The sequence below is a fragment of the Pyrus communis genome, chromosome 14 (assembly GCF_041283825.1).
Source record: "Pyrus communis isolate YQ-2024b chromosome 14, ASM4128382v1, whole genome shotgun sequence".
NCBI lineage: Eukaryota > Viridiplantae > Streptophyta > Magnoliopsida > Rosales > Rosaceae > Pyrus > Pyrus communis.
In genome coordinates this window covers 3,150,573-3,208,750 of record NC_142578.1, presented here as the reverse complement: position 1 = coordinate 3,208,750, position 58,178 = coordinate 3,150,573, and the positions used below count along the sequence as shown (strand labels likewise).

The 58,178-nt window shown below is 37.4% G+C and overlaps 9 protein-coding genes and 1 pseudogene across 13 annotated transcripts; 5 read left to right on the top strand and 5 right to left on the bottom strand.

Moving 5' to 3' along the window:
- Positions 1-1,608: 1,608 nt before the first annotated feature.
- On the top strand, positions 1,609-5,577 carry LOC137711904 (WRKY transcription factor 72A-like; annotated as a pseudogene). The gene is made up of 4 exons (XR_015955457.1): positions 1,609-2,306; positions 3,578-4,143; positions 4,274-4,387; positions 4,507-5,577. The product of XR_015955457.1 is annotated as a WRKY transcription factor 72A-like (transcript).
- A 6,547-nt stretch (positions 5,578-12,124) lies between these two features.
- LOC137712555 (ubiquitin-conjugating enzyme E2 2) lies at positions 12,125-14,891 on the top strand. The gene is made up of 6 exons (XM_068451635.2): positions 12,125-12,660; positions 13,242-13,383; positions 13,527-13,552; positions 13,942-14,031; positions 14,138-14,226; positions 14,478-14,891. The coding sequence occupies exons 2-6, from the start codon at positions 13,259-13,261 to the stop codon at positions 14,604-14,606; spliced, it is 459 nt and encodes a 152-aa protein (XP_068307736.1). The 5' UTR covers positions 12,125-12,660; positions 13,242-13,258; the 3' UTR covers positions 14,607-14,891.
- A 1,126-nt stretch (positions 14,892-16,017) lies between these two features.
- LOC137713512 (F-box protein SKIP23-like) lies at positions 16,018-17,312 on the top strand. Its single transcript, XM_068452815.2, has one exon. The coding sequence runs from the start codon at positions 16,257-16,259 to the stop codon at positions 17,280-17,282; it is 1,026 nt and encodes a 341-aa protein (XP_068308916.1). The 5' UTR covers positions 16,018-16,256; the 3' UTR covers positions 17,283-17,312.
- Positions 17,294-19,902, bottom strand: LOC137713511 (uncharacterized). Its single transcript, XM_068452814.2, has 6 exons — positions 19,749-19,902; positions 19,561-19,663; positions 18,650-18,998; positions 18,038-18,512; positions 17,903-17,952; positions 17,294-17,735 (listed from the first exon to the last, which is right to left on the bottom strand). Exons 1-6 carry the CDS (start codon positions 19,783-19,785, stop codon positions 17,694-17,696), a joined length of 1,056 nt encoding a protein of 351 aa, XP_068308915.2. The 5' UTR covers positions 19,786-19,902; the 3' UTR covers positions 17,294-17,693.
- A 2,366-nt stretch (positions 19,903-22,268) lies between these two features.
- Positions 22,269-26,658, top strand: LOC137712760 (protein IQ-DOMAIN 31). 3 transcript variants are annotated; one of them, XM_088683805.1, is made up of 9 exons: positions 22,269-22,595; positions 22,694-22,816; positions 22,965-23,004; positions 23,589-23,700; positions 23,899-24,183; positions 24,289-24,489; positions 24,735-24,815; positions 24,931-26,014; positions 26,260-26,658. In XM_088683805.1, the coding sequence occupies exons 4-9, from the start codon at positions 23,617-23,619 to the stop codon at positions 26,289-26,291; spliced, it is 1,767 nt and encodes a 588-aa protein (XP_088539931.1). In that variant the 5' UTR covers positions 22,269-22,595; positions 22,694-22,816; positions 22,965-23,004; positions 23,589-23,616; the 3' UTR covers positions 26,292-26,658. The 3 variants fall into 3 exon arrangements, with proteins under 3 accessions (XP_088539931.1, XP_088539932.1, XP_068308015.1); XM_088683806.1 differs by lacking the exon at positions 22,694-22,816 and having other exon boundaries at positions 22,454-22,595; XM_068451914.2 differs by having other exon boundaries at positions 22,454-22,816.
- Positions 26,659-28,155: 1,497 nt separating this feature from the next.
- On the top strand, positions 28,156-37,125 carry LOC137712837 (ABC transporter A family member 7). 2 transcript variants are annotated; one of them, XM_068452009.2, is made up of 23 exons: positions 28,156-28,432; positions 28,961-29,342; positions 29,505-29,578; positions 29,726-29,870; positions 30,033-30,152; positions 30,271-30,395; positions 30,476-30,634; positions 30,890-31,052; positions 31,130-31,255; positions 31,365-31,448; positions 31,596-31,957; positions 32,212-32,412; positions 32,544-32,653; positions 32,747-32,831; positions 32,938-33,066; positions 33,171-33,276; positions 33,432-33,520; positions 33,612-33,767; positions 35,466-35,559; positions 35,641-35,690; positions 35,785-35,908; positions 36,092-36,190; positions 36,364-37,125. In XM_068452009.2, the coding sequence occupies exons 1-23, from the start codon at positions 28,355-28,357 to the stop codon at positions 36,981-36,983; spliced, it is 3,681 nt and encodes a 1,226-aa protein (XP_068308110.2). In that variant the 5' UTR covers positions 28,156-28,354; the 3' UTR covers positions 36,984-37,125. The 2 variants fall into 2 exon arrangements, with proteins under 2 accessions (XP_068308110.2, XP_088540308.1); XM_088684182.1 differs by lacking the exons at positions 31,130-31,255; positions 31,365-31,448; positions 35,466-35,559; ... (2 more) ...; positions 36,092-36,190; positions 36,364-37,125 and having other exon boundaries at positions 33,612-34,222.
- A 255-nt stretch (positions 37,126-37,380) lies between these two features.
- On the bottom strand, positions 37,381-37,983 carry LOC137712378 (uncharacterized). The gene has a single exon (XM_068451468.2). The coding sequence runs from the start codon at positions 37,981-37,983 to the stop codon at positions 37,381-37,383; it is 603 nt and encodes a 200-aa protein (XP_068307569.2).
- An 821-nt stretch (positions 37,984-38,804) lies between these two features.
- LOC137712379 (pentatricopeptide repeat-containing protein At1g08070, chloroplastic-like) lies at positions 38,805-40,514 on the bottom strand. Its single transcript, XM_068451469.2, has one exon. The coding sequence runs from the start codon at positions 40,512-40,514 to the stop codon at positions 38,805-38,807; it is 1,710 nt and encodes a 569-aa protein (XP_068307570.2).
- A 648-nt stretch (positions 40,515-41,162) lies between these two features.
- On the bottom strand, positions 41,163-43,563 carry LOC137712672 (vacuolar protein sorting-associated protein 29). Its single transcript, XM_068451799.2, has 4 exons — positions 43,438-43,563; positions 43,093-43,267; positions 42,319-42,456; positions 41,163-41,580 (listed from the first exon to the last, which is right to left on the bottom strand). The coding sequence occupies exons 2-4, from the start codon at positions 43,222-43,224 to the stop codon at positions 41,275-41,277; spliced, it is 576 nt and encodes a 191-aa protein (XP_068307900.1). The 5' UTR covers positions 43,225-43,267; positions 43,438-43,563; the 3' UTR covers positions 41,163-41,274.
- Positions 43,564-49,959: 6,396 nt separating this feature from the next.
- LOC137711857 (transcription factor PRE3) lies at positions 49,960-51,447 on the bottom strand. The gene is made up of 2 exons (XM_068451014.2): positions 51,023-51,447; positions 49,960-50,337 (listed from the first exon to the last, which is right to left on the bottom strand). The coding sequence occupies exons 1-2, from the start codon at positions 51,149-51,151 to the stop codon at positions 50,188-50,190; spliced, it is 279 nt and encodes a 92-aa protein (XP_068307115.1). The 5' UTR covers positions 51,152-51,447; the 3' UTR covers positions 49,960-50,187.
- Positions 51,448-58,178: the final 6,731 nt, after the last annotated feature.

Below are 58,178 nucleotides of genomic sequence, written 5' to 3'. Positions count from 1 at the left end.
GTTAAAAGTAAATAGTACCGGGAGTGTTTCGTTAAAACTCTCTATTTTATATGTACATGTATACTACATGTGATAAAAGTATAGGGGCTGCTCATGGCCGAGTCTTGCGCTCACAAGTGGACTGCTTGTATTTTAATATTCAATATTTAATTGAAATAATGCTTGCATTCAACTTTGATAATGAGAAAGTTCAATCTTCTAATCTGCATTTGAAGCTCATCTCTATAAAAAATTATTCAATCGTTTAATCATCTAAATGTATGAAATAAATCAACGGTTTATCATAAGAATGATACTTAATATCTATATCATTGATTTATTTGAGACATTAGGATGGAACGATATCCGGTTCAAATGATTTTGTAGTGAAGATCTTCAAATAAAAATTAAGAAATTGAACGGTTTCGATTATAAAATTTATACGGTGAAAATACGTTATTTGAACGGTTTCGATATCCTTCCCTTACGGGAATGCAAGTATTATCCTATTTAATTTGGGCAAAATGGGGTTGATGAGCCATCATGCTTCATATTGCTTTGCCAAGTAATTTAATGGGTTTCAATGGATATGCTATGATATGTAGAAAATGTAGTATATTCTTCGATCGTTCGATTCATTTAATGCCCCGTAAGGGTGGCGGCGAACACTAGCTTTTATATATAAAAAAATTCCCATAATTTGTCAAAGTTTTGAAACATCAAATTTCCCATTTTATTTACTAATTTGTAGAATTGTTATTCAAATAAAATACTAGCATAATTTGTCCAACGACAATGTACCGAAGGTAATCCTAGTTTTATTTAATCCTTTGAAAATTGTACACAAACATTGACTTATCCAAGGTATAATATCAATCTCTGATCATCTCTAGTCATCCTTCATCATATGATGGCATGTAAATTTACCGTTAAATGATCACAAGCCAAGAGACATATAGGAGTATAAGGTAGGAGTATCAAAATAAGAAACTGTTATAAGCAATCTCGAGAATCAAATTATACTGTCATGTATTTATGTTTATGAAAATTCAACATATATAACGCGTATACAGTTTCATATAACTTTTGGTATACTTTGGAGAGCTGCATCCAATTCCAATTCCAACATGAATTAATCATGGTATTTACGTTAAGGTCAAATGCATGGACAAATGAATCCAAGAAGAAAAATTCTTGAACTGACCATAATACTTGTACTTAACACCCATAGTTGATTATGGTATTTACGTTAAGGTCAAATGCATGGACAAATGAATCCAAGAAGAAAAATTCTTGAACTGACCATAATACTTGTAATTAACACCCATAGTTTACCTAAATCTTAACTTTTCTCAGTAGATACAAAACCCTAATACCCCACCCCTGAAAATAAATCTACAGACAAGGTTTGACCATGACCCGATCCCCATGTGACTTTTGTAACATACGAAACTTCAAAGCCTTCAAACTATTCAAAGTTTTGTCCATAGGCAATGCTAGGAAGATTAAAAGAAAAATTAATGAAAATGACTTGAAAACTTTAAGTTTTAATGATAAGGACAAAATAAAGGGTAAAATGAATAGTACTAGGATTGACTTTTTAGTGTAAAGATATGGTTTTTCATTACTTCAGTATTGATTAACGTATTTATTTCTTAGTGGTGACACGTTATTTAGTTTGCAAATTTAGTCTACAACCTTAATCTCCTTAGCATTACCCTTTGTCTCTCCTAGCATGTTATCTCAAACATTGACGTTGAATTCTCCTTCTTTGTTTTCTTCCTTTTTAACAAGATTATAATGAAATTGTTTATAATATTACTTAGCACAACAATTTAGTAATATTCATCTCGACTTTTAAGTAAAGAGGTTTTTGGTTCCACTCTCGTATGTGATGAGAAAACGGGTATCAAATTATAACTGACTCGACATATAGCATAGTCCAAATTTTAATGTAAGCGTAAATATATCGTTGTAGTGTGTATTTCTTTTGCTGCAATTGGAGAACGGGTGCAGTTCACATTTTGTGTGCCGTGGTCATTTAAATTATGAGCTTATTTTATAATAGTTATATAAGCTATCTCATCTTATATATGAGTTTAACAATTTCAAACTTTTAAAGGGTTGAGTCAAACTGCACGCTGTCTATATAAGCAGAGTAGAGATTGAGGAGGCCCTAGAAAAAGGAGAGAAAACTGAAGAAAACAATGGAGACTGCTTCGGGAAAGTCTAATAGCCGTGGAGGATCAGAGATGGAAGAGAAAAGAGTAGTACTTGAATCTATTAGTAGCGCTGATGATCAAGAAGCTGGTTACAAAGAAGACATTGTAAGTGAAAATAATAATAATAATAATAATAATATTGCATCTAAAGTTTGTTTCTGTTTTCTTTCCAAATCTATCAGAAATTCAAGAAATCTTGTATATATATGTTATACATGTGTGTGAGTGTGTGTGTGTGTGTGTGTGGAGATTGAGCTTGTGATTTGGGAGAATTTATGCAATTTTTGAAGATTACAATCTATTTTTATCTTATTTGTACACACAGAAAAAAATTTTGGTATGAGTTTTGATCTATAACAAGGGTTCTAAATGGCCAATATTTGTTATGGATTTTAACTTTATATATGTTAAGTACCTTTGAACTTGAAGGAAATATTATCCCTTTTTCTTGAAATCAATTTTTTTTTTTTTTTTTTTTTTTTTTGGCCAAAGAAATCAATAGGCTTTCTAATATTAGCATGATTTCTTGTATTATATTTTTTATATAGTTCTTTTGAATTTCACGTAAATAAAACGTGGATAAATATCTTTCATCAATCCATTGGATTTAAATCCATCTCTCACTGATCTGAATCTTCTCCCCAAGTTATTGGATTTACATGCATGCGCAACTTGATTAACTATATTTGAAAGGTAATTAAATCGTGAGCAGATACATATTTTTCATTATTAGAAGTCCATGAATTTAAGGTACATTTACCATCAATCAACATCCACAATTTGCTTTCATTATTTAACAAAGATAGTGAAGTATTGAAATGGGGTGGTGCCTAAACCAGAGCTAATTTGGCCATCTAGCTAGCGGTTTGAAGACAGGGATGTATGACTTATGGCTGCCTAGAGTTGTATGCTTTTGTTTTAAGTATAAGACCTTTGATTCAGATTAGGAATGATCATTTAATAAGGACCAAGCAACGGTGTTAATAGGGTTAGCCTAGTGGTGGCTAAATTCATGTAACAAAAAAAAAAAAAATGCAATGGTGTCCGGTTGATCATTATTAACTCTTATAATTTAACATGTAACACTGCAGGTTTGATTATTCTTCAATCTTTCAATGAATTTTTATAACTATATATGTATGATACTAATTGAACAGATGTCAACCACAAGTAATATAAAGGGGTCCTGGGCGGAACCTGATCATTCAGTGGCATCTACTTCATCAAGTCTAAAGGAACAGGTACTTATGTTCACTTTGTTTATTATCACACACGTGCACGCGCGCGCGCGCACACACATACATACTTATATATGAAGAAAACCAAGGGCTAGAGAGAACTAATTTTTCTGAGTTTATTTCTCAAATATTTCATAGGATTATCAGCTTGAATCTGCTAGAGCGGAAATTGGTAAAGTTAGAGAAGAAAACCAAAGGCTGAAGAAGTACCTGGATCGGATAACGGAGGACTACCAGACACTTCAAATGCAGTTCTATGACATTCAACAAAAAGCAAACAAGTCCAAGGACATTGCCATTCCAAGTACTATTAAGAAATATAACCAAGACGAGGAATCCGAGCTTGTGTCACTCAGCCTCGGATCATTTTCTGGAAAACCAAAATGGAACCAAAAGAATGATAAAAACCCTAGCACTAGTCAAGGGAAAGTAGAAAACGAGTCAGATGGAGAAAGCTTGTCTTTGGGGCTAGACTGCAAATATGAAGCAGATAAGTCAAGTGCTACAACTGATCAAGTTCCCTTGGCAAATCCAAGCCCTGGAAGCAGCCTTGAAGAAGTGCCCAATGAAGAAGCTCGTAAGACTTGGCCACCAAAAAAGGTTCTCAAGACAATGAGATCAAGTGCTATAGAAGATGAAGTTGCGCAACAGGCCCAGCCAAGAAAGCTAGGGTTTCAGTGAGAGCTAGATGTGACACCCCAACGGTTAGTTTACGCACATATTAGTGATATTAAGTAGTTTAAATGCATGCAATTAAAAATGGAATTTACTAAAGATTGGTTAATTGTAACCATGAGATTTTATTTACTAAAGTATAATTTTACTTGGACACAGATGAATGATGGATGCCAATGGAGGAAATATGGGCAAAAGATTGCAAAAGGAAATCCATGGCCTCGTGCTTACTACCGTTGCACCATTGCACCTTCGTGTCCAGTAAGAAAACAGGTAAATGCATGCACCTCACTATGTCGGTGAGTGACACATCACCTGTCACATAATACGATACACTATATGGTATCTAAAACTATTTTGTACGCTAATTTTTTGATTTGCAATTAATTTAGGTACAAAGGTTTGCAGAGGACATGTCCATCTTAATCACCACCTATGAAGGAACACACAATCACCCACTTCCAATGTCAGCCACAGCTATGGCTTCCACTACCTCTGCAGCTGCTTCCATGCTATTATCCGGTTCATCATCTTCAATCTCTGGCAGCCTGAACCCATCAACAATCGCTGCGCACGATCTTCATGGTTACAATTTCTACCTTTCTGACAACTCAAAATCCAGATTCTACAAACCCAACTCTTCACTCTCATCTTCTCTCCCAACAATCACCTTAGACCTCACTTCAAACCCTTCATCAACATCCAATTCCTTGTCCCATTTCAACAAATTCTCTTCTTCATCAAGTTCTTCCCGTCAACTTTACCCTTCCACCAGCCTCAACTTTGGATCAAATTCTGAGTCGAACACGAACATATCTTGGAGGACCCACTTACCTGAGTTACCTCCAGACAATATCAGTAACAAGAATCAAATTGCACCACTAAGTAGTCTTGGAATCAGGCAGCAGCCCCTGCAAAACAGCATGTACCAAAACTGCATGCAGAAGAATATTAACCCTAACCCTAATCCCCCTCAAGGAGTTCCGCATCAGTTTCAACCAGACTCTATTGCAGCTGCAACCGAGGAAATCACAGCTGACCCTAGCTTCCAATCCGCCTTAGCCACCGCCCTTACATCAATCATTGGCAACAACAGTACTGCTACTCTTTCTCCATTCCTTCAGTCACAGATAGGGAATAAACAGTAGCATTGGATGTGTTAGTGTGTAAATTGTGATATGATATGGTAGTGTAGTTCTAGCTCATATTGCTAGAATAATTAGTTAAATGTTGATTTGGTTGTATCTTTCTTATTTGAGTCTCATAGGTCTTAAGTAAGTAAGGTGCCAAGTGTCTACATCTCATAGGGTGTAAGATGGAGGGTTGAGATTGTCTATGATGTATTTTGAATACTGCCAAAAGTGTATAACCGTTAGAAGTGTGAGTAGTTTATTCTTACTCTCTCTCTCTAGTGGATATTATGGTGAATGTGTGTGAATGAAATAGCAGAGTCATATTCTCTATTGCCTCTCTCTTCTCTCTCACATCATCTTCCATCTTTGTACTGGAATTACTCTAAATTCCTTGTGAATCTGTGAAGTCATAGCTCACAGTGTACTAATTTCTTCCTCACTCTAACATGGCCTCAGAGCCAGGTTCGGTTTGAAAACTCTGGGTGTTAATTATGTGAGTGTTCATTCTCGCAACATCTCATTGTAAGGAAATCAGTGAGAGCGAGAGGTGTGATCTTAGTCTAACATGGCTAGGTTTGGTGGAGGGGAGCTTCGTGCTCCTATATTTATAACTTCAATTGCTGGAAAATTTGAATGAAAACAATTTTTCGATCTCATGAGTTATGGAGTATTGTTGAGACGAGTTTTTCTTTTCCATAGAAGGCGAAGGAAGAGATAACAGAGGCGGAGATGAAGCTACATCGTGAAAATCTGGTCAAGGATGCAAAGGCTTTTAGAATCATTTAAGGAGTCGTATTGGATCAAATTTTTCCATGCATTGCAACTTTGAAAACTGCAAAAGCATCATAAGATGTTCGGAAGCAAAAGTTCGTAGGAGACAAACAAGTACAATCTATGAAATTACAGGGTCTTCTTCGTGACTTTGTGTATACTCGTATGGGTGAAAATGAATCTCTAGCTGTATATCTGGCTAGGTTGTTTGATTTGATAAATTAGATTGTAACATCTCATATCAACCAAAGGAGAATGAGTGATGTGTCTTATATGTACATGCCTACCTCCTATAGCACGAGTCCTTTTGGGAACTCACTAGCTTCGGATTCCATCGAACTCCGAAGTTAAGTGAGTTTGGGCGAAAGCAATCCTAGGATGAGTGACTCACTGGGAAGTTCTCGTGTAAGTTCCCAGAAACAAAACCGTGAGGGCGTGGCCAGGGCCCAAGGCGGACAATATCGTGCTACAATGGAGTCGAGACTGAATTTGACACAGATGAAAAGTTATGGTGAAGATCTTAGTAATCAGATAATTATACAAAAGTTGTTGATCAGTTTACCCAAAATATATGATAGTATAACTTCCGTTATAGAAAATACTAAAGATATTGATGTGATTGATGCACAAGATATGGTTGCCATATTAAAAGGGTATGAACCGAGGTTAACTAGACATGGAGAAAGTAGTACTGAGCGTGCATTTGCTAGTCTAGATATTTCACCTAAGAATAGTAAAATTGGTAATCAAAAATACCAACGCTAGTGAAACAAAATTTCAGAAGAATTTCAAGTTCAAAGGGAAGCAATGGAATAACAAGTCCTCCAGGTGTAAGGAATGAAACTAGCAATATTGGTGGTGCTTGCAGATATTGTGATAGGCTACACTATGGAGAGTGTTGGCTGAAAGCGAATGTAAAATGTCACAAGTATGACAAACTTGGTCATATTGCCAGGGTTTGCAATCTCAATAAGAATGTTCAACAAGGGAACTTTGCAAACAAAGTGGAAGAACCTAGAAATCTTTTCCTAGTTAAGCAAACAACTGAAGTGAAAAATGTGAGTGACATCTGGTATATAGACAGTGGATGTAGTAATCATATAACCTCTAGAGAGGATCTACTTGTGGACATTGACAGAAGTATTAAAGCAAAAGTGCAAGTTGGCACATGGGTTCTCATTGATGTGAAAGGCAAAAGAACTCTTGTTAATGACACTGAGAAGGGGAAAAAGTACATAAAAGAAGTCATGCTAGTACTTGGACTTGCAGAGAATTTACTCAGTGTTGGACAAATGACTAAACATGGGTATTTTCTTGTGTTTGGTGACTATAAGGTGGATATCTTTGACAACAAGACATTGACAAACTTGGTGGTCAGTGTGAAGCAAAAGTGGAACATGTGCTTTCCACTAGTATTCAAATCTAATGATCAATTGGTATTGAAGGCTAACGTGCAGCGATGTTCTACAATGTGGCATAGAAGATTTGGACACCTAAATTATAGGAGTTTGAAGCAGTTGCAGGAACATGATATGGTTCTTGGATTACCTATAATGCATGACAGTGAAGGTGTGTTGTCAATGATGTGCATTGAGAAAGAATCACAGGGAGTCTTTTTCAAAAGAATCAACTTGGAGAGCAAATATGCCACTGGAGCTAATACACTCAAATATGTGTGGCCCTATGCAAACACCAACAATGAGTGGAAATAGATACTTCATTACATTCATTGATGACTACTCAAGGATGTGCTGGATCTATTTCTTGAAACACAAGTCAGAAGTCTTCCATGTGTTCAAGAAGTTTAAGGCTATGGTAGAGCTTCAAATTGGTTATTCTGTGAAGAAATTAAGAACATATAGGGGCGAAGAATTCACTTTGAGTAAATTTGAAAAGTTCTATAAATCTTTGGGATTGGAGAGGCAGCTCACTATTGCATACTCTCCACAACAGAATTGAGTTGTAGAAAGGAAGAACATAACTATAGTGGAGATGACAAAATGCATATATGTTGCATGAGAAGTCTTCCATAAAATCTATGGGGTGAAGCAATGAACACATCTATGTATTTGCTAAACAAATGCCCCACAAAAGCATTGAAGAATATTACACCCTTTGAGAAGTTTAGTGGAAGAAAACCTAGAATTAAACACCTGAGAATGTTTGGCTCAGTGTGTTATTCTCTTGTTCCAGGAAATCTGAGACATAAATTGGAAGAAACTAGTGTCATTGGTATCTTCATTGGATATGGCACTTGTGAGAAAGGGTATAGAATGCTTAATCTTGAAACATAGAATGTGATACTCTCAATGGATGTGATTTTTTTATGAGAATGGTAAATGGGAATGGGAGAAACATAAAGTCAAGGAATTGTGCATTCCATTTTCTGCAAATGAATCTTTGGAAATGAATGAAGTTGATGAAGATGTTATATCTGGAGGTTCGCAATTTCAAATTGAAGGCTCTCTAACTACTGTCTATGGTGAATCAAGCAGTGCTATTTCTACATCTTAGTATGATCATAGTCCACTGAGATATAGAAACTTGAGTGAGATTTATGAGAGATGTCATGTGTGTATCATTGAACCAGAGTGTTATAATGAAGCTACACAAAATGAAGCATAGAAGAAAGCAATGAAATATGAATTTGGCATGATTGAGAAGAATCAAACTTGGGAATTGGTAAGAAAACCATTTGATAAGCCTGTGATTGGTGTGAAATGGGTGTATAAAAGGAAGTTGAACTTAGATGGCTCAGTTCAAAATAACAAAGCTAGACTTGTTGCAAAAGGCTATGCACAAAAGCTTGGGATAGATTATAATGAAACCTTTGCACCTGTTGCTAGGTTAGACACAATAAGAACTCTGATTGGATTAGCTGCAAAGAACAAGTAGAAGCTATTTCAATTGGATGTGAAATCAGCTTTCTTAAATGGTGTGCTAGAAGAGGAGGTGTATGTAGATCAACTAGACGGGTTCATTGTGAAATGAGAGGAGGATAAGGTTTACAAACTGCACAAGGCCTTATATGGTTTAAAACAGACACATAGGCTTGGTATGGAGAGATAAATTCATACTTTACACTGTGTGGTTTCAAAAAGAGCACTAGTGAGGCAACATTGTATACCAAGTGTAGAGGAGACTCAGAGATGATTATAGTATCAATTTATGTTGATGATATAATATACACTGGAAGCTATGAAGAGTTAATGGATGAATTCAAAACTGATATGATGCATAAATATGAAATGACTGATATGAGACTTCTACATCATTTCTTTGGTATGGGAGTAATGCAAACTGAAGAATGCATTTTCATACATCAAAGAAAGTATGCCTCATCTCTGTTAAAGAAATTTAAACTCCAGGATTGTAAACCCGTTAGCACTCAACTTGTACCAAGTGATAAACTGAGGAAAGAAAATGAAAGTGGAGTTGCGGATGAAGCCCAGTGTAGAAAAATTGTGGGGAGTTTATTGTATCTCACAGCAATTAGACCTGACATAATGCATGTTGTATGTTTGTTAGCAAGGTTTATGCATTGTCTTACTAACAAGCATTATGGGACAGGAAAGAGAATTCTAAGATATGTTCAGGGGACTCTTGATTTTGGCTTGGAGTACAAGAAAGGCAAATGAGCAATTTTGATAGGATTCGGTGACAGTGATTGGAGTGGTTCAGAAGAAGACATGAAAAGCACATCTGGGTATGCTTTTACCTTTGGCGGTGGAGTTTTCTCTTGGGCTTTAGTCAAACAACAATGTGTTGCCTTATCCACAGCTAAAGCAGAGTATATTAGTACATTTGAGGAAACAACACAGGCTACTTGGCTAAGATTTGTTCTGGAAGACTTTGGTGAAGTGTAATATGTTGCAACACCAATGAATTGTGACAATACTTCAGCCATTGCTATCACCAAGAATCCTATCTTTCATCAGAAAACCAAGCATATAAACAGAAGGTACCACTTCATAAAAGAGGCATTGCAACAAGGAGTGATCGATTTGGTTCACTGTCCTACAAAGGAGCAAGTTGTTGATATCTTTACAAAGGCATTAGCAAAGGAGCTATTCACCTATCTCAGAGAACTTGGTGTGAAGTCCGTTCACAATTTAAAGGGAGCTGTTGGTGTGTAAATTGTGATCTGATATGGCAGTGGTAGTTCTAGCTCATATTGCTAGAATAATTAGTTAGATGTTGATTTGGTTGTATCTCTCTTATTTGAGTCTCATAGGTCTTAAGTAAGTAAGTTGCCAAGTGTCTATATCTCATAGGGTGTAAGATGGAGGGTTGAGATTGTCTTTGATGTCTTTTAAATACTGCCAAAAGTGTATAACCGTTAGAAGTGTGAGTATTTTATTCGTACTCTCTCTCTAGCAGATATTATGGTGAATGTGTGTGAATGAAATAGCAGAGTCATATTGTCTGTTGCCTCTCTCTTCTCTCTTACATCATCATCTTCCATCTTTGTACTGGAATTACTCTAAATTCCTTGTGAATCCGTGAAGTCATAGCTCACAGTGTACTGATTTCTTCCTCACTTTAACAGGATGTGCATCAAGCTATTTGAACAAAACAACTCCAGAGAATTCGCAGCTCGGGAGCCTAATGTTTCTGCCACCTTCATTCCCATTTTCAAGTGCCCCCAAGAATGCATCGATCTACATCACCTGACGATACTAAAGGCCATAAGAGTTTATAGTTTTTGAATTGAATAATAATATTTATTAATTTGTTAATAATTAATTAATTCAAACAAGGTAATTAAACTGAGTTTGAATTTTTGTGTATTAGTTTGTTTTTTTTAAGATACAAAGTGGTGATGGTATGGCTGTAAATTGTCTTTACTCCTAAACGTGGATATACGTGAAAAGGATTGACAACGAGATTAGCTGACATAAGCTTTGATATTTTTAATTAAGTGTTGCGTGACCAAATACATCTCTATCACTTTGGTGTACCTTTTTTTTTTTTTGGACAAGAATTGATAGTGATTTTTCATGAGACGATAACAGTTACAAAAATGGTTATATGGATATATTCTTCAGTGACGTTAGATGAACGCTCTACGACGCTTAATGTGAAAGTGGCGAAATGAAAACGAGGTGAAAAGGTGAAATTAAAACCCAACCAAGCCCCACCGTAAGTTCTTTGCTTGATATGATCTGCATCCTTTTTCAGCTAGCTCGTGACTTGTAAGGGAGACAATGAAGGAGCAAGAGGAAATGACAACATTTTCAGATTGGCTAAAGGTGAAATTAAAACCCAACCAAGCCCCACCGTAAGTTCTTTGCCTGATATGATATGCATCATTTTTCAGCTAGCTCGTGACTTGTAAGGGAGACAATGAAGGAGCAAGAGGAAATGACAACATTTTTAGCTACACATGGTTGGTGTGTCATGAATACAGTGTGATTATAATTTGTAAAGAGCAAACCATACATTGTATTCCTGGTTCATGAATGCAATGTCGTTCTATGAATCTCATGCACGTCGGTGAGACTGTTGTCTATGTACAAGTATGATATTTGATAATGAATTGTCAATTAATACTTGTCTTTCCTTAATACGAATGTTGTGTAAGAATAAGCATTAGTATCAGTATGGAGAATCGGTTATTGGTTTCAAGTTTGGATAGAAAGACTTGATAAGAATGGATTATTAATCCATGTTGTTCTAGGATTAAAAGAACAAGAAACTGAATTTACTATGGAAACGATTTTAGTTTCATAGGATTGTGTTTTATATATACTGGCCTACGTTCTCACAGATATAACGCTCAATTTTGAACTAAGACCCATTATTAGTATGCGCCTTTTTTTCTTCTTCTTTTTTCTGGGGAGAGGATTGTTCTTTGTTGCTGGTATTGATCATGGCATCATCATGAACTGAAGCATCTATATGTATGTTCTCCATATATAATGGTTGCGAAATATGATTTGTGTTTTGATGGTTGTGACTCATATCACATGATGTCGGATTCTATGTTAATTCTAATAAGTTATTCATATAATCATGTGTCAATGCTACCGTTAATGTTATACTGTTAAAATTTATCTTATTTTACAATGAACTTCATATGCATTAACGATTGACAATTGTCCATACACTAGTATCATTATCAAAATTCAAACTCAGAACTTTACGTGCAAGAACAAATGCTCCTCTGACTCGAATGCAAGGTTTGATAATTACAGTCAAATCATATGACAACCCAAAGATGGATTATGATATGAGAATGGTAGCTCTTGAGCCTCTCAAAGAAATAGAAACACCACAAAAATTAAAAAGAAAAAGGGTAGAGACAATATTCCTCCCTTCACATTTTTAGGAGAAAAGCTGACAAAGAAACGGAAGGGCAGCTAGCATGTAGGGACGGTGCTGAGTAGACCGACCCCAACCGCACCACAAAATTCCCAAATTCTTACACTTGATATTGATATAATAAAGCTAAATTACAAAACAAAACTCCACCCTCTCTCTCCCTCACAGTGGCTCTGTGTTCCTCTCCCCACCAAACCTAATGGCTTCGGCTTCGATCTGATCAAACCCACCTCGGAAACCCCTTCTTTGATTACCATCTTCAGCGACCCAATTCGGAGCCTGCTCGGATCGGGACCTCTCGGAGATTCGGAGCTCCAGGTGAGATAATCTTCCTCTAATTTTCCCCAAATTGTGTTCAATCTCTGTTGTTTTAATTTATTTTCCATTTTACTGTTAAAATCGATTGATATTTTAGGCGGTAGCGCATGTATAAACAGAAAAATTCAATTTTTGTGTTGGATTGGGGTCAAATTGTCTAGCTTTATTGGCTTTTTGGTACCCTGAGTATTTGTAATCTGAATATGAATTTACGGCGTTTTTGTTGGTGTTGAATTAGTGAAGAAAGGATGCTTCTTTACGTTGTCATGCATATTTATAAACATCTGAAAAGCTGCTTAATTGAAGTGAAATTTCCAGTTTTTGAGCTTGATTTCAGGTCTTGAGATTTTAATATGTCTGTGCTTAGCTCAGCTGAGCTATCTACGGCGTAATTAAAAGTATTTGTATTGGTAATTATGTGTTTCCGTTGCGCAAATTGAGTTGCCCCAATATCTGTTGTGTGCAATGTGGTGTAGAAAAGTGGTTTTTGATGTTGCATTGGAAAACAAGATGAAATTGGTTTCATTCAATGCATAGTTAATCTAAAATACGGTTTATTAAAATGGGTTGATGATATAGAGGTGGTAGCAAATTAGCGATGTCGACTCCTGCAAGGAAGAGGCTGATGAGAGACTTCAAGAGGCTGCAACAGGACCCGCCTGCAGGGATTAGTGGGGCTCCCCATGATAACAATATAATGCTGTGGAATGCTGTTATATTTGGGTAAGTTGGAAAATTGCAATGAGTATAAGAAATCTACTGTTGTTTTCTCTTCTATTACGCAACATTAATATTTCATTTTTTTCGGTATGTTTAAGTACGGTTGGATAAGCAATTTCTCGTTTCTTGTCTGGTTTGGATTGCAGTCCGGATGATACTCCTTGGGATGGAGGTCAGTTAATCCTTGCACTGAACTTTTGATTATGTTCTTATGGGATATTTTATTCACCATTTTATATTCAGGGTTGGAGACAAACAGCCTGTACAGAACTTATGTTATGCTCTAGTTAAATAGCGTAGAATCACTATTTCTGTTTCTTTTGATTTTAATGAGTTTATACTTTCATCATGATGAATTATTTAGATCGCAGTCGGATGTATTATTTATTTCACCAAGTTCTTAAAATTTTTTACTTTCCAATTATAACTAATAAATTTCCTCCTTTGTTTGTGTAGTTGTGCTGTTTTTCTCATTGACGTGACAATTGTATGCATATTTCTGTTAAATAAGCTTAATTATGTTGATATATACATTAAATAACTTTGCTTGGAGCTATACAGGCACGTTTAAGTTGACTCTTCAGTTTACCGAGGATTATCCGAACAAACCACCAACAGTCCGATTTGTTTCTAGAATGTTTCATCCAAATAGTAAGTTGGAGCACACATATATTTGATATGAGCATTTGCTTTGTGTTAATTGTTAAACATTTCTCCTGTGGTTTCTAAATTCAAATTTTCTTTCAAATTTGGTCAGTTTACGCGGATGGAAGTATTTGTTTGGATATTTTACAGAATCAATGGAGTCCTATATATGACGTGGCAGCTATCCTCACGTCTATCCAGGTATGTTTGATTGTGTGCATAGCATTGTTGTTTCCTTGGTTATATTTATGAATTCAAAAAGCACGTAGCCAGGTATACGTGTGGCAAGAAGCATCTATATAGCTTATAACTAAAATGAGATCGTCTTTGGGATGTTAAAATTTTGTTTCTGCACCTTAGTGTCTCAAGGAAGGATATAGTAGTACCCTACAAATATAAACAGCGGTGTATACGTTGGGAAGATCCTAACTGTTTGCATATGCTTATTGCAGTCGCTACTATGTGATCCGAACCCAAACTCTCCTGCAAATTCAGAAGCTGCTCGCATGTTTAGCGAGAACAAGCGTGAGTACAACCGAAGAGTGAGGGAAATCGTGGAACAGAGTTGGACAGCAGACTAACCCCATCATGGGAGAGCTTGTAGGACAGTCCGAATTTGTTCGAAGGTATCTTATGAGTAGCATTGTTACTCTGAGCATCATTGTGCAAACTTATCAACATTTATCCTGTATTTTCAATGTTTTCTTCCCTAATCACGACGCTTAGGACTTGCTTTGTCTTTTAAGAATATGTCTTGCTAGTTGCCACTGGTAAAGCTCATGTAATGTAGTGTTGTGTATCATTTGCATTGGTTTGTTATGAACTTGGGTCGGAATTTGAAATGAAAAAATAGCGGTTTACTGCAATACCAGCAATTATTTTTCTTGGTTGGGTCGGATTGGAAACAAGCATTCCAATTCCAATTCAAAGAGTTTCGGAATCATCTGTCATACACGAAAATGAAGCGTTAGCTTTGCCTGGCATAGTCGTTTATCTTTTAGCTCAAGCAAAGTTTGTCATTTATTTTTATCCGAAACGTTTGTGAATTTTTTTTTTTTTTTTTTTTTCCCCTCTGCATCATAGTCTGTGATTTGTGTTAGGGATTGGTTTGCAGAAGAGAATATCATGATTCAGAAGAAATTAAGAAGCGACTAAAAGAAAATTAATTTATAAACAGAAGAAAGAAAGAAAAGAAAATTAATTAGCTAGGTTAATTAAGTTTTAACTATGTTTAGAAAATTTAATTTCTCATATAATCAGTAAAAATTTGGTCTCAGTTGACGGATGTCCAAGTTTTCTTTGTTTTATTTTTATTTTTTGAATTAAGTGCATTTTTACACCCTCCACCTTTGGAAAGAGATCCTCTGCAGATTTCTTTCACCAAATTCACCCAATCAATCGATTCGGGTTTTTGAAATTTGATCAAACGGCTAAAAACAGGGGGTTCTTTTAAAAGTGATAATAACTTTAGCTGTTGGATCAAATGTCAAAGATCCGAATTAGATGATTGGATGAATTTGGTGGAAGGGATCCGGAGAGGATCCCTTTCCTCCACCTTTAAGTTTACGTGATTTTAACAGAGGACACAAATTTTCAAATTTTTTACGTTGTACTTTGAAAGTATAAATATTATACAAAAAACAGTTCAATAGCTAGAGTGTACGAAAAAGTTAAAGAGTTTTAAAAAGACCGGTTGCGGTCCACCGGTCCATTGTGCCCGCGTAATCTGATGTGGGACAGTGCAATCAATAGATGTAGGGTTTTTATACAAAAAAAATCTCGATACAATTAGAAGTGAAATTATTTAATATAAGTTGTGATTTGTTTTTAAAAAAAAACGAAACTATTTATTCAAATCTAAAAAACCTCTCCTATGCACCTGCTCTAGTCAATTATTGATTGTAAAAATCTTTTTATGTCGTTCTATAATTACAAAGAATGTTTTGGACTATATTGTAAAAATCTACGATTCACTATAAAAGTATATTTTGGACTTTCCAAACTTCAGCCCTAAGTTGTACTGTTTATATATGATGAACTTCCCAAACAAGTAATCAAAACTTAATAAAGCGGTCACTTACCCTCCTGGTCCAAGCTATTTGGGAACTCCACTGTGTGTGTGTATATATCTTCAGACTCGTTCCATCATTATTCAGAACTTCCATTACCTAGCTTGTACGTAGCTTTGTCATCTCCAGAAATCGAACCCTAATATTCGTTCACTACCCAACATGTTGGTCGACCTTGCCCACAATCCTCTCCCTCTCGACTTCCCATGGCTCATGCTTCCCGACCACCACCGTCACCACCACCACGACGTTCATGACGGCGCTGAAGCTTACGAAAACCAAAACCTGAAGTGTTTCTTCAGCCTTTACACCCACCAAACCCACTGTCTCGAACTGCCCGAGGCTTTCGAAAAGACTGTATGTGGCTCGTCATCGGGGTGGCTAATCTTGCGTGATGAAACCACGTCGTTGGTCACCCTCCTCAACCCTCTCAACCGCGCCCAAATCGCTCTCCCACAGCTCTCCTCCTCTCCGTTTTACGATCAAGACCCTTCACGTGTTCTTCACAAAGCTGTGCTATCCTCAGACCCTTCTCGCGATCCGTTTGATTACAAAGTGTTGGCGATTTTCGGAGAGAAGCGAAGGCTCATATGCTACAAAGCGAGGGACAAGACATGGACAGTGCTACAAGATGCGGGGAATAACTATGAAGACATTATTTTGTTTAACGGGGAGGAGTTGCTTGCCACTACTGAGATTGGAAAGCTCGTTTCGTGCAATCTTGATGACGATGGCTGTTTTTCGCCGAGCGTTGATGAAATCGCTCCCCCTTTTACCTTCAAAGGAGGCAAAGTCTATCTTGTCGGCATTGGCGGAGAGCTCGTGATGCTGATAAGATTTGTGCAGGACAACCCTCGTTACGGCCATGAGACTTACGACTTTGAGGCTTACAGGTATGATCAGTTTGATAGCGAATGGGAACCCATCAATGTCTTAGGGGAGTGGACAATTTTCGTGGGGCATAACCACACTACCGCCATTAAAGCTCAAGATTTCAAGGGGCTAATAAAACCCAACTGTATCTATTTCACTGACGATAGTGTGGACATGGAAGATAGCTTGATGGTTGGCCACGATTCGGGAGTATTTAGCATGGAAGACAGAAAAATTGAGCCGCTCGGATGTGAATTGAGTGGATTCATGTATGTTTGGCCGCGTCCGGTCTGGTTTATGCCTAGCATGGCTTGAAACATGAATTATTTATTTTGAATCATGACATTCTGATTTGCAATTCAATCCAGAACATAAATCACAGGTTACTATACTGCAGAAAAGAAAAGAAAAAATCGCAAACGCTCGGATAAAAAGAAATCACAAGCTATACCTAAGCTAAAAAATATAAGAATATGCCAGAAAATAGTACAGACTTGACCAACAAATACTTTGGTTCAGCACAAGACATCACCAGCAAACTGTATCACAATAACCAAACAAAGCCCGGTTTTAATCCAACCGCAGACAAATACTACTGTTTAGCTTATAGACCAAAAAACTTTGAGCCTCCGATCCGAAATCTTTACACAGGAAACCCTCACAATGAACAAAATGAAGACAAACCCAACAAGAACATGAGAACAGGCATCAACATTTTCTGTATGTTTACACTTCAGTCACATTGATAGCTTCCGTCGAGGGAGCATCCTACAGCAGACAGATAAAGATACTGTCAGTGTTAATCAAATAAGATTTCTCTAAACCTCAAGAAGCCGATTCATTTCAGAAGAGTTTAGAGCAAATCAAATCGTAGTGTAACAAACAAGGCTAACTGATTATGCGAAATCATAGTGAACAAACAAAATTAAATTCACCTGGTTTTCTTTGTTCTCCTGAAGTCCTTCTGCGGCAGGGTTAATTGAGTCTGCGGCAACGTTGAACCATCAAATAATGCACACCAAAGTAACAAGGAAAGATGATTACACCTAGGACACACTCGACGCACTAACCTTGTTCACAAGCAGTTTGATTCCCCTGCTTCTTCTTCCTGTCCTTTACTTTGTTAGAATCTTGCACATTTGGCTTCTGGGGTTTCTTCACAGTAGACACGCGAGCTCCATTGTCAGATACAGGTCCTGAATTCGAAGTATTCTTCACCGAAGATGACCTGGTCCTGGCTGCCGGAGTGCTTTTCGAGGCAATCTCCTTCTTGGCTGTGGCCTTCTCTGGAGAAACTTGAGCAGCTTTAATGTTCAATGACTTGGGTTTCAGTTTCCCACTTGCCATTGTAGAAGAGCAGCTCTTGGCATCATCATCAGAAGATCGGGTCCCCTCTTCCGGCACCTGAGAACAGGTTTCGGAGACCTGAGCCTGCTCATTTACTGCAACGCTTTTGCTCTCCAGTAATTCCTTCAGAGGGTCTTCAAGGTCACTAAGCTCGTAGCGATCAACATAAGATTTGAGCTCATAACGCAGTTGAAGAGACTGAAAATTTTTGAAAACGACGACAAAGTCAGTTCATCTCCCATTGACATGTAATTTATAGTGGATAAGAAGTCAAATGTTCAACCACAAAAGCAGGTGAAATGGGAAATTGAAACAATGGGACACACAAGTTGTACCTCACATTCAGCCTCCAAGGCTAGTTTGAAAAACCCGAGTGAAATCGAGTGCTTGCCAGCAGCCTCAGACAGCTTAATCTGCTGCAGCCAGTAAGATGGTGAGGCCAGAACATTGAACTTCTTCCGGCTTGTTGGTCTAGAAACATCAGAAGAAGCAGGGGAGTCACTTCTCACAGACCTCCTTGATCTAGCCTCGGAAATCACAGTGATGTTGCCACCAATTTTCGGAGCTGGAGTAGTGGGCGGCTTGGAAGGAATGGAAAACCTTCGGGTCGGCTTGGCAGGCTTGTCCTTGCCAGAGAGATCAAGAACCCCCACACTTTTACTCATATTTGATGCAGGCCTTCCCCTAAAACATAGTTAACATCCCACATAAACCTCAACCAATTATCGGTCGTGTGTTTCTAAGCAAAACCAGTCTGCTTATGCAGAAAATACACAACCAGGGTGAAAAATCACAAGGGAATTGGGACTAATCTATAGCTTAACAAGTGACTTTTGTAACCCCAAAACCCGAAAAACGTAACGCGTAACTCTATTCTCAAGTGACAAAACCTATCAGCAATTAGCAGATATAGACTGCCAAAGATTGCAAAACACAGTACAAACTCAGCATTGCTCAAGCTACTCCACCAATTATCCGCAACAGAAGTTTGATTCTGTTTCCCTAAAATCAATTAACATTTGCTAATATACCATCAAAATTTTCAATTTTTGTGAATTGGGGACACCTTACATGTCTAAAATTTCCTCCAATATTTGATTTTTCACCCCAATTTGATCAATTAAATGGCTTTGCTTACAGCTATCCTCGAAACATGTACTCGAAACCATCCCCATCACCAGATTCAAATTGCAAGTGGAATCATATAAAACATCAGCCCTATCACATCGCCATCGTCAAATCATACCTCTTGGTGGCAGAATTGTTAGAGGAGGGTTCAGTGGCCGCCACCAGCGGCTTCTCCTCCTTCGATTTAGTCCCCGAACGGAGAGCATACCGAAGAAGCTTTCCTGAAACAACCAGCACCCACACCCCAATTTCACAACAATTTTCATAAAATCCACAAAACAAACCCCACAAAGATTTTGAATTTACCAGACTGGGCAGATTGAGCAGATTGTGGCTCCTCCATTCGATCGATGAATCGATTGATTTCTCGAAATTCTTCTTCTTTCCTTCACTTGCGTAAGCAGCAATGAATCAGACACCGGCTTTTATATTCAATTTCCCTCTTTTTCCTTTTTTTTTCCCTTTTTTTTTTTTTTTTTTTTTGAGTTAATTGTTTGGGCGGGAAAACTGTAGGAATACCCACAAGGCAAACTCAAATTCTGCCACACGCGCCTTAACGACGGAATCTCCCCTACTCGCGTTCTTATGCGCGCATGTCCTGAACATTATCCACGTGTTAGAATATTGTTCGCCACAGTGGACTTAGTCAGCGGACTTCGGAGCGGATGGGATCTACGATCTGATGTGGACGCGTGTGATGATGAAGGTAACGGCTGGCGCCTCACGGGGCCCGTTGATTTTATAATTTTAGGAGATAAAATTCGAAATTTCGAATTTCAAATCGCGAGCCGTTAAAACTGCTTTTGCGGTTGAGAATTTAGAAGAGGTAGACGGAGGGCGTTTTTTCAGCTTTTACCTTTTGTCTCCCGGTCAAAAATTAAAAAATAAATAAATAAAATGTTGTTTTCGTTCATGGTACATCGTGAATTAGAAATTATTAAAATTTAAATTAAACATAAATAGTACTTAATAAAAATTAACCGTATGATATACTATGAACGGACATGATCATGGAATCCCGCAGATTCCCAGAAAAAGGATACAGCGAAATCTTTTTCTGCTTTCTTTGTCATTTAGGTCGGACTTGCTTTTGGAATGGGCTTGGACATGCATGATGGGTGAGACTCTCCGGCCCATTGGGCCAAACACGAAATAGGTGTGATCACGCGCACATCCCCTTTGCTTGGTCCATCCCCCACTTATTAGACCAACTCCAATGGTTTGGTTAAAAATCAAAATTTGAGTTTCAAACCCCTCAAAGCTTCTCCAATAATTGGGTTAAAAAATGTTTAAGAGTTATTTTTTGGCCAAATTTAGCCTAGAAAATGAGTCGAGGATAGTAGTTGGGACCTAACTGTGGAACTCAGAAGTTGGCGATGTCAGCCACTTGCAGAAAGACCAATGACTATTTTTTTTATCGGATGTCCCATGTGGTTGAACAATTGGTTGATTCAGCTGCCTAGATTTTTTTTTAAATCAAACTTATAAATACATTAAATTCGATGAATGAGATCGAATATGAATTTTATGGGCTGAAAATTCAAGCTTTAACCCCAATTATTAGAGTTGGTCTTATTGGAAAATCCTACAAGTCTGACAACGTGAAGTTTTTACTGAAAATTTTATCTACATAAAAATTCAATTGTTATTGAAATTTAAAAACAATAAAACATGTGTCACATTATTAGTGATCGTGCGTAAGAATATGAAATTGTAACCAATTAGGGTCAAAATTTTATCTTATGCGAAATTGTCCTACTAGTGTAGTGTAATTACCATTTATGTTTGTTGGTTGGATTGACAACTTGATCCTAACTTTATACATGATTTGGTAGGGCATTGCCTTTACCATTGTGGCAGCCATGGCATTCAATTTAATGGTTGGGTTGGTAGATGACATGTCCTGCACATGTATATCTTGTGATATGCGATTTTAAACGGTACACCGCAAAAGGGCCACAAAAATTTTAAATATTTCAACAAACCTATTAGATGTAAATGCATTTGTAAGTGAATGTTTCATATTCGCTCAATGTTTAAAATATTTACAAAATTGCCACTTAGTATTATAGTCTAGTGGTATTCATCTTTACTTGTAAGTAAGAGGTCTTATATTTGATTTTCTCCAAAGACGAATTTGAACCACATTATTGATGGCCTATTGTGAGGTTAAGCCAATCCTCTCCCCCTTTAATGTAAATAATATCGCTTGTTAAAAAAGAAAAATTTACGAAATTGTCGATATTTTCGTAAAGATATCCGAAAAATAAAAAATCGATATGAGAATAGTGATTAAAATGCAAACTTCACCTTGGATTGGCGAGATATAGGAAAATCAACGAACATCAACAATATTTACCGTTTTACTACATAAGTTTTGCTGGAACCCATTGCAGACTTTGAACTTTTGAATTTTTATCTGATTTCGACTAAATCTAAATGAGTTGATATATCATTCCATTGCATATTTTCATAATTTTCGTCGAAGGCAACCGATATCGATATTTTAGACAATGTATTCGACTCATCTAGATAGCAAGTTTGATATATACTTATGACTGTCTCATTGTGGTCTAGGCCAAGTATTTTTCTCTCAAATTATAATTTATGATAAGTAAAGGAAACGACTTTTGCAGTCTCTTTTCTTGTTTGTATGCCTCTGCTAACAAGGTACACAAACGAAAAAAATAGCGTGTAAAAATCACCGTTATAAGATTGTTTCAAAGTGAGATATGCTCTTGGTATGGATCTATCTATTAGTTACAACAAACATGTATAAGTAAAATCGAACCCATCAGGTAATGCAGTCTGAAAATATGTATAAGTAAAAGAGGGGGAGAGCAGCCAGCAAGTCATCACACTCTTGACTCCGTTTGACCTCTGCCGCCTAATCTAACGGACGCTGTTAATTCACGCGCGCAACCGCGCCTCCGATTCGATTTACTTGGAAGGACAAAATCGACATTTCACCATGCTTGGGAATATATAAGGACGCTGGCACCCTTGGTTTCGAAGCAACTGGGAAACTGCACGCTCGGGACTGCCGACGCATCGTCTTTTATTCCTACCCTCTAATCCTCTACAACCATCCCCATTGTAAGCTTACATTTGTGACCCTCGGATTACAATACAACTCCAAATCCAACCCATCAGGTAATGCAGTCTGAAAATATTCGGTTTAATTGGCCAATCATAAACGATCCCATTTCGTTATCCTGGACCTAACCGCAGTTGATTTTTGTTTTTTGTAGTCACTTGATTTTTTGAACTGCAAAGTACAGAGAGTAGAAAGCAAAGGCTAAAGCTTTTTCATATTTTTTTATATTTAGAACATATTTTTTTCTGGGTTTTCTGCAGACTCTCTCTCACTCATGGTACATTTTTTCCTTCCTTGTTCCATCAATTTCTGTGCAAATCTTCAATCTTTTACGCATTCTGTTGCAGAAAGCTCAAATCTTTTTTTTCTGGGTTTTGCTAATTTTGCCTGAAAAATATTGGGTTTCTGTTTTTTTTTTCTTTCAGGAATTGTAGATTTGGGGTTTTGAAGGTCCACATTTGTGAGGTAAGTTTCAGATCTGGTTTAACTCAGCGTTATATAATAAGCAAGTTAATTGAGTTGTAAGATCTTGTGGGTTGTTGGAGTTTTTAGTTAGATTTAAGTGGAAGTGGTGTGATTTGCTTAGTGGTGTTTTCTGGAGTTTTTGGTTAATGCTAATTGTTGTGGAGATGTTATCTTAATTAATGTAAGTTAATGGAGCTCTAGATTTCCTGTAATCTCAATTGACTTTAAGTGATTGCATTGATGCTGCCATTAATGGATGTTGAGTGTAACGTTTAGTGCATTAGTTGAAGATCTCAATGAGGAATGGGACGTTGGGAATTGTCTTTCTTCAAGGTTTTAGTGAATTTCAGTTTGAAGGTTGGGGGTGTCGGTTGAGATCGGGAGCGGAATGTTTTGAGGATCTCTCCGTGTGTTGCTCTTTTGGTGTGTATTTTGATTCATATGGAAGAACTGGGCAGATATTGAAAACATGTTTGGTTTTTGGAAACTGCGAGATTGCATTGCTTCGTTATTTGTCTTCTTTTTGTTGTCGGAGTGAATGACATCAATTTGGTTTGATTTCGTTTACTCAATTTGCAATTCAGGATTTTTCTGGCTCTTGGCCTTCGCGAGATGGGCAAATCACCGGCCAAATGGATCAAAACGGTGCTGTTTGGAAAGAAATCGTCGAAAGCCGGCATTCCTAAAGGAAGAGAGGTAAAACAATCGTTATTGAGCTGACACATTATTCTCAAATGCTTCCTTTAATATTGACATAAAGCTTACTCCACTTTAATTTTCATAGGTTGCCGTTTGCATCTAAGTTATCTCTTCAATTTCATAAGTTTCTCCTTATGTAATTAACGTAATAACTTACACAGATTCTATATTTATGTCTTTCGCCCTTGTGTATAGAAAGTTACAAATCAGAAAGAGGTGGTGATTGCTGCCAGGGCAACCGGAGCTGATTATTCTTCAGATCCACATGTGGCTTTTCATGAAACCACCAACACCATAGATAACAACCGAGACTTAGAATTGGAGAACAAGGAAACTCCAAGTGTATTAAGTGATGGAGGTCCAGGAATTCAAAGTACAGAAACACAAGGATCTGCGCCACAAGATGTGGCGCATGATCCTGAGAGAATCAGGCAAGAGCAAGCAGCAACAAAGGCGCAGGCTGCCTTTAGGGGTTATCTAGTAAGTCAGTGAATTAAGTTTGTTTGTTTTGTCTAATGCTTATTGTATCAATTTTTTTTTTGTTGAGATCACAAATTACTGAATGAATTGGTATATTATCTGAAGGCACGCCGAGCATTTTGGGCCCTCAAAGGAATAATAAGGTTACAGGCACTTATCCGGGGGCACCTGGTTCGGAGACAAGCTGTTGCTACTCTGTTCAGTATGTCGGGCATTGTCAAGTGTCAGGCACTTGCTCGTGGAAAACGGGTGAGAGAGTCTGATGTTGGGCTGGAAATGCAAAAGATATGCAGTGTGATGCCTCTGGTAAATGCCTCAAATACTTGGTCGTTTATCAATTACAATTTGTTACTGTCATCTTTGAACAAGGGACGTCACAGTCCCCTTCTTTTCTCCATCCCCAAATGGCTTTGGAACTGCTATTGGATAATATAGGAAGACATCTAGGTTCATTCACCCGCTACGTTGTTGCTAATATCATTAGGCTAGATATTTTTTAGATTCCTTAGCGCCACTTTTTAATTATATTCCTCATATATTTTGTCTATCAGGAGGGCAAGCTAGTGAATCCTGTTGGAGTTAATACGTCAGTTCAAATGGCAAAGCTGTCAGCAAATGTTTTCATTCTCAAGGTAAGTTCAACATTGTAACAATGGTCTAGATTTGAATCATAATTTGTCATATCAGTTTCTGTGTCCGTGTCCGGTTTGTATGAGATGTTCTAACAGTTTGGTTTTCTCTTCTCAGCTTCTTGCTTTCTCACCTACTGTGATGCCGCTGAGTTTGCAATATGAACCTGGGAATCCAAATTCAGTTTCAAACTGGTTGGAACGATGGTCAGCAACCCATTTTTGGAAACCAGTTCCCCAACCAAGGAAAGTTCTAGATTCAAAATCTCAGAGAAAGCACCCGGAGGCTCAAACAGTCAGGGTAAGGCGCAACAGCCGGAGGCTTTCTTCTGCAAATGTTGAAAGTGTCTCAGTGCAAGCAACCTCTGAATTTGAGAAACCCAAGCGTAACCTTAGGAAAGTTCCTAGCAATCCTACAGATGCAGTGCAGGAAAACCCACAAGTTGAGCTTGAAAAGGTTAAACGTAATTTGAGGAAGGTTCATAGTTCCATTGTAGAGAATTCTGTGCAGGCAGAAAGTGAAGCTGAGGGTGTCAAACAGAGTTTGGAAAAGGCATCAAGCACTTTGGTTCCTGATGTTCTTGAAGGCACTAGTAACTCTGTCGAGAAGTTTAAGAAAGAGCTAACCTGGATTCCATCCAGTCGGCCTGATACAGAAATAACTCCTGAACCATCGGCACCAAAAGAGGTATTTAACCTATCATATATTGATCAAGCTACCGAAGATCTGAAGCCTTTGACAGATAGCACTAGTAAAGATGTGAATACACCTAGTGCTGAAGCTGCAATTGAGTTGAAGATTTTAACAGAAAGCAATGGTCAGGATGAAAATATCTCATCCTCAAATGGGGTTTTGAACCAAAAGGAAGATTTAACAACCAATGACAACCAGAAATCTAGCAGGAAATCTTCTACTCCAGCAAAACAAGAACGCTCAGAGAATGGGTTGCAAAGCAGTCCAACAGTACCAAGTTATATGGCTGCAACTGAATCTGCAAAGGCAAAGCTGAGAGCACAAGGCTCCCCTAGGTTGGCACAAGACGTGACTGAGAAAAATAACTCTACTCGTCGTCATTCTCTGCCATCAGCAACTAATACCAACATCAGCTCACAATCGCCAAGGATGCATCGACTTGTTCAAACAGGTGGCAAAGGAGGAAATAAAAGTGACAAACCTCGGGCAACTTCGAGAGATGGAATTGGTATGATTTCGCATCCTTAATAGACCGATTCTTGCTTTCCAATTCTACATTGATCTGGAAGATGGGGCATAATCTTTCAAACCCGTCGATACACTTGCATTGATGCATTGCTTTATTGTTCTTCACAAGGAAGTTCATCTTTTTAATTCTCTATTAGAGTTCTCAACGTGCACGATGATTTACCTTAAAAAAGGTTGAATTCTGTTTCTAGTACCAATCACCTTGGTTCTTGTTTGACTTTGCAGGAAAGGTAACCCAAACAGAGTGGAGGAGGTGATCGATAAGGTGATTTTCAATATAAAGTGTCAGTCATTCGTCTCGGTTCTTTATTTTTACGCATTTTGTGATTCAAAGTGTTGTTAAACTGTAACGGCGTCTGTAGTTTAGAAGGCTGTGGCCATCAGCCAAGAGCCTCTCGTGATTTGTCCGCGTTTGTGATATTTGATGAGTGAATGTACATCATAGGTTTCATGCATTAAGTCTCAGACATGGTTGATTTATTCAGTCTTACGACGCGATTTCTGGCCATTCGTAACGTGTATTGTATAGAGGATTATCAGTTTATCTGCACTTTCGTGTATGCTCTGCTTCATGCTGCGAACTTGATCATTTGTAATGCTTGCAAGTGGCTGACTGATTCTGTATTTTGTTGTGCCTTTGAGTTTCTTACACAGCTTGTACACTCAAAAAATGCCAGGGAGATTATTTCTTTCAATTAAAATATGCAGTTAAATAAAAATGGGGAGATGGTTGTTTAATTCTGGTTTAATTCTGTTTAATTCTCTTAGGCATTCCTGTTTAATTCTGGTTGTTGATTTCGTATGATTTATTAATCTGATGGCCATAAATATGGAAGAGTATGTGTGAAGTTAAAAAGAGTGCGTAAAAATCACTTCTCGAGAAATATTGGGGAACTTTTATGTGGTTTTTTACTTGCGAAACAAAGGTAATATCTACAAAAATGTTTTTATACCTAAAGATTAAGGGCGTGTTTTGTATTCTTCTTGGATTTAATTTTTTGTTTTTGAAACTAATAAATACTAGTAATTTCGCTACGTTTATCATTCTTAGAAATTAAGAATTGAGTCCAATAAAAATACCAAATGGCCCCTAAAGATTTTTTCGTTAACTTGAACCTTAAGGAAGATGGAATATATAAATTAATGCTTCAATTTCTTGGAGCCTATTATTATATATGTTCTTAAACAAAGTAGACCAGATTCCTGTTCTAATGATCTCATTTCTAGTTTCTTTGCTGAGTTGTTGAATTAATGTTAGGGTTAAGCTAAAAACAGAGGAGTTCCCTCACTACGAAAGGTGTCCCGTGGTCTAAGTAGAATTTATCAATTTCTTTTAATATGTTTCAAATTCCAATTTTAGTAAAAAAAAAGTTAATGAAAACTAAACGAAAGTTCAAAAAAACTTCAGTGTTAATGAAAAATGACAAATAAAAGTGTAGTGAATAGTACCAGGAAAAGGTAAAAAATGTGATTTTCATTAAAAGTGAACAATACCGGGAGTGTTTGTTAAAACTGTTAAAAAATTATACTTGTTCCCTCGTTCATACGTATTTCATACATTCCAAAAAAAAAAAACATAAAGATAAAACCGAACGCATTCATTAGCCTGAGGACCACCACCGTAGCTCAAGCGACAAAATGGAACGTGGGAATTATACGAGGGTACCCTCGAGTCTTCCCTTGTGTGATCAAACAGATGCTTCCTTCCAAACGGCTGCAAATTTTTACTTTAAAACAAATTAGTAATTCGGAGAGTGGACTCAACTCCTTACTGTTTAACAAAAAAAATTGTTACTAATATTACGGCTTAATAGGTTTAGCAGATCTATTACAACATAAGTTTGATCACTAGTATTATGATTTAATAATGTTTTTTTCCGATGAATACATATCATATTATGATTAGCCTATTACGTTGCTTAACTCAATCGCCCACCCTTTTTTCATTGTTGAGAAAAAAATAACGAACAAAAAATAATAAAGCATTAAAATAACAAAAATTAAAGAAATTATTGTTGTTGAGAGTAATAAACGCAGCAAAGGGCAGGATGGTAATTTTAACGAAGGGATAGATCAGCAGCGTAGGATAACAAAAGGCCGCTTGGCATGTAATAACAAAAAGCCGTTTCCTTTCCAAATTCCAATTGCCCATATCATATCAGCTGCAGCAGCAGCGGAGCAAATTCTGAGAGCGAAGAAAGTTGCAGCAATGAGATAACAAAGATTTAATCTTTAGTGGGAAATTTGAATTCTGGGGTTTTACTGTTTTGGAAGTTGAGATTAACGGTCACATTTCTTGCTTACCAGTGGCCGTAATTCAATGGCGGATACATCCCATGGGCCTGCCAGCTTCTGGACTCAGGCCAATGCTCTGCTCAGAAAGAACCTAACTTTCCAGGTGCCCTCTCTCTCCCTCTCTCTCTCTCTCTCTCTCGTTTGGGAATCGTTTTAGTTTGATGTCTGAAAACTGAGGAAAATTGTAGAATAATTTAAAAATTCGAATGCAGAATTCTGGGTTTTCATTCTTTGCTTTTCCCCTTTTGTTTTCTTTTTCATATGCATTTTCCATTTTTGCCACATATGTTGGAGATTCTCTTACTTTGTCGCACATTTTTACTTTCTGGGTTCGTTTTAGTTTTGTAAATTATTGGTTAATTGTGCCAGATTATTTATTTTTGTTATTTGATAAGCTATTTTTCTTGTGTATGAGCAATGGTCAATTGGGTCGTTCTGGTTTTTTGAGTTCTACAAATAATGCTTTGTATAAAATCTGATGACAATTAAAAGCTTAAACTTTGAATGCCAATTCTCCGCTCTAAAACAATCAACCATGGAATCAAAGTTGAAGAAAATTGAGTAGATTTAAAAAACGCGTATTGTTCAACTTGGATTCAGACTGATACCATTTATGTGTTCATTTATGCAGAAAAGAAATATCAAACAGAACATTCGGCTAGTTTCATTTCCAATTATCCTGTGTCTATTGCTTGTGCTCATCCAACATTTGGTCAACAATGAACTGGATAAGCCTGAAAACAGGTGTGGTTGCAGTTGTGTTGATACAAACGGTGATGGAAAGTGTGAGAAAGTTTGTGGACTGGAATACTCAACTTTAACACAAGGGCCCAGTTGCCCGGTTCCTGATCCTCCACAATGGCCTCCATTGCTACAAGTGCCGGCTCCTGACTATCGCGCTGTTATGTCTGATGTTATTCCACATAAAGACTTGCCAAATGTGTCATGTAAGAGGTCAGGATCCTGTCCTGTAACTGTACTGTTCACGGGGAAAAATCAATCCCTCGGAGAAGGTATTGTCCTCTGAATCTCTCAGAGAAGGTGTGTTTTAGCATGTCAATTTTTTTATTTTAATGACTTTTATGACTTAATTAAATCATTAATTGTTGTAATTGGACTGACTTCTTTTTCACTCTAGTATAATAGTGCTGACCATTTTCTTTGCGTTCTTGTAGTTTTGGCTGGGAGTATGTTCAGAAGTTCTACTCTGAATTCATCTGGTCTGGATTATTTAGCCCGTAGTGCTTTAGTAAGTTATCTTTTCTCTAAGCTGCTACTTTTTCCTTTTATATTGAAGTCCTATTTCCTTTTTTTCATCTCAAATATCATACATTACTTTGTCCTTGTAAAAATTTTCAGCTTTGCTTATGAAGTCACTTCTTATGAAATGTTTCAGGGCTCAGAATCGACGCCTGACTATTCCAACTTCCTTGATCCGGCTTTCAATTCGGGTCTTCCCCTATATAGTGTTCAGAGCCAATGCTCACAAAACTCTACATTTTCTGTTCCAATTAACATATTATCCATCAAGATCCAACAAGGTAAATCATCTATAATATATCTTAGGAAGCTTTAATTCTCTCTGGTGCACATCTGTGCTGCATTTATATGAGTGAACATTGATTGTTGAATTCACTTGAAAGTTTAATTTTTTGTTGCATGCCACCTTAAACCATTGTCTTTGATTTTTTTCTTAAACCCAGAGGTTAGATGTGTTCAAGGTTTACATTTGTGGCGGGATAGTTCGTCTGAGATAAACAGTGAGCTGTATAAAGGTTACGAAAAGAGCAATTCAGAGAGGAAGATTAATGAAATACTTTCAGGTCATCAACTTCGTATATCTGGCTGTGTTGATTGATTTAATTAAAGAACTACACTGTCGGCACGAATACTGATGAGTTTTTATTTTTATTTTTTTATTATTTTATTTTATATTTTCAGCCTATGACTTCTCTAACTCAAATGGGAACAATTTTAATGTAAGCATATGGTACAATTCAACATTTAAGAATGACAGGGGAAGAGGTGCTATTGCTTTGATGCGGCTTCCACGCTCAGTGAATCTGGTATGTACCTATAGCTTCTTTGCTTGTTGAGTTTTCTTCTCTGCTGCAGATTACAATAGTGCTAACACTTGTATTCACAGGCATCCAATGCATACCTTCAGTTTGTACAAGGATTTGGTACGGAAATGCTGTTTGAGTTTGTGAAAGAAATGCCCAAGCCTGAAACCAAACTGAGGCTGGATTTTTCTTCTCTTCTTGGTACACTCTTCTTTACATGGGTCATTCTACAGCTGTTCCCGGTAAATACAAGAAGCTCCTTTCGTCCATATTAGGACTTTCTCAAATCTAACAGTCCTATTTGTTGACATGGATTGTGCTTTACATCTTTTGATTTCAAATTCAATGTATTGTGGAAATGATATTTCACTATATTCTGTTCTAATGTATTTGTAAACGCGTCTCCTTTGCTCAAGCTTATCTTGATGCTATGTACAAATTTTGATGTATGAGTATACATACGTATAGTTTCCCTTTCTTACCCTTTTCTGATGTAGGTTGTTTTGACATCACTGGTATACGAGAGGCAACAGAAACTGAGAATCATGATGAAAATGCATGGGCTTGGTGATGGGCCTTATTGGATGATTTCTTATACTTATTTTCTTACAGTATCTTCAATCTACATGCTGTGCTTTGTTATATTTGGCTCCGGTATAGGTAATGATACGACTACTCAACAACTATCTCGGCATGGATTCACTTCGATTCCTTTAACTAAGTTGACTTCATTACAGGGTTAAAATTTTTCTCACTGAATGACTACAGCATCCAATTTATATTTTACTTCATTTATATAAACCTGCAAATATCGCTGGCTTTTCTAGTAGCTGCAATGTTTTCAGACGTGAAGACTGCTACAGGTTTGATGTTGTTTATTTATATTCGTATGGAAAGTAGTGGGTTATTCTCAACTTTGATCTAATAAGATGAGTTAATTGACATGCTTCTCATGTTTTCTGATCATAACAGTTATAGGTTACATATTTGTGTTTGGAACTGGGCTTTTAGGAGGCTTTCTTTTTCAATTTTTTGTTCAAGATACATCATTCCCTAGTAAGTGAAAAAAATTTATGAAAATATCTATCGCCTTGTTTTGTTTGTTTCTGCCAGAACTATTTCCTGTTGAAAACTTATATCATGCAACATATTTTGTACTTCTCAAAGCTCAGCTCCTTATAAGGTTATTTTGCGTTGTTGTAGGAGGTTGGATCATCGTTCTGGAGCTATATCCTGGCTTCTCTTTATATCGTGGTTTATATGAGTTTGCACAATATTCGTTTAACGGGAATTACATGGGGACTGATGGGATGCGGTGGGGAGATTTGAGTGATAGCAAGAATGGGATGACAGAGGTATTGATTATCATGGTTGTCGAGTGGTTTGTCGTGCTTCTTTTTGCATATTACGTAGATCAAGCTGTATCATTAGGAACAGGGAAAGGTACTTTCTTTTGCTTCCAACGCTTTAGGAAGAAGAAACTGCCATATCCTAGGATGCGTAGTTTGCAAAGGCAGGGATCTAAAGTTTCTATTGAGATGGAGAAACCTGATGTCTGTCAAGAGGTAACTTTTTCTTGCACTTAAACAATAAATCTTCATTGCTGGTATAGTTTATGTGATGCAATACAATGGATGGTACAAATTGTTCTAATAACTTTTCAGTTTATTTAGGTGGAAAGATAATATTTCTCCTTACTCTTATTGATGCTTATAAGTTGCACTGTTCATGCATGCCTGTCATATCTTTATGTTTTTTTCATCTTACTAAGTTGAGGCTAGAGTTGTAAGCCTGGATAACGCTAAGACCTTATGTCCAGAGGGAGAAGGTTGAAAAATTGCTACTGGATTCAGATACAACTCATTCTGTCATCTGCGACAACCTCAAGAAGGTTTATCCTGGAAGAGACGGAAACCCGGAAAAATTTGCAGTGAGAGGGTTGTCTCTTGCTTTGTCTCGAGGGGAGTGCTTTGGTATGCTTGGCCCTAATGGTGCTGGGAAGACCTCTTTTATCAGTATGGTGAGTATAGTCTTTTTAAACTTTAACTTATGTACACAAAAATTCCAGTGTATATCAAAAAAGGGTCTTCAAAATTATGCTTTCTTTGTTCTTCAAAACTTTAAAAGTTATGTGTATCTATCTTTCTGCAGATGATTGGTCTCACAAAGTCAACCTCTGGCACTGCATACGTTCAGGGTCTGGACATCCGGACTCAGATGGATGAAATATACACCAGCATGGGTGTTTGTCCACAGCATGAGTAAGATGGAACATTTTCCTTATGCTTAAGGCAAAGTTTTCGTATAAAGATTTAATACCTGATTAATTTCTTGGTTTTCCGGACATTTGTTAGCCTTTTATGGGAAACCCTGACAGGAAGGGAGCATGTGCTATTCTATGGAAGACTTAAGAACCTCAAAGGTTCTGGATTAATACAAGTAAGTAGATATCTAGTTATATGGATATAGTCAGCACAATTATTATTTTGAGAATAAGATCCTAAGTTTAATTGATTTGTCTCACGTGCCAATTTTGTTGCTGAAGGCAGCGGAAGAATCTTTGAAAAGTGTCAATCTATTTCACGGTGGGGTTGCAGACAAACAAGCTGGAAAGTATAGTGGAGGCATGAAGAGAAGGCTTAGCGTTGCAATTTCACTTATAGGGGATCCCAAAGTACGTCTTCGTGCTCTATCAAAGCTACTTTGGCTCGAAAGTTAGATCTGTTATCTCAAGATGCTGCTCTAATTATTGCATGTTCTTTTACAAATTCCTTGTAGGTTGTTTACATGGATGAGCCCAGTACTGGACTTGATCCAGCTTCAAGAAACAACTTATGGACTGCTGTGAAGCGTGCAAAACAAGACCGGGCAATCATCCTAACCAGTACTCTCTCTCCCCCTTCCTCCCCTCCAGTTACTGTATTGCCAATTATAAAATCTATGATGGCTCAGTACTGTATGGAGTAGGGTTAAGTAACCCGCATAATGACCGCTTTTGCTTCTGCGTTTACTCATAAATCTTGTTTGTGTATTCTTCAGCACATTCCATGGAAGAGGCGGAGGTTCTGTGTGATCGGTTAGGAGTTTTTGTGGATGGTAGCTTGCAGTGCTTAGGAAACCCAAAAGAGGTATCTTAACTTAGTGCCATAGCATGTGCATAAGATAGAGTTTCTAGACACTTTCTGCATAATACTCTTGTTACTACAATGGTGTACTCAGCTGAAAGCAAGATATGGAGGATCTTATGTGTTCACAATGACAACATCTTCGAATCACGAGCAAGAGGTGGAGAACTTGGTGCGGCGTCTCTCCCCAAGTGCTAACAGGATATACCATCTATCCGGAACCCAGAAGTTTGAGTTGCCAAAACACGAGGTCAGAATTACAGATGTGTTTGAAGCGGTTGAGAACGCAAAGAGCAGGTTCACAGTTTTCGCGTGGGGTCTAGCCGACACCACATTGGAGGATGTCTTCATCAAGGTTGCACTTGGGGCTCAATCCTCCATTGAATTGACATGATTGTCATAATTTTACTCTGGAAATATTCATTTGGATCTCTTCTGTAGCTTCTGGTACATAAATAAGTAATGGGTTGATTAGTTTGTATTTGTTGTACATCGATTCTTTCTCCTTTTGCAGAAGGAGAAAATATATCGTCGTTTCTTCCCTTGTTTTCAGGTAGAAAGTAACGAATTTCGTGTTCCGATTGTTAGTCATTGTTTTGTTCCCAAGCAAAGTTGGGTAGTTCACACTTTTGCAGTGACAAAAAGTATGTCGAAATGTATGTCTGGATGGATTGCAGATTTATAAGAACAGAACTTCTCCCTCAATATTAGCAACTTCTCTCTCCATTTTTTTAGTAATTTTTGTGCCCTTTGTTTTTGTCAAGCCTTCCTTTTGTTTTTTGAATTTGGTTGCTTATTCGAGGTTTTAACATCATAATTATACTGCTAATTAAGGAAAAAGAAAAAAAAATCTCCACCATAAAAGGGTTGAATTTGGTCAATATATAGGGAAAAAAAATTGAGTAGATTATGCTATTGGTTTGGATAATTATAAGGATAAAGATGCGATTATATTTCGATTTGAAAGATCTATGGAGCAAATTTCAAAGCAAATCAGGCAAGTATCTTTGACTTTCCAATTTTGACTTCCTATAAAATTTAATATTTAGGATTTTTTATTTATCAATATGAATCACAAAACCTCCATATATAACATATTTGAAATTTATGTTGGGATGTAATTTATTCAATTTTAGATATTTATGTGTGATAAAAGATAATTGGACATTAGACCATTAACACAATTAATCATTAGATTCAATTCTTTATATTATGTTTATCAATTGAGATTCATTGACTTTTGTTTCACCTAAGCAACTCGTTTTATGTGATGATGAGTTAGCATTTTTTTTAAGCTTTGTAATGCTCTTTTTAATTATTTTCAAACGTCTTTTATACCCCTATGCTATTAATCGAACTTATAACAGTTTGAGTCTTCAAATGCGATTCTAAATCTCGTCTTCAGATTTGATGCTCATAGGCAAGAGAGTCGCCGGTTTTATCAGTGGCACATGGTAAAAACTAACAATATTGAACCCACTTACGTAGTCTGAGCGGATTACCGCTGGACTATACCTAATGACACGGTAAAAAATAAGGCCGGATAATCACCTTTAGATAAATTACATCCCAACATAAATTTCAAATGTATTATATTTGGTAGTTTCGTAATTCATATTAATCGAAATTCCAAAATTTGAAATCTCAACTGAAGTCAAAACTGGAATTACAAAGTCAAACATATTTACCTAATTTTCTTCGCAATTTTATCTACATAATATGATCACATCCTTATCCTTCTAATTATCCAAACAATTATCATAATCTAATCTCAATTTTCTTCTCTATATATTAGCCAAATTCAACCCCTTTCTTGGTGGAAATTTGTTTTTTTCCTTATTCGGTTTTGTATGGTGTTTATTTTTCATCCACAATGCCTAAGATATATTTGTTTTTGTGTTTTCTCTTGCTTCCGTTGGCTTTCGATCGCTCTGAGGCAAATGAAAAGGTTGGAGTTTATGAACTGAAGAAGGGAGATTTCTCTGCGAAGCTCACCAACTATGGTGCCACTGTGCTCTCCGTTATTCTCCCCGACAAGAACGGTTCGCGGAACTGTGACTTCGAACTGAATATTTTACAATTTTAAATACGCTCATTGTGTGATTTCTTTCGTTGTATTTTAGGAAAATTAGACGACATTGTTCTTGGATTCGAATCGCTTAACGAGTACACGGTTAGTTCATGAATCTGTTGTATCTTCTTCGTGTTACGATCGAATTAAAATGGTTGCCTTTGAATGTTTATACAGTTGTTACATGTATTTGCAGAATGATTCAGTCTACTTTGGAGCCATTGTTGGACGTGTTGCAAACAGAATTGGAGGAGCTCAATTTGAATTAAATGGCGTCCAATATAAGTTGGTTGCTAATGACGGGAATAACACTCTCCATGGTATACAAGTTCAAAAATTTTCTTTTGGAAATTTAATTCTCGAGTACATAATCAAGAATGTGAGTTAGGTCAGTTGGTCACGACAATGTGTCCACTGCTTTGCGTCCGAGTTTGAATCATTCTCTCCATAATTTAGAATAATTTCTTAATTTTTAACTTAATTCACTTGTAATTTTATCTCAGGTGGCCTTAAAGGGTTCGGTGATGTTGTGTGGACAGTAAAAAGTCACAAAGAAGATAGTCACATAACATTCACCTATGACAGCTTGGATGGTGAACAAGGTAAAATATAGATTGGATAAGGAGTAATACTTTCAGCATATGTGAGCTAAGCTAGTTGGTCGAGGCAGTGTGCCAACATTAGAATTCTTCTTTTCGTAGATCAAAGCAATTTAGAATATCGTTTTGTCAAACAAAACGGTAACTACTAGTAACATTTTCTGCTAAAACTGCAGGATTTCCTGGTGATCTTTCTGTGTCGGTAACTTACATGATTATTGACACAAATAAACTAGCTATTAGAATGGAAGCCAAAGCTCATAACAAGGCCACTCCGGTGAACCTAGCACACCACACCTACTGGAATCTCCGCGGCCAAAACAGCGGTGACATCCTCTCGCACACGATCCAGCTCTTCGGGTCCAAGGTTACACCAGTTAATGACCAACTCATCCCCACTGGTGAAATTATCCCTGTGAAAGGAACACCCTACGACTTCCTGGAGCCCCAAGAAATTGGTAGCAAGATCAATGGGCTGCCGGATGGATATGACATCAACTATGTGCTTGACCCTTCGAGTCCCAATCATTTGAGTAAGGCAGCAGTGTTGCATGACAGCGTGTCAGGGCGAAAATTGGAACTATGGACCAACAAGCCAGGGCTGCAGTTCTATACAAGTAACATGTTGGACAATGTGCAGGGGAAAGGCGGGTTTGTGTACAGAAAGCACGCCGCAGTGTGCTTGGAGACGCAGGGTTTCCCGGATGCTGTGAATCACCCGAATTTCCCTTCGCAGATTGTGAAACCCGGAGAGGCCTACTTGCATGTGATGCTTTATAGATTTACAGCTGCTTAGCGAGCTAGCATTTGAGAAATCAAGTAGTTTAAGAGACGTCTTCGCAAAAACTGATCTTAGTTAATAAATTTAGCTCCGTAAAAAGTATGTTATGTTGTTAGACTGTTAATTTTATAATGTTTAATGACTCAGTTGAGTCGAAGATGGGAAATTTGGGTAGCATCCAACAAGGGGAAAGGTACCAACCATGCACCACATTGTCTGGTACGAAAACTCAGCCAGAAAATTTGACACCAAACTTTCTTAACAACTTGTACTAAAAGAAAAGGATTAAGAAAGAGAACCAAGAAAAGCATATTACGTGTCGCAGCAGTGCAAAATTTTATACGCATCAAGGACGTAATCTGCCTTTTAATAATCTGGTAAGAGTTTGATCACATTTTTGTACAAAGAATTTCTAAAAACTAGCTACAAATAATTTGTCATGAGGATTGGCAGACATCTCAAACCGGCACAGCGGGCAGAGGAGACTCATGTTCAGCCACTTCACTATGCAACTCTCGTGATACTCGTGCGAGCAAGGCGTGCGAATCGCTTCAGAACCACACTGCATCTCTTCCAAACATATAGCACATTGCTTCCCGCAGCCTTCGATTTTGACTCTCTCCAACTCCTCAATCGAAATATTTTTTGTCCGCACAAACTGCAACATATAATCACCAATTGTAAGATGCACTACCATCCGAATAGTCTTGCGGTTCATATTCTCAGGATGACTGGCGATTTCACGAGCGCGACTAGAAATCACCTGGATCATGGACGGCTGAACTTGGTAGGGAACCGACGCCTGCGAAAGCATGTTGGATATCACAGACCAGGATGTTATGCTCTGTGTTAGAATGTGGCATTGCTCCTTGAACTCGTGGAAGCTTGGAGGGTACCTTGAATATTGAGCATACACATCGATCAAGAACTCGGGTTTTGTCGAGGAACCGTCGTCGGCGAGTTCACTGCTTTCCTGCCATACTTCACAGCTGGCAAAGACTCCGTTCCTTGACATCTTTGAAGAATAAGAACAAGAAGCTGAGAAAAGTAGAGGGGATAAAGGAAGAAAATTTAGAGAAAAGCTTAGTTTGGGACTAGATTTGCAAAGGCCTGGTATTATTTATATTTTCTGTACTTTTAAGTAATTTGGTTCGGATTTGGCTTGCGAGGCCTTTTTGGTATATGGAAAGGAGTGACTTTGAAGTTAAGTCAAAACAATGCTACTTAGTATCGTTATGAATGTTACGTCCTTCTCATACTTGAATTTGGTTTAACTACTCAAATCTTGGAACCCTAAATCAAGATATGTGCTGTATGGAATTACTTACGCATGAAGCACTTATGTTAAAAGTGCGTTTATTTTTACACATGTAGAAATTTTTATTAAAAATTCAAGCAAGCAAATAATAAGTGTTTATCCAGGATTCACTTTTACAACTCCGACCGTTTTTAAGGAAATGAATGATTTTTGAACTTTGAAGTTAGGGCAAAACAGTGCTATTAGTATCGTTATGACTGTTATGTCCTTCTCATACTTCAATTTGCAGGAACTAGTCAAAGTTAGCATTAAATTTGGAATCAAAATATGCATTGTTAAGAATGCTTATGTAGGAAGCACTTCTGGTAATAAGCGCTTTTATTATAAACATGTAGAAATTTTTATTAGAATTCCCTATAAAAAAACACTTCTACAACTCAAAGGTGCTTTTAAATTTTTCTGCCAACCCTAGCATCTTTGATCAACTGATCGAGGTTTTAACTTTGAATTTCATCCCTCAATATTGCTTATATTAAAAAAAATGAAATTTGATAAGTCAAATTTTCATGTGCATTTTCTTAATAAACCTCAATTGAACTGCTCCCAGGATCCTCTTTTATTACTCCCTTCTCCTTCATCTCCCTTCTTATCTCCTTCACATTGTCCCATTCATCCATGGCGGCATACAAATTTGATAGCAGTCCGTAGTCTCTACTGTTTTTCGGCCCTATCTCACGTAACTGGCTCATAATCCGTCTTGCTAAACTACCATCTCCTTGGCCTTGACATGCCCCGAGCAGCATTCGCCATATCATCGTATCTGGTTTATACGGCATGGTCTGAACAAACTCAAATGCCTCACTCACCAATCCAGCTCTACATAGTAGATCAACCATGCAACCGTAGTGCTCCATCCGCGGTTTCATGTGGTAATCGTTTACCATTGAATTGAAACAATTTCGTGCCTCGTCCACCATTCCTGCGTGGCTGCAGGCAGACAATATGTTGAGGAATACAACCGCATCTGGTTTACACCCTTCTCTTTGCATCTGAGAGAACATAGCCAGCGCTTGCTTTCCATCGCTGTGCATCGCTAGTCCGTGTATGATGGTAGTCCAAGACATTAACGATTTCTGTTCCATGCCATCAAAAATTTCACAAGCTTTCTTGATGTTCCCGCATTTGGCATGCATGTCCATTAGTGCATTTAACATTGCAATGCTCCCTGTACTTCTAAACCCATTTCTCTCGACATAACGGTCAATCCACTCCGCGATCTTGAAGCTTCGAAACTTTGAGGACATTGAAATAACTCCCAAAATGGTAATCTCATCTGGTTTTATTTTCTCAGACTCCATCTGTTCATACAACCAGAATGCCTCCTTCAGATGATCGTTATCACTATAACAGTTGATCATAGAAGTCCAAGAAACCACATTTTTCATAGGCATCGATTGAAATATCCGACGAGCACTTGATAAAACCCCGCATCTTGAATACATACTAATCAAAGCATTGTAAACAAAAACATCATGATTATCGACAAGCTGTCCTCTAATCACATAGCCATGAACTTCCTTCCCTTTCCTTATCGCCTTCAAAAACGAGCAAGCGGAAAGCAAGCTAACGACACTCGACCCATTTAGTCTCAAACCTTCACCGGCCATGGCACTTGCAACTGCAAGTGCCATATAAGGGAAATTGTGCTGAGAATATGCAGCAACAACTGAATTCCACATGACTAAATCTCTCTGAGGCGTTTCATCAAACAATTGCTGCATACATTCAAGCTCACCGAAAAAACCATACATATTCACAAGGGAAGTTTGAATTATGATCTCAGAGCCAAAACCCAGTTTCAAAATCTGGTTATGTAACTGCTTCCCTTCAAGAACCAATGGCATCAGGCGGCAGGCCTTGATAGCAAACTGAAGGGTATAACTATCCACCTCCAGACCCTTCCCTCTGACATGGGAATAAACCAAAAGCGCTTCTTTTGGTTGATTCCCCGCCAAGTGACCTTTGATGATGGTGTTCCAGGTGTAGGAATCGAGACCCTTGACTCCGTCGGCGATCGAGCGGGCGGCGGAGTTTGTGGCGGGGAGGGGAATGGAGGCAAGAGATGCAACAAGTTTGCCTGCTACAGAAGGCTTGCGGACGAGGCCTGTGGTCACGATGCGTGCATGGATTTGATGGAGATGGTCTTTGTGTTTGCATTTTTGCAAGAGAGATGTTATTTCATCAAAAGGGTTGCAGTTTGATTTGATGATGGAGGGTTTGGGAGACATATGGATAAATGTGGGGCATTCAAAATATAACCTTTTTAAGTAGTTGAGTTTCAAGCTGGTTGGGTTTTAGAAAGTAGTGCATAAAGGGTTTTTGGTACCCTTTATTGTCTATTCAATGTTCAATGTCCATCTAACTTGAGATCTGTCATTTATGATTAGATAATATTGTTAGTGATCGATTCAATTATGTTTTTTATTAGAAGTTTGTAATAGTTTCGTTTGTGGATTTATCATATTAAAAAAAAATTGGGTTAACTAAATTTTACACTCTCAAGGTTTGAGGTGATTTTTAAACTGAATTTTGAGGTTTCAATTTTCTCACATTGTCCCGTAAGGTTGTGAAACAGTATCAACTTAGACCTTTTGGATATTTGTACGTAAAATATCATTAAGTTGATGAGTTTATTTGTTAGTGTGGCAAAAATGTAGCTTACATGTCATCGTAATTACGAATTTCATGCTCACCATGTCATCAAATCTAATGAAGCTTGACCCATTTTGAAATGACACAAAACATGGAGGGTGTAAAATGTAGGTAGCCTTTTTAGGTTAAAATCTTGTTTATGTACCAGATTCTCATAAACAAGGATGTTTGTATCCCCAACGAGGTCTGGCATACAAGCAAACAAGTTACAAGTTTATCAAATCTTTGTTGGGAAAGCTCAATCACTATAAAACCAGAATTTGCACCATTTGACACAATTACAAACACAGAACACATATCCAAAGTCTACAACAAAACAGTACATGAAATTCGAGTTCAATGAGCGGAGTGGGTAGCGGCGGTTGTCTTCTTGAAATCAATCTTGTCAACCTTAACCTCTCCATCGATGAGTTCGTAGACATAAACAACCACACGAAGACCATCAATGTCCATGAGGACAAAGCTCGGGTTGACATCATAGGTGATGCTACTATAAGCGCCGCTGGCAGACCCTGGGTTTATAACGACACCTCCTTCATGTTTGTACGCTGTGAACTGATGGGTGTGGCCTGTCACAAGGATGTCTACATCCAACTGCCTCTGAAGCATGGCTAGTGAGTCTAGGTCTCCCCATGGAATAACCTACAGAACATCAAATCAAGTTACAACTTCATTATCGTTGGGTGAAATACGAAGATATGCAAGGAAAGGAAAAATTGACACAGCTTTCTCCGATGACATTCAAATTTAAAAAGAATGCGATATGCCAAATGTAAACACCATTGTAGTAGTGTATATAATTGCCTCATTCCAAATAACCGCATGAAATACTTCTATTCATCACAAAGGCACCAACTGTTTTGGCTACAAAAGGAAAAAGATATGGTAGTTGTACACCTATTTCTCTTCAAAAGAGGTACAAACTCAGAATCTTTCAGGAGCTGAAGTTACATTTTTCTACTCTTGATGGAACTTCTCTAGGTGGAATAAACAGATAAACTAATGCAATTTATCTCTTCGAAACGATCATAGAACACCTTTCAAGTATTACTTATTCTTATTTTTTCCTACGGCAAGAAAGAGTGATATGTTTCATGCTGAAGGCATTGTGAGTCACAAATGGGCACATGATGAAGTGACATCGTAAGCTTATATTATAACAGGAACCGTGTCCTGAGTTTAAGGGATTGGTAAATCAGCATAAGTATTTGATCCAAACAACCGGAAAAGACTTGGTGTAGAAGTAATATTAAAAATGACAGTTCATGGAGAAGTAATGTATCATCCGCTTGGTGACAGGTCAAATGCAATGTCTTGAGATATTAAAGATACTTGGTTTAATATAGATAAATTAAGTGAAGAGATAATGAGGAAGCAAACCTGGTGGCCATGACACAGCCCTAGCTTGAACTGACCAATGGTTAGTGTTTTGGTCTCTGGGTATTTTGTCTCTTCATCATACTCACCTCGAGTAATATGCAAGTCGGGACAAAGTGTCTTCAAGTAGTCATGAACTTCCTGAAATTTAGTAGCAAATTCTCAGAAGTGGGATAATGTACGACCAAAATAATTGTGATCTTAAGAAACTTAATAATGTACAACCAAAATAGTAGTAGTGCTGCAGGAACTAAAAGTAGATTATTAGCCATTGCATGAGCCGTTACATACTTGGAGACCAAGCAGATACGATGACAAACATAAGACATATTAGAAATAACTGGCAAAGTAATAGATGTCAGAGTATATGTACAGATTAACGAAATGAAAGTTCTATCCAGAAATCTTAGCAATAGCAACAGGGTATATGCAGACATTAACCAATGAAGCAGTCGGTAACAAGAAATTCTTCGCGTTCAAAATAAATATACACATGGGTGGACGCACACTATTTCCTATAGTCAGTCGTATCCAAATGACATTGTTTTCAGGAAATCACTCTCAATCCAAGTCTATACAGCAGCATGCGCAAAAGTTCGACAATAAGCCACATTCATAATGCCTTTCCTATATGCAAGATATTACTTTCTGGGCAACCAAACAAGAGAAAACACAGCAAAAATAACCCAAAGATCACTTCGAAATGGGATCAAGACCCAATAGCCAAAATTGAAGAAAATCAATGAGGGATTCACAGAATCCCAGAAAGAAACATACTTTGATACAAAGATTTCCAGTGCAAATGATGTGCTGGATCTTGCCAGGAACAAGCATGGACTTGAACTTTGCAGGCAGATCAGGTGCCCTGTGGGGTATGTGCAAATCCCCCAAGGCCAACACCAACACCATCCTCACTCACTCTCGCCACTAATCAAAACCCACTTCACAAAACCTGCAGAAAACCCCCAAAAATTAAATATAAAATTGAAAACAAAAGGGTTTGCATATGAAATCACGAAATTCTTCTTGAAATTAACTAATTAATCAGTAATTAGCACAAACAAAATACAATTAAGTAATTGGGAATAAATTGAATGGGATTTAAGAGAATTGGGATCGTACCTGAGGAATTTTGGTTGATCTTGCAGAAAGCTTATGGCATGGAAATTGTAAAACCTCCTTCGTTGGTGATGTGCTCTCAAATTCTTCTTCTTCTTGGGGTACTGTCTTTTTTGTCAACGGACGTTCATAAGGCCACGACGTCGTTTCGAGCCATAGAGCGGGATGCTCAGTTGGGCCTAAGATTTGAGCTTTCATTACAAAACCCAAACTCAAGTGCCCAACCCAATGAGCATAAGAAATGGCAAAGAAGCCCAACAATACAAGCCCCAGGCCCAAGGTTCCTTGCTTTTTCAAAATAAATAATGTTTTTTTCATATGCAACGGCAAGTGCGATGACGTTTTTGGGCTACAAAACGGCTGAAACATAATTAGGTATCAAATTCATTATATGTGTAAATTCAAACTTCAAACTTTTTATTGATCGAATAAAAAACTTGAGATCTCGAGGTTGTTTGAGCCAAGTTGTAATTTGGGCGGACCAAGTTAATGGTATGACAAACTTTTCTTTGTTTGAGCCAACTGAAGCAGGAGAAACAGAGACTACCACTAAACTGTAAAAATGGTGACCAATAAATCAATAAGTTTTGGTCAAACAGTATGAAATAAATTATGAATCTATTAATGGAGTTTGTGTGGCCTTACTTTTTTGCAATTTGGCTTTGTGTGATCCTCGTTATCGAATCTTTCACAATTGATCTATTGTGGCATATTCGAACTAATGTGGCTCTTGTGTGTTGGTTGCGGTGGCTATGTAGGGGATTTATAACTATTGTTTGACGTGTTTTGTTCTCTGCGGGTCAAAAATTTGGTCACTGCAGAACATGCACCTAGTTGGCACCCTTCTTGTAACCATAGCTACCATATTGTATTTGTGTTTTCTATTAATGAATTATCGTTATCGCTTCGGTTAAAAAAATGTATTTCAATATAATTAAAAGTATATTACACAAATAAGTTTACTAACGTTTCCTTATTGATTCTTACACACAACAAAAGTTCTAACTGTGTGTTCTATGTTATAGGTCAAGAAAGGGTTGCTCATACCCTCGTACGAATTTGACAAAAACCGAAAAGGGATTCCATATCTACGACCCTATATATAAAGCTAGCGTGGCCCGTCGACGTAGAATATATACTTTCTAAGCGTTTAGAGTTTAGCCGCAACTTTTACATATAGATGACGATGACGAATAATAATTGTATAGAGTTTGTGACAGTTGTAAACGACAACTTTCAACCCTTGATCGGTATTAAAAAAAAAAAAAAAAAAAAACTTCGCATACATGGTTTCATCTCAGGCAAGAAAAGCATATACATGTATAATCTTTCAACTGACGCACATGATAGATAGTTCGTTTGAAAGTAATTTTAAAATGATTGAAAGCGTTTTTTTTAAATAAAAAAAAAGGGTTCTAATAGCACTTGATTTGTTACTAAGAATTGGTTCCACAGACGCATTCAGTAATTTTAAAAGCACTTCCAAGCAAGCTCAGAATCAGAATCATACTATAAGATCATATTTCAGAGCACATCATGCAGAGAATTGCGTGGTGATGGATATATATCATAATGTAACATGTAGGGTTTAGCGTTCAAATTGCACAATCACCACGGTTCATACATCCTAATTAATTTTAGCCTCTCCAAATATGAAGGGAAAACCAAGCTATCATACATGCGTGAAACACCTGAGCCAAAGCTCATGTGTAACAACTGGCCATATGCAAACTAATATTCCACCATGTTTTACAACGTATATTTCGTACGTTGTGACTTGTTTGGGCCTTAAACTGAGTCACCGGCGTGATTAACGAACCATCAAGATCTATATTAATAAAGGATATTTACAAGCTATCGTACTACAACAACCAGCCAATGTTTGATTAATTTCTTTTATCGTTGTTGTACTGTCACATAATATTATTGTTTCATTTATATTCTAAAGTCACATAATATTATTGTTTTGTTTATATTTTAAAGTATGTATATTGATTTATAACTGAAAACACACTCTATGTCCATCAATTATCATATCATTACTTATATTATAACACATAAATTATTAATTTAGTAACCACTTTAGAGATATTATTAACTTGTAGATGAGTGAGTAAAATACTGACACACTCAAATGGCATGAAAGAAATCATTTAAGGTATATATGTCATTAGCCTTATGTGGTTGGTCTAGTGGAAAGCAAGCAAAGATTTGGAACCCTTTAACTTGAGTTTGAACTCTCACGGATACATTTCTTTGGGTAATCAACTTTGCTTTTGCGTATCCTTTGACCTAAGAGCCAAAAGTACATTCATGTGTCATGTAGTGTCACAGCTGTATAAGGAAGGGATTAGTTTATCATAAATGTATGGTGAGATACCTCTTATATATTAATGTATAATTGTTGTCATCACGACCTCCAAGCTTGTGGATACATGTTGGTTGAAGAAAGTTGAGGTTCCACCATTAAACCAATTAGCAATATGGGGAGTAACCCAACTTACTTATAAGCCCATGCAAGGCTCCTCCTCCCATCAATGTGAGATTCACTCTCAACGCACCCCCTCACGTGTGGCAAATTTTCAAGCATAACACGTGGACAACACAACGGGGTGACGTGAAGCGCATGTGACCGTTTGGCTTTACACTTGAGACAACCTAACTCTAATACCATGAAGAAAGTTGAGGTTCTATCATAAAACCAATTGGCAATACGGGGAGTAGCCCATCAAAATACCAACATTGGTCACGTCATTATTTGTTGTGATTTGGCTCATCAAAATACCAAGACTAATCAAGTTTAGGTTTCCAATTGGTGTTGAGAAAGGAGAAAAGGAATGTGCACAGGTTTCTCAGTAAGTCCAATCAATTTAGGGTTAAGAAATGTTACACCCGCCCCTGCTTATAAGGATAATTCTGTAATTCTCCCTAAAAAAATTATAGAATTATCACTTTAGTCCTCATTTTTGTCACACAATCAAGATCTGAAAATTTAAATTAGTACTCTATCCCTAAGCTGCCACGTGGCAGCACCTTAACCCACTTCCCTTTTTTCTCTTTTGTCCCCCCTGCCGTGTCCCTCCTTTCTTCTTTCTTCTTTTTTCTTTTTTCTTCTTTTCCTTCTTTTCTTTGGTTTGTTTGCACCTTTTTCCTTTCTTTCGAAAACTCCCCCATTTCTCTCTTCTTCTTCCCCGTGAAAGACACACACACACCCACAGCTACACCTACTCGAGGAAATCATCACCATCGTTGCCATTCAACTGCATCTCTCTCTCTCTCTCTCCCTTGCTCACGGCGTCGGGAGGACACGAACACCTCCGGCGAGTTTTGTGATTTTTCCGGTTGGGTAAGCATGGTTTCTTCCTTTTTAGTCAAGTTAGATGTTGGTTAAATGTGGTTATTGAGTTTGGGTTCTTGATTTCCAAGGTTTTGGAGTGTTTTTGGCGCGGGTGAGTGCACACCCAAATTTCCGGCGAGTTGGGTGAGGTTCGAAGGTTTTTCCGGCCACCACAAGCCGTTTCACGGCGAACCCAAGGTATAAAACTACTCCTCTCGGCTAGTGCTTCATTTTGGTACCTAGATCGGGGTCTAGGTTGTAGGTTTGGCGTTAGCCGGAGCTATGGAAGCTCCGGCGCACCCAGGCCTTTGGGCCGTTCTCCACCCACACTCACGGGCCTTAGGCCTGTTTGGTCTCTGGCCCAAAACCCTAAACCTTTTCCTTTTTATTTTTATTTTTGTTTCATAAAAAAAAAAACCCAAAAGGCCTTAGGGCCTTCGTTGCAGCCCAAACCCATTCCCCCTTTTTAATTAGGCCTTGGGCCGTGAGGTTCAAAAACCCAAACCCATTTTCTGTTTTTACCCAAACCCAACCCACTTGAAAACCTAGCCCAAAACCCTAAAGCCCCTGACCCGTGACCCATGACCCGTTGACCGTTGACTCTGACATGTTAACTTTGACCCGTTGACCGTTGACTTTTGACTTTGACTAGTCAACGGTCAACGTTGACTTTGACCGTTGACTTTTCGTGCGGGACCCTCCTAGGCTAATTTCGACGTTCTAAACCTGTTTCCGATGTCCGTTTTCTTAAATTCAATCGTTTGAGTAGAGTTTGACTGAAAGTACTCAATTATGTGTTTAGGTGTGATTCTTAGCGGTGATTTCCGTTATTCCTGTTTGGTACGGCTTGCACCATCGGTGTACGGTGAGTGGACCCCTTCTAAAAATGCATGTTTTAATGGTAGAATTGCATACACAGAAAAGCATGACTTTACGATTATGTTTTATGAAACGTTTTGAGATAACATGCTTACTAAGGCTAGTTTGAATTATTACTATTTTTCCTATAACTCATGTTCTTATAGAATATCTGATGGATGACGATATGATATTTAGAACATGTTTAGAACACTTCTTTATAGTATAGATGATGGATGACTTTATACTATGAAGTTGATTTTCAATATACGTATGTTTACTGGTTTGTACTTACCTAGTGGTCATTTCCGCTACGGGACGTAGGGATAGATCCGGTCCGTCACAGGCGACGATTTGGTGTTGGCATAGGGCCTGGAGTGTGTTTTCCTCTGACTGTCTGCTCAGAGACGGGGAGCCGGTAAGGGGCCTGAAGTGCATTTTCCTCTGACTGTCTGCTCAGAGACTGGGAGCCGGCATGGGGCTTGAAGTGTTATATCGGACATGCACTAGTGTTTATTATTTATGCGATTTATTATTTGAGACATTTCACAACATGCTAGATTTCGAAAAACCTATGTTTCTCATTATACTTGTGTTTTCATAAAACCTGGGGGTTAGTATGTTGATAACTGTTTTACTATTACTGTATATATAAACTTGGTCCACTCACCTTTGTTTTGCGCCCCCTTCAGGACCTAGGAACGAGGAATACGACTTGAGCTACGAGGCGTTCCCCTACCAGTGATTTGTGTCCTATTTGCTCCGCTTCGCCACCTATTGTAATAGCACTTCTTTATTCTTAGTTCTGCTTGTACTCTGTATTAGACTTATGCTCTGGACGTGCTGTGTGTTTACCTAATTTCAATATTTAGAAGTTGAACTTTTATTTGGGTTTTTAGCTTTTATTGCGTACTTTAGTTTATTTTCTCAGTTTTTGTTTTAATTAAATGGTTTTGTCACCCTTCGGGTGTCGGCCAGCACGTGACCATCTCGAGGTCCTTAGGACCTCGGGGTCGGGGCGTGTCAAGAAATAAGTTAGCTTTTTCTATCCTAAAAGGATATAAGAATCCTATACTTGTAAGACATGTAACCATTAGTCTGTGTACTATAAATAGGCTTGTTTAGAGCTGTTTATTCATACGAACAACATAGACAATACAAGGATAAAGAGCCAAGAGAGAGACAAATCTAAAGCAAGGTTTTGTGGGTTTAGCATAAGGGTTTTCAATAAGTCCTTGTAACCAAGTTGTTATTCTCCATAATGCTGGTGATTTCTCTAGAGAATCACACAAGGAGTAGCAAAGTTCACCAAACCTCACTATATTCTTTGTGTTTGTGTGTGGTGTTTTACTTTATTGTACATAAATTATTTCGCTTAATCACATAGCATAATCATATTAGTTTGCATAACACTGGATACTATCAATGTAAAAGATCAAACTAAGAGGATTAAAATATAGATTATCACCCACACAAATTCAATAATGTAGCTCTCTCTCTCTCTCTCTCTCTCTCTCTCTCTCTAAACTAGCTACTTAGTTATTTTGGTTCCATGATGTATAAACAAGTTCTGGATATTGGATCAGTCCATACACACACACATATATGTATGTTATCTGGCTAGTGCATTACCAGTACTATATCGTTAGTAGAAGAAAAAGTCAAATGTTGCTTGCTTATCTCTTGCAGCTTTTTTTACTTGTTTTCATGAGTGGATGGCCAGAAGTTGCACCCATACCCTGTTCCAATTAAAAAAAAAAAGGCTTAATTTACCATCCAATTTGCCTACGTATTATAGCTGCATAACATTTTCTATAAACTGGAAGAGTTCAGACTGGAAAATTGATTTTCAATTTGTTTCATGCACATTTATATTTAATTACAATTTTGAATTAGATAAAGTAAAGGAGAATCAAATGATATAAATAAATAAAATAAGCAAAAAAGAGAAAAATAGTATGCAAAAATGATTTTCCTTCAGAATATATTCAAACGATTTAGTTTATGTTTCTATTAATTAATTAGTTCGATTTTTTTTTCTTCATTTTAAAAAGGAGGACAACTGTTGGCAAGTCAAAGTTATCCACCCTTTCTGAGGGCCAAAATGACTCACAGAGGCATTTCAGTATCTCCCTGACCACAGTTAAGCAGACTCATCAGCACACCATATTCAAATGCTACTTTTTTTAGCTTATTGTCGAACTAAGAAGGCACACAACATACCATATTCCATTTCAGAATTGGAAAAAAAAAAAAAAAAAAAAAAGGTGTGAAATATAGAGTGAGCATGCCTGTCAAGTAATATCCACATGAACTAGAAGATGAGAAACTCTAGATAAGAGAACTGATCAAGTCCATTTATTATATCAACTCCATAACACATTACTACAGCTTTGCAAAAGGATTTTCTAGACCATCATATAGTTCATAAATCTACTGAACAAAAACCCTAGAAAGATAGCTATGGCCCAGATCAGAGAAGAAACACGATGCCTATTACATAAACTGGTGACAACGATACTCTGCTGATGAGTTAATCATAGTCTCCTTAATTCCTTCTACTGCGAAAGTAAGCTCCTGATTACAGCAGCTTGGGCAGTGTCAGTTGTTGCCAATAACTCGGACAGCCGCTCACTTAGATCGTCCACCTCTCTGTGCAAGTTTCTAATGTAGTTGCACGTTTCCTGTAGCAGTGTGGATGCTGAAACCTGTGTGCATATGTAATTCACTTTGATTAGCATGATATATCACATTCTAGTAACTTGAATTAGCACTGTAAACTATAGATTAACTGATTAACTCAATTCAACTTCCAAAGTAGGAAAACAATTTTGCCCGGATATATATATATATATATATATGTATATGAATGTGTGTGTGTGTGTGTGTATATATAATATATGTATGTATGTATATATATGTTCTTCAGGAAAGAGTGATTCATGAAGAAGAATTTATAGAGAATTATACATAGATAGAGTAGTATATATGAAACGTACCCCACAATCAAATCTCTACCCTTTTCTTTTGTTAACCGAGAGGGTTAGAACTACAGACCTAGCCTATTCTTACCCATCACTCTACACAAATAGGATACCTAATAGCTTAAAATAAATTTTCTACCTCATATCTTGATCAAATGGTAAGATGGGAGCTAAATAAAGTATTATAGCGGTTACAAGACCCATATATATATATAAAAAAAAAATATGTATTCAGTCTAACCTTCTTTGCTTATCTTTGGATACTATAGAGCAAGGAAAGCCCAAAAAATTCTTATTATATTTGTTTTTCCTCTTTTATATAGTGATCTCATATGAAAGAGAAGCCAAAACCTAAGCGAAAACAGTATGAAAAGTACTTATAGTTAATGAAATATATAGATGTATGTACCTTGCCAGAACGTCTACTATTGCGAATCTCAGGAAGAAGCTGTTGCAACTTGGAAACAAGATCATTAATCTGATCGTCGGAGATTCTTGAACCACCGGATTGCCCAGATCTTGACCTTCGGCTAGACATTGCGAAGTGTGTGAGTTGGTAATGTTAATTTGACGTATTGGCGAACTGTAAAATACTAAAAAATGGAGCTGAAAACTAATGTTAACTCAAGGGGACAAATGGGAAGGAGTTATAAGTGTCAGAACTTCTAAGTGCATGAATGTCACAGAGAATCACAAGGTGGATATTCAACTTAGAAAGTGTGGAAAGAGAATAAGTGTTGAAGACAAGTTATGGAGCTAAGTTTCTGGTATTTTATAGAGAGAGAGAGAGAGAGAGAGAGAGCAAAAACAGAAGCTGTGGGATGTTGGGTAATGTTGAAGACAATTGCATGAGAGAAAGGGGTGGGCTAAGTCTGTATTTATATAGGGTTTTGAAGAGGAGAGAGAGAGAGAGAATATCAAGTCAAGTTGCTAGAGAGACGCCATAATTGATGTCTCTGCCTTGTATTTTGCAATTTCCAAATTGTCCTTCGGAAGATATATTTCAATGTGATCGTCACATGGCGTGGTTTGGATGTCTCTGGTGAATTTTTTTTTGTCTTTTCGGGTGTAACTATGTTTGGGAGATAAACTTAAAAGAGAGAGAGATATAGGTCTGTATTTTGTAAATACAAGAATTTGAAGAGAATTGAATAAAGTTATAGGTTGTCAATTCAAAAAAGTTATTGTGCATTCTAAATTTTTTATCTTAAAAAAAATATTTAGAAATAGAAAATGAGTTTTTTGAAGTGTTGTTAACGTCTCCTTAAAATTAAATAGACTTAAATTGTATGGTTACAAGCTTACAATGTTAATTACAAGGAGACTGTTTAGAATAAAACCTTATATAAAGAAGGAAAATAAGTGTGCTGGATTAGTGTTGTGTTTTGTGTGTATCTTGTGTATTGTGTATCTTGTGTATTGCGTGTGTGTGAGATTGAGGAACAACCAAAAGTAGGGCTACGTGATGAGCGGTCTTAAGTGTTGACCAGTCAAAGTGATGAACACACCATGTTCTTTGCCCTAGCAAGGTGATATGGCGCCACGTGTCGTCACTGGAGCCAAAGCGTTACGTCGACCTGGGCATAGTGATTCATGACTTCTTATATGTTATATCTGCTAATTGGTAAGTCGTATTTTATAATAAAGTTTGTGTTGAGATCACTACACGCTCTGATCCTAGCTAGTTGATGCAACAATATTGCCAAGTTAAGCAACCAATTGTGTATTCTGCTACAGTGTTAAAAGTTTCGGAGTTATGTTGATATATTTTTTCAGTCAGTCCCATTTCGTTGAAGAATTTCTAATAAAATAATCAAGTTTATTTTAGGATTTTTTTGTATGTCTCACTCTACATTGTGTTTGAATGTTTCTGTTACATCCTACATTGCCCAAATGAGTGGATGTATTATATGTATATTTTCATCTTTACTTAGCACGAGGCATTTTGGGAACTCGCTTAACTTTGGAGTTACATCACACATCACCCAGAAGAGTGGATTGTGTAAGCCTTATATGTATATTCTCATCTCCACCTAGCACGAGGCCTTTTGGGAGCTCACTGGCTTCGTAGTTCATCGGAACTCCGAAGTTAAGCGAGTTCGCGCGAGAGCAATCCCAGGATGGGTGGGAAGTTCTCGTGTGAGTTCCCAGAAAAAAAAAACCGTGAGGACGTGATCGTGGCCCAAAATGGATAATATCGTGCTACAGTGGAGTCAAGTCTGGGATGTGACAATTTCAACCATCTATTTTTTAGGTTAGCTCTCAAATATCATTTCTACAAACAAAACGGAACCTTTGGATTGTTGGATTAAAAGTAGTCATAATAATGTTTCTTTGAAAAACTGTATTTATATATTTTGTTCACTACAATTAGATGTCTTAGTGATTTTGGATTTATCTAATTTTTTGTAAGGATGATCTATGAATGGTATACTAAAATATAAACCGTTTGGATAGTCCAAAAAGTTTACGGAATAAGCACCACAAGGATAATAAAATTACGAGGAAAGGGGATTTTTTTAATGGTATTTGTAGTTCGTTCTTTTATTTTTATTTTTGTAATAGGGTTGGAGCACGGATGTTTAAGAACGTTCATTTACACTCGAGGTTCGAGTCTTGTCAACTTATCGCTTATATGAAAATAGAAAAACTTGTCCATGCAACAATTAATTCTGAAGCACTCCTAGCTAGTTGATGCAACAATATTGCCAAGTTAAGCAATCAATTGTGTATTCTGCCACAGTGTTAAAAGTTTCGGAGTTATGTTGATATATTTTTTCAGTCAGTCCCGTTTCGTTGAAGAATTTCTTATAAAATAATCAAGTTTATTTTAGGATTTTTTGTAAATCTCACTCTACATTGTATTTGCACGTTTCAACTGTCTATTTTTTAAGTTATCTCTCAAATATCATTTCTACAAAAAAAAAAAAAAAAAAAAAAAACATTTGGACTGTTGGATTAGATGTAGTCATAATAATGTTTCTTTGAAAAACCGTATTAGTTTAATTTGTTCACTACAATTGGATGTCTTAGTGATTTTGGATTTGTTTAATTTTTTTGTAAGAATGATCTATGAATGGTATACTAAAATATAAACTGTTTGGATAGTCCAAAAAGTATACGGAATAAGCACCACAAGAATAATAAAATGACTAGGGAATGGGATTTTTTTAGTGGTATTTCTAGTTCGTTCTTTTATTTTTATTTTTGTAATACGGTTGTTTAAGAACATTCATTTACACTTGAGGTTCCGAGTTCGAGTCTTGTCAACATATTGCTAATATGAAAATAGAAGGGTTGTGATTTTCACACACCCCTTCATATTTTTTAATACTTAATTTGTATCCTACTATTTAATCTTCCATATATACCCTTTCCTATTTAATCTTTCATTAATTACTATAAAAAAATAGGAAGGGTATATATAGAAGATTAAATAGTATGATACCAATTAAGTATTAAAAAATAGAAAGAAATATGGGAAAAGTAGTTAAGGATGTGTGAAAATCACAACCCAAATAGAAAAACCTGTCATGCAACAATTAATTCTGAAGCACATCGATCGAGAACCACATTAAACAATTTAAGTACACACACATCGCAGCAGTAGTATCCAATGATTTTAATTTGATGATCTTGATGATGATGTCATTGCTTTTCTGGTGATGCACAAGCGCACTTGCTGTGGAATCTTAATTTTAATATACCAAGCATAAATAGTACATCCATAACCAAACTAATAATGTTGTATTTATATATGGATGCAGAAATATAATCAAACTTTAGTGAGAGAATAAAGATCTAACACTGTTGTAGTAAAATAAATTTTGATCAATATTTTTAGAGATATGTAGACAAAACCGAACATGATTTCCCAGACACGTGCTTGTGATGATCCAGTCCATTTAATAGTTGTAAGGATACTGGAAAGTTGACCAATTATTTAGTATGCATAAAAAAAAAAATTTGTAAACCAAGGTAACTAAATTATTAAGTTTATAAAAATATATATAACTTGAGAAGACTCTTTTTACCTTATTGGCCCATCAACCTGGAAGGTCCTGATCCTTTCCTTTGTATATCATAAAAGTAATGTTATTCATACCATGTTTTTATACTATATTTATATACCACCGTAGATGACATCTGATGTGGACAGCCACATCATTTGAAAATTTTGAAAAACCTAAGGAAATGAATAAGAAAGACTCCTCGTATACCACAATATTCATTTAATTAACTAGTTTTTCTTAATTATTAGTTTATTAAATAATGAACTAAATTTAAAAATCTGATTAATTCAAATGATGTGGTTGTCCACATCAAATGCCACCTAAGGTGGTATGAAAATGTGATACAAAAACATGATTTGAATAGCATTACTCATATCAGAAATCTCTAAAATTAAACAAATGTTCATAACAAATTGGTTCCTTCATGCAGGGTCAACGTTTCGACTTGCAACATGGCATTCATTAGTATGTAGAAGCACTCAAATATCCCTGCTATAGAGGTGTATATATATATATGTGTGTGTGTGTATATATACACATATATATATATATACATACATATATATATATATACACACTGTGTTACTATAGTTTAATTGACACACCCCAACCGAGATCAGGGCGTGCTGGCCGTCACGCGGAGATGACGTAACCATGTGCACAGTACGGAAGCTAATAAAACAATAATGGAAATAGTAATACGAATAAATAAAAATTGGTTTACATGGAATGATAATAAGTGCAAACGTAAGTATGACACAAGTTCAGAGCATAACGCCTAAAGCAGTCCAAACGAAAATGACGCAACAACAGTACACCCGAAGGTGGCCCTACGCTGGTGATCGTCTGTCAGAAATGCCGGGAAAGCCTTCGGGGAAACCACCAAACCTGCTAGACGACTAGAACCTGGAGGGGCGCAAAACAAAAGCGTGAGTGGGCAAAAACAAAACTTTTCGAAAACCATTTAACAAATAAGTTATAACCCCTTACCGTAAAATCTGTATACTTCCCAGAAAATAAACATATGTACATATATATATATATATATATTATACATATATATATTATATATATATATATATATATATATATATATATATACCAATCATGCTCCAGGATATGCCATGCCAAATCTCACAATGAAATGCATGTGCTCAGGTGAAAATCATATCAATATCATATAGTTTGGCAACCGAAGTCACCTAACGTGACCTGTACGGCTGAATTTAGAGCTCAAATCTCTATCTCAATAACTAACCTGCCCACGAGTCGGAACCACCTAAAGTGGTCTGTACGACAGGCCTGGGTGTAATACAAATAAGCGCTCTAGTGCTATGATCACGTGAAGACTGTGCGAATAATCGCGGGTCACCTACGAGTCGGAACCACCTAAAGTGGTCTGTACGACAGGACTGTGCACCTAACTTGGATCCAAGCTGAGCGTGTGGTGCGGGAGGTGAACATCACGTGAAGGACTGTGCCCTACTCTGGGCGGGAGCACTAACACCGGGGTGCAGGTTATGAGCTCTCTAAGCATCTCAAATCGCCACTGAATGTAAACATGAATAACACTTACCTGGCACTTACCTGTGCGTCCGCAGCACCCAATATGCATATGTATATATATACAACTAATAATGCAACTAATAATGCATAAATAACGATAATCTAATGCATGACATATGACAAATGGCAATTCAACTCAATTTCTGGGAAAATATAAGTATATAGGTATATACGGAAAACCAAAAGCCCACTCACTGGTATGTGAAAGGGTCGTAGCCCCCCTGCCTCGAGTGACCACGCTCGTCCTCGGGATAGGTATCACCTATATGCGAAACAACTACAAAAACGTTAATTTTAAAGCACATAACCAACCTTTTGAAATAACTTCTCATACAATGCTCAAATGGGGTGTATGAATACACCAACATGATATACTCAAACTCAGGAACATCCCCATATTTTTAAATTAATTTTTCACCGCCGCACGCGCCGGCCACGCGCAGGCACGTGCCTGGCACGCTGACGGCATCAACTGACGCCGTAAGGGAATATTCCGTTATCCCTAACGGTTTCCGTCAACGGCGTCAGGAATATTCCATCAGATTTGACGGAATATTCCGTCGTCTTCTCCGGCGAGCCTCCAGCGCCGTCGCCGGCGCCGGAAAATCGGGAAAATTTCAAACTTCGATATCTTCTTCGTTTTTCAACCAAATTTCATAAAATTGGTACCAAAATGAAGCTTACAACGAAAGAAACACAATCATACCACTTTCAAGGGTTAAAAACCACGAAATCTCACCTGGAAAATCACCCCAACTCTGGCCAACCTCGAAACTCGTGATCCCGACGTCCAAAACCTTCAAACGAACCACCCCAAGCCTCCTAGGGACCTCACCAAGCTTCCTACAAGCTTGAAATTTCCTAAAACGTGAGAAATCACGTGTGCATGAACAGTACCCGAAATCAAGCATCGTGGATTCGACGTGAAAACGAAGGTGTTCTTACCTGCAAAAGGTATGGTTGGACTCCTACAAGCCTCACGAGCTCGAATATGTGCTTGGATTCCACGATCTGTGAAGGTTTAATGGGTGTGTGGGTGTGTCCGTACGTTTCAAAGGGAATGGGAAGGGAATGGGGACTCGGGACAGTGTGTAAGAAACAGGAGGAAAGGTTGTGGTGTGTGGGAAGGTGTGTGTGGCCTACAACATGCCAACCAAACTCAAAAACAACCAATAAACATAAAGAAAACAAACTAGGGGCAATTTTGTCTTTTCACACGTACGTTGAAATATTTATGGGACGGGCTGTCACAACCTACCCACCTTAATAGAATTTCGTCCCGAAATTCAAAACAACCAAACAACAACCCCTAGTGATCAAAGAACAACCGAGGATACAAATCCCTCATCCAATCTTCTGTTTCCCACGTAGCTTCCTCGACTGAATGATTCCTCCACAAAACTTTCACTAAGTTCACTGTCTTGTTCCTCAGAACTTTTTCCTTCCAATCTATGATCGTCACCGGTTCCTCGTCATAAGTCAAATCTGGATTAATTTCCAAGGGTTGAGGAGGTATCACGTGAGACGGATCAGCAACATAATGTTGAAGCATAGACCCGTGAAAAATGTTATGCACTCTAGCCAACTCCGGAGGCAACTCCAACCTGTAAGCTACCTCACCAACTCGCTCTGTGACCATCTATGGTCCAATGTACCTGGGACTCAACTTACCTTTCTTTCCAAACCGCACGACACCTCTCCATGGTGAAAGTTTTAGAAATACCCAATCTCCGACCTCATACGCTATGTCCGTAGCATGCCGATCTGCTAAACTCTTCTGCCTGTCCTGGGCTGCTTTCATGTTAGATTTAATTACCTGAACATTTTGAGTAGTCTCCTCAACAATCTCCGGACCCACTAAAACTCTTTCTCCAACCTCCAACCAACATAACGGTGTGCGACAAGATCTGCCATACAATGCCTCAAATGGTGTTATGCCGATACTCGAATGAAAGCTGTTGTTGTAGGCAAATTCCATCAAATCCA

Coding starts and splice junctions, on each gene's coding strand:
- LOC137712837 (XM_068452009.2), top strand. CDS start 28,355: ATGGCGGATACATCCCATGGGCCTGCCAGCTTCTGGACTCAGGCCAAT. Junction 35,691..35,784: donor AATCGCTTAACGAGTACACG/GTTAGTTCATGA, acceptor ATGTATTTGCAG/AATGATTCAGTCTACTTTGG. Junction 36,191..36,363: donor CAGCTTGGATGGTGAACAAG/GTAAAATATAGA, acceptor CTAAAACTGCAG/GATTTCCTGGTGATCTTTCT.
- LOC137712760 (XM_088683805.1), top strand. CDS start 23,617: ATGGGCAAATCACCGGCCAAATGGATCAAAACGGTGCTGTTTGGAAAG. Junction 23,701..23,898: donor GCATTCCTAAAGGAAGAGAG/GTAAAACAATCG, acceptor CCTTGTGTATAG/AAAGTTACAAATCAGAAAGA. Junction 26,015..26,259: donor AACTTCGAGAGATGGAATTG/GTATGATTTCGC, acceptor TTGACTTTGCAG/GAAAGGTAACCCAAACAGAG.
- LOC137712379 (XM_068451469.2), bottom strand. CDS start 40,514: ATGTCTCCCAAACCCTCCATCATCAAATCAAACTGCAACCCTTTTGAT.
- LOC137712378 (XM_068451468.2), bottom strand. CDS start 37,983: ATGTCAAGGAACGGAGTCTTTGCCAGCTGTGAAGTATGGCAGGAAAGC.
- LOC137713512 (XM_068452815.2), top strand. CDS start 16,257: ATGTTGGTCGACCTTGCCCACAATCCTCTCCCTCTCGACTTCCCATGG.
- LOC137712672 (XM_068451799.2), bottom strand. CDS start 43,224: ATGGTGTTGGTGTTGGCCTTGGGGGATTTGCACATACCCCACAGGGCA. Junction 42,457..43,092: donor CTGGAAATCTTTGTATCAAA/GTATGTTTCTTT, acceptor ACTAAATTTCAG/GAAGTTCATGACTACTTGAA. Junction 41,581..42,318: donor GGCTGTGTCATGGCCACCAG/GTTTGCTTCCTC, acceptor GATGTTCTGTAG/GTTATTCCATGGGGAGACCT.
- LOC137711857 (XM_068451014.2), bottom strand. CDS start 51,151: ATGTCTAGCCGAAGGTCAAGATCTGGGCAATCCGGTGGTTCAAGAATC. Junction 50,338..51,022: donor ATAGTAGACGTTCTGGCAAG/GTACATACATCT, acceptor ATATGCACACAG/GTTTCAGCATCCACACTGCT.
- LOC137713511 (XM_068452814.2), bottom strand. CDS start 19,785: ATGGAGGAGCCACAATCTGCTCAATCTGCCCAGTCTG. Junction 18,513..18,649: donor CCTTGGAGGCTGAATGTGAG/GTACAACTTGTG, acceptor AAAAATTTTCAG/TCTCTTCAACTGCGTTATGA. Junction 17,953..18,037: donor TCAAACTGCTTGTGAACAAG/GTTAGTGCGTCG, acceptor ACGTTGCCGCAG/ACTCAATTAACCCTGCCGCA.
- LOC137712555 (XM_068451635.2), top strand. CDS start 13,259: ATGTCGACTCCTGCAAGGAAGAGGCTGATGAGAGACTTCAAGAGGCTG. Junction 13,553..13,941: donor TGATACTCCTTGGGATGGAG/GTCAGTTAATCC, acceptor GGAGCTATACAG/GCACGTTTAAGTTGACTCTT. Junction 14,032..14,137: donor TAGAATGTTTCATCCAAATA/GTAAGTTGGAGC, acceptor AAATTTGGTCAG/TTTACGCGGATGGAAGTATT.